Source organism: Mus musculus, chromosome 1, assembly GCF_000001635.26.
Source record: "Mus musculus strain C57BL/6J chromosome 1, GRCm38.p6 C57BL/6J".
In the NCBI taxonomy this organism is placed as follows: Eukaryota; Metazoa; Chordata; class Mammalia; order Rodentia; family Muridae; genus Mus; species Mus musculus.
The window spans coordinates 143293667-143365755 of record NC_000067.6 but is presented as its reverse complement, the minus strand read 5'-3'; the positions used below and the strand labels follow the sequence as shown (position 1 = coordinate 143365755).

Sequence of the window (72089 nt, the reverse complement as noted above, 5' to 3'; positions counted from 1 at the left end):
CCAGTGTATATTTTTGGCATCTTTGTGAAAAACCAGGTGGATATAAGTATTTGGGTTTGTATCTGGGTTTTTCCATTCTCTTCCATTAATCACTATGACTGTTTTTGGTGCCAATCAGTGCTATTTCTGTTACCACAGTTCTATATAACTTGAAAGCAGGCATGAGGATATCCCATCAGCTTCATTTAATTAATGACTCAATTTTGCTTAGGATTGCTTTGGTGGTCTGAGATCTTTTGTGATTCTAAATGCGTTTTGGTTAAATTTTTTATATGTTTTGTGAAGGATAGTATTGAAATTTTGATGAAGATTGTATTGAATCTGCAGATTGCTTTTGGTAAGATATCAATTTGCACAATTTAGATTCTTCCAATATATACACAAGGGAAGTCTTTCCATCATCTAGTGTCTTCAATTTCTCTTGTTTTAAAGATCTCATTACAGAGGTGTTTTATTTCCTTGGTTAGGTTTTTTCTGAAGAAGTTTATTTTTCTTCATTGCAATTATGAATGAGGTTGTTTCCCTGGTTTCTTCCTTCTTGCAGTAAATGGGATCCAAGACAGAGATCAACAAATGGACAATGGGCAGAGGTTGAGATACTTTGAAGCACTCAGTCCTAAATGAGATGTCTTCATTAGATCTCTCCCTTTAGGGCTTAGGAGTCTATGTGGAAGGGAAGACTGTGAGAGTCAGAGGTGGTGAATGACTCCAAAGAAACAGTGTTCCTCAGACACAACAGGAATTATGTGACCGTAGCAACACACACAGAGCCTGTTTAAGTTCAAGCTTAGTCCCAGTACTGAGAAACAAAAATGGACACAGGATCTCACCCTAACCAAGGAGCTATTCTTAACTGATACTTGCTTGCATAGAAAAATTAGTTTTCTCCAATGGAGGCTCACTGGGTATATTAACTGCACTTCAGGATAATCCCCATGTCCACGGTGGAGCCAGCCAACACAAAATGGAACTGTTGTTATTTTTGCCTCATATTGCTTTGTTTGAACATTTTTGTCTTAATTTTATCTATCTTTTCCCTGTATATTGTGGTTTCTGGTTTTGTGTTATGACTTTTTAAATGTGTGTGTCTGAGTTTGTGGTTGGTTGGTTGGTTTTTTAAAGAGACAGAGAAAGGGCATGGAATTGGATGGGTGGGGAGATGAGGATATCTGGGAAGAGTGGGGAGGGGAGGGGAAGTATAATCAGAGTATATTGCATGAAAAACATTTTTCGATTAAAAAAAATCTCTTTGTGGTCTTCACAGATGGTTCTATTCTACAAAGGGAACCATGACTTGATTTCTAGCAGCAGAGACTAGTTTTGCATATTTTGAAACTTTATGTATATGGAATTATTATTATTTGATATGTGGCTCTATCCAGTGGTGTTGTTTGAATAATTTGTCTTGTTCATTCTCATCTATTAGTTGTATTCCCTTGTATGTGTGTATTATTTGTTCTCTAATAGATGGGCTTTTGAGTTGTTGCTAGGTATTGGCTTTTATAAAGCACGTTGTTGTGAGCATTCTTTGGTGAACATCTGTGCTATCTCAGCTGGAATTATAATTAAAAAGGAAATACACAGTTATAGGAAATACATGTATTTTAAAGGTGAGTTTGCACATGTCTTCTTTATTATTCATTATTTTAATATAGGAACAATAATATTCCTATATTATTCATGATTAGTGACATCACATTGGCAACATGAAAATGACCCCAGTTGAGCATTTATTTATACCATGGAAATTGGTACACTACTGACTCTAGTGATGGTTTTAGCACTCTGAGTGAGTAGTACCACCCACAGTATTTAAGAACATTCATGTTACATTCTTACCCACACGTTGGGTGTCTTCGTTTTAGTTTAGCCATTCTGGTGGGTATGTGGTGGAATCTTATTTTGAGTTTACTTAGGACTTGGAAAGATTTGAGTTATTCCAAATTTACTTAACCCAGAGCCTGCACCTGTGACCTCATACAGGAGTTTTTGAAGGAAATGTGTTTCTTAGTGAAGTGGGAGCTGTTGTGCTAACTTGAGAACTAAGTCGATAACTAAGCTGGAGCTTACCCAAGAGGAGAAATGATTACATTTGTGGCAGGCAGAAATGCTTCTAAAGTGGAGATAGTTTTATTTCATTTAAAGATGCTGACACATTATTAGGATCAAACTTCTTCTTCAGTACTTCTTTAAGTAGAAATTTCTAGATTAATATGAGAAGCCAGAGAAATTTCACAACATCTACAAATAAAAAATGGCAGTTGTAATGTCAATATAGAGATGTGTTTCTTTTTGTCTCTAATGTGGTGTAGAGGGATGACAGATTGCAGGAGCAGCAGTAAGCATCAACTCTAACACCACAGGCTTTGAGGGGAAAGACTGTTCATCTAGCATTGCTGCTCTGAGCAGCGCACCAACTAGTGATTTGCGGTTATGACTCCAGACACTCTCCAAGCTTTATCTAAAATATATATTCTTTGATACCAGGAGACGGACTGATGGCAGCAAAGCCTAAAATAACTCAGTGAATTTGGATTTAAAAAGTTGAAAACTCTCTTGTAACAAGACAGCCTTTAGTACTATACCCAAAAGTGATGTATTTACCCAGATGAACAAGGTACAGCAATGGGCTTTATGTTACGTTTTCTATTATCCCTTAATTGGGCAATGGAAAGTAAATGATTTGCTGTGTGAATGCAGAAAGACATATTTGTGAATGAGATACACATTCCGTGAAGTAGTGGTGATATTATAACCAAGAAACAATTAGAGTAACACACTGAAACAAAAAAGTAGCAGCATGGATAGAAAGACGACCATCAAAATCCACATGATACAGTAAAAGACACCAAGGAAAACTCCACACACCGAGGCTGGATCTTGCTTGTACTAAGGCCACTTTTGATTTTTCTTTTTGTTTCCTAAATTATTTTGCTCATTACATGAAATCTTGCCAATAAAATTGTTAAGACCATCAAGCTAAACTTTGGCAGTGTAAGGGCACTGTGGGTTTAGTTCAGATTTAGAAAAATAACTGTTTACTTAGAGGTGATTTTGAAGCCGATGGAATTATTGATGGCTGGAGTCTAGACAGCTCTGGGAGGTGAAGAGTCAGGGGAGATGAAGGAGTAACGTGGGAACTGAGAGACGAGGAGAGCGAGAAACAGAGAGGGATGATGCTTTCACGGGCAGCCTGGGCTCACACCGTCTTTATTTGCTCTGCAATGTTTCTCCTCATACTTAATTTTGTGATCTGCACCCCATTGATGCTTCCCACCAGCCTCTCCCCTCCCCTAGCCCATTCAGTCTTACCAGAACACAATTATTTACTTATCTTTCTTGGGTTTGGAAGAGGAAACCTAAGCTTGCTGAGTTTATATATTCCTTTTAGCAATGTCTCCACTGTGGCTTCCACTTTACAGAGCTGGTGGGATGATGGGTCCGTTTACTTTGTTACTGTTCTCCTTGTTTACTAATTCCATTGAGATGCCTGACAGTATTCTTGCCCCAGTGCTAATACAATTCATAGTGCCCATGCCATCAAGCCTTCTCCTCCCACATACCCCTTCTTGTTCTTTTACACTCATAGACAGTTTTTGTTAAATTAAGTTTTTGTTTTTATACACACACACACACACACACACACACACACACACAGAGAGAGAGAGAGAGAGAGAGAGAGAGAGAGAGAGATAGATAGATAGATAGATAGAGAAATACTTAAGTAAAACCTGCTCACTCTGTCTCCTATTACTTATACATATGTTTTCAAGGCTGACCATTTGAAATTCTTCTCTGGGTAAGACTATTTCTCTTGCTCTCTACATTTCTTTCTTGTCCATAGTCCTCTGTGTAGGGTTGAGGCCTCGAGGACTTAAGACCTGTTCAAAAGGAGGAAAATTCACACATTGAAACTGGAAACCTAGTCAACTACCTGGGGCTAGTGAAGTCATGGATCTTGGAAAGGAAACTACAATTGCCACTTTAGTAAATTAGCATAATCCCTAGCTACATTCTATATATGCATCCTAATATCCAAAAATAAGTATAGTCCTCACTCTTCATCCAGAAAACTTCTTTTTTTGCAACAGACATCATTGTAGAAAGCCATGTTCAATCAAGATGCAGAGTTGTGGAGTCTAGCCCCAAAGGATACATCTTTGTTATGACTCCTGCACCTTGGGTTCAGGGATCATTGTGGAACAAGGGACAGAAAGACTAAGAGCCTGGGGATAAAGGAAGTTGGCTGTAAGACTGTGTTTCTTAGTAAGCTCAGAAGCCACACCCACAAAGTCTCACCAACATGGCTGCCTATAGAAGAGCTGAACACGACAGACTTACTTTCTTTTATGTCTTTGAACATGACCAGCAATTTTTTTCCACTAATTTCTCTCTATTCTTTATATGGATGCATAGATGGTTTTTCACTCTCAGCCTTTACTTTTGTTGTCTTCTTTAATGCCTCTTGTGATACTTATTCTTTTTCTTTTTTTTTAAGCCCCATGTTTTCTTTTCTTTTTTTGTTTTAAAGACGAAAACTTATTATTTATTTCCTTATCTATGGTACAGAGAATTAACCCAGAATGGCATGCATGCTAGATAAGCATGTTAACTCTCAAGTACATATGCAGTCTCTCTTCCTTTTTATATTATTTTTTATATTTTTATTTATTTATTTATTTTTGAGACAGGGTCTCCCTACATGCCCATGGACATCCTCTATATTGCAGACATGCCTTGAAGTTACAGTCTTTCTCCTTGCCCTCTGTGTAGTCAGGGTATAGTCCTGTGCCATCAGACCCAACATAGATAACATCTTTTTTTTTTCTTTTTTTTTCTTTTTTTTTTGTGCATCTCCAGTCACTCTTTTCTTTTTCTTTTTTAATTAGATATTTTCTTTACTTACATTTCAAATATTAGCCCCTTTTCTGGTTTCCCACCAAAACCTCCCTATCTCCTCCCCCCTCCCCCTGCTCATGAACCTACCCATTCCTGCTTCCTGGCCCTCGCATTCCCCTACACTGGGCCATTGAGCCTTCTCAGGACCAAGGGCCTCTCCTCCCATTGATGTCCAACCAGGCCATCCTCTGCTACATATGCAGTTGGAGCCATGGGTCCCTCCATGTGTACTCTTTGGTTGGTGGTTTAGTCCCTGGGAGCTCTGGGGGTACTGGTTAGTTCATATTGTTGTTCCTCCTATGGGGCTGTAAACCCCTTCAGCTCCTTGGGTGCTTTCTCTAACTCTTCCATTGGGGATCCTGTGCTCAATCCAATGGATGGCTGTGAGCCACTTCTATATTTGTCAGGCATTGGCAGAGCCTCTCAGGAGACAGCTATATCAGGTTCCTGTCAGCAAGCTCTTGTTGGCATCCACAATGGTTTCTGGGTTTGGTATGTGGGATGGATCCCCTGGTGGGACAGTCTCTGGATGGTCTTTCCTTCAGTCTCTGCTCCATACTTTGTCTCTGTATCTCCTCCCATGGGTATTTTGTTTCCCCTTCTAAGAAAGACCAGACTATCCATACTTTCATCTTCCTTCTTCTTGAGCTTCATTTGATCTGTGTATTGTATCTTGGGTATTCCGAGTGTCTGGGCTAATAGCTACTTATCAGTGAGTACATATCATGTGTGTTCTTTTGTGATTGGGTTACCTTACTCAGGATGAGATTTTCTAGTTCCATCCATTTGCCTAAGACCTTCACGAATTCATTGTTTTTAATAGCTGAATAGTATTACATTGTGTAAATGTACTTCATTTTTTGTATCCATTCCTCTACTGAGGGACATCTGGGTTCTTTCCAGCTTCTGGCTATTATAAATAAGGCTGCTATGAACATAGTGGAGCATGTGTCCTTATAACAAGTTGGAGCATCTTCTGGATATATGCCCAGGAGTGGCATTGCTGGGTCCTTAGGTAGTACTATGTCCAATTTTCTGAAGAACTGCCAGATTGATTTCCAGAGTGGTTGTACCAACTTGCAATCCCACCAGCAATGGAGGAGTGTTCCTCGCCAGCATCTGCTATCACCTGAGTGTTTGATCATAGCCATTTTGACTATTGTGATGTGGAATCTCAGGGTTGTTTTGATTTGCATTTCCCTGATGACTAAGGATGTTGAACATTTCTTTAGGTGCTTCTCAGCCATTCAATATTCCTTGGTTGAGAATTCTTTGTTTATCTCTATACCCCATTTTTTAATAGGATTATTTTTTTCCTCTGGAGTCTAACTTCTTGAGTTCTTTGTATATATTGGATGTTAGACCTCTATTGGCTTTAGGATTGCTAAAGAACTGTTCACAATCTGTTGGTTGCTGTTTTGTCCTATTGATAGTGTCCTTTGCCTTACAGAAGCTGTGTAATTTTATGAGGTCCCATTTGTCAATTCTTGATCTTAGAGCATAAGCTATTGGTGTTCTGTTCAGGAAATTTTCCCATGTGCCCTTGTGCTTGAGGCTCTTCCCCACTTTCTATTAGTTTCAGTGTATCTGGTTTTATGTGGAGGCCCTTGATCTACTTAGACTTAAGCTTTGTACAGGAGGTAAGTATGAATCGATTTGCATGCTTCTGCATGCTAACCGCCAGTTGAACCAGTCCCATTTCTTGAAAATGCTGCTCCCCCCCCACTGGATTGTTTAAGCTCTTTTGTCAAAGATCAAGTGACTGCAGGTGTGTGGGTTCATTTATGGGTCTTCAGCTCTATTCCATTGATCTACCTGCCTGTCACTGTACCAATACCATGCAGTTTTTATCTCTGTAGTACAGCTTGAGGTCAGGGATAGTGATTCCCCCAGAAGTTCTTCTATTATTGAAAATAGTTTTCGCTACCCTGTTGTTGTTGTTTTTTTTTTTTTTTCCTATTCCAGGTGAATTTGAGAATTGCTCTTTCTAACTCTATGAAGAATTGAGTTGAAATTTTGATGGGCATTGTATTGGATCTGTAGATTGCTTCTACAATGCCAAGATGGCCAGTTTTACTATATTAATCCTGCTAATCCATGAGCAGGGGAGAATCTTTCCATATTCTGAGGTCTTCTTCAATTTCTTTCTTCAGAGACTTGAAGTTCTTGTCATACAGATAGATCTTTCACTTCCTTAGTCAGAGTCACGGCAAGGTATTTTGTATTGTTGGTGGTTATTGTGAAGGGTGTCATTTCTCTAATTTCTTTCTCACCCTGTTTATCATTTGAGTATAAGAAAGCTACTAATTTGTTTGAGTTAATTTTATATCTGGCCACTTTGCTGACGTTGTTTATCAGCTGTAGTATTTCTCTGGTGAAGTTTCTGGGGTCAATTAAGTATACTATCATATCATCTACAAATAGTGATATTTGGACTTCTTTTTTTTAAAATATTTTTTATTACATATTTTCCTCAATTACATTTCCAATGCTACCCCAAAAGTCCCCCATACCCTCCCACCACTTCCCTACCCACCCATTCCCATTTTTTTGGCCCTGGTGTTCCCCTGTACTGGGGCATATACAGTTTGTGTGTCCAATGGGCCTCTCTTTCCAGTGATGGCTGACTAGGCCATCTTTTGATACATATGCAGCTAGAGTCAAGAGCTCCGGGGTACTGGTTAGTTCATAATGTTGATCCACCTATAGGGTTGCAGATCCCTTTAGCTCCTTGGGTACTTTCTCTAGCTCTTCCATTGGGAGCCCTGTGATCCATCCAATAGCTGACTGTGAGCATCCACTTCTGTGTTTGCTAGGCCCCGGCATAGTATCACAAGAGACAGCTACATCTGGGTCCTTTCGATAAAATCTTGCTAGTGTATGCAATGGTGTCAGCGTTTGGAAGCTGATTATGGGGTGGATCCCTGGATATGGCAGTCTCTAGAGGTCCATCCTTTCGTCTCAGCTCCAAACTTTGTCTCTGTAATTCCTTCCATGGATGTTTTGTTCCCAATTTTAAGGAGGGGCATAGTGTCCACACTTCAGTCTTCATTCTTCTTGAGTTTCATGTGTTTAGCAAATTGTATCTTATATCTTGGGTATCCTAGGTCTTGGGCTAATATCCACTTATCAGTGAGTACATATTGTGTGAGTTCCTTTGTGAATATGTTACCTCACTCAGGATGATGCTCTCCAGGTCCATCCATTTGGCTAGGAATTTCATAAATTCATTCTTTTTAATAGCTGAGTAGTACTCCATTGTGTAAATGTACCACATTTTCTGTATCCATTCCTCTGTTGAGGGGTATCTGGGTTCTTTCCAGCTTCTGGCTATTATAAATAAGGCTGCTATGAACATAGTGGAGCATGTGTCCTTCTTACTGGTTGGGACATCTATATTTGGACTTCTTCCTTTCCAATTTGTATCCTTTTGACCTCTTTTTTGTTGTCTAATTGCTCTTGCTAGAACTTCAACTACTATATTGAAAAGATAGGGTTGAGAGGGCAGCCTTGCCTAGTTCCTGATTTTAGTAGTATTTTAGTGGAAACTTTAAGTTTTATCTATTTAGTTTGATGTTGGCTACTGGTTTGCTGTATATTGCTTTTATTATGTTTAGGTATGGGCCTTGAATTCCAGATCTTTCCAAGATTTTTAACATGAAGGGATGTTGAATTCTGTCAACAAAAATGTTTCATCACCTAATGAAATGATCATGTGGTTTTTTTTCTTTGAATATTTTTATGTAATTGATTACATTGATGGATTTCAGTATATTGAACCATCCCTGCATCCCTGGGATGAAGCCTACTTGCTTGTGGTGAATGACAGTTTTGATGTGTTCTTGGATTTGGTTGGCAAGAATTTTATTGAGTATTTTTGCATCGTTATTCATCAGGGAAATTGATCTTAAGTTCTCTTTCTTTGTTGGGTCTTTGTGTGGCTTTGGTATCAGTGTAATTGAAGCCACATGTTTTCTACCTGATAAATGCAGTTTACTTTATATACTAGTATAGTTCCAGTCACACTTATCTCTTTCCCTCCTCCTCTTCCCACTTTCCCTTTTTCATCTCTCCTCCCTCTTTCCTCATGTGTTTACTGATCTTCCTTGTTAGAGTATGCATATCATAAAGACAGAGACATACATGGTCTTGTCCACAACCGTAGCTTTGTATTATATATTCTCTATGAATAAACAAAAAAGGAATAAATCAATTACAATTTACATAATATATTATCAAACATGTAATAGTTTCCATTCAAAAATAGGTCTTGCTTTCAATTCACTTGTTTGCCTGGATGTTAGGTGATCAAGTGTTTTTTTTTTTTTTTTTTTTTTTTTGTTGTTGTTTGTTTGTTTTTAAACCAAGTTTCTTTATGCTCTATATACTGGTAAAAGCTTTGTGTGGGCCTCATTGTAGCAGCCTACTTAATCAAATGCATGTGTTTGTCTTCAGTTTAAATTAAGGAAATCTGAACAGCTTGGGGAGCTAAGAAAGAAGATGAAATTCTCTACACCCTCAAATCTCTTCTGCACTCTGATGTTGACTGTCTGCCTTCCTTTAAGCTTTAATGTCGCCCGATCTGGGTCACTCTCCGAAGGCTTATTAGCTTCCACTTCCAGTGTAATTGCAGCCAGAAGCATAGAGTAATTTGAATGCTTTTGACAGGGATAGCTCTGGATAATCTTTTATTTATGTAATTAGCTTGGTTTAATTAAGGGTCAAACCTGAGGGGTTTCTCCTACTATTGCTATCATACACCCTGCATTAAATGCATTTAGTTTTACTTAGAGTGATTCTGTTCCAGGACAGATAAATCCCAGCAGGACATGCTGACCTGGTTCTGTCCCCCTGTCCACACAAACAGATAAACTCAACTTCAGCTCCAAGGTCTTTGTGTTTTTGACTTACTCTCCTTTTCCCAGTCCAAACTGCACAGATACAAGCTTCTATACTGTTTGCATTTTTCTCCCTCTTTTGAGAGTTCTAAAGTAGAAGAGTCATCTTCAGGGACCTGTTGATTGTTGCTAATGTGTCTGGGAAGTGAGGAGCACTTCCACCTGGCCACAAGGGTTTTTCATTTCTCCTCTTTTCTAGTGCAGAAATACTTATAGAACAGTTTCCTTTTCTTTTAAAAAAGATTTGTTTGTTTGTTTGTTTAATATATATGAGTACATTGTAGCTGTACAGATTGTTGTGGGCCTTCATGTGGTTGTTGGGAATTAAATTTTTAGGACCTCTGCTTGCTTCGGTCAACCCCGCTTGCTCAGGCCCAAAGCTTTATTTATTATTATTATTTTTTGTTTTGCTTTATTTATTATTACGTGCAAGTACACTGTAGCTGTCTTTAGACGAACCAGAAGAGGGCATCAGATCTTATTATGGATGGTTGTGAGCCACCATGTGGTTGCTGGGATTTGAACTTAGAACCTTCGGAAGAGCAGTCAGTGCTCTTACCCGCTGAGCCATCTCGCCAGTCCTACAGACTTTTTTTTGTGTTTAAGTCCTTACAGTTTTTTTGTGTTTAAGAAAATTTAGCAGGCTTAGAAAGTTAAAGGGTAAGAAGTGAAAAAAAAAAAAAAGGTATTCTTCGTGAGTAGCAGGATTCCTTGGGCTGCTGAGTACAGGAGAGCTGATTGGATGAGAGTCCATTCAGATGGGAGTTGGAGAATGAATTACCAGGAGTGCTTGGAGTTGAAAAGAAAACTGAAAGTACTGGAGATAAAAGTTTGATGCGTGGTAAACTATGAATCCATCATGTGCTCATTCTTATGCTTTTCCTTATCTGGATATTACCCCTACTAGGAAAATGCCCATGACTTTATGGATCTTGCTCAAATTTATGAAAGGACAGTTTAATTATACATAGACAAAAAACTGTATAGTCTTCATCCAAATAGTTATCTACTTGTCTTTACTACCTTGAGTTCACATTGTGTGTGGGTATTCTATTACATATTTTTCAAATATGTATTACATGAATTGCAATAGATTTGGTCATTTTTTTTATTCACTCATTGATAATATGCGGTATAGTTCTAGGCAACAAAGCTATGACTTTGAAAAGGGTATACACACATATGTACATATGCACATATACACACACAGGCACATATACACATACGTGCATGCATATATCCTAGCATTTCCACTTACCTCCAACATGTTTTCCCATTGCCCTGGTGCTACTGATTTAAGACACGAGCCCTGGTGTTTCCAATAACTCAAGAAATAGATGTACCACACCAAGACAGAGATAGAATTATACTCGAAGTTTTGACATAATTATTGGGTGATGGATTCTGAAGAATATCATGAAGACCATCTCCTGTGCAATCATCAGATATTATTACCATGGCTCCTACTGCCAGTGTTCACTCCACATGGGTTTTAATGCTTCGTTTAACTCTTATTCCAGTCAAGAAAAAAAGCAAAAATTTCTCACCTGTGATGCTGGCACCTCATCAGTAGTTCCCTAGGTACAAGCCACAGAACTTGTGTCTCTGACTTACTTTTTAGGCATGGTAAAGGATAAAATTACTTTAACAATCCTAAAGCAATATATTTACTTTTTTCTTTAGGTTGAGACATGAAATTATAGGATAAAAAGATGGTGACATCTTAGTGTGAACCAGGACAGCAGTATCCAATGTACTGGTGGTCACTGCATGTCCTCACAGAAATTTGGGATTGGAAAATAATGCTAGACACATATGTGAATGCCTTTGTGAAACAGAGAAGATTATTAACTGTATTGAATTTTAATCCTTGAGGGCCTGTTATTTTATTGTTTTCTGTGGCAAAGCGAAGTGGGCACAAAGTACTTTGGTTGCCTACTGAACTAGAAAAGCATATGTGTCAGATGATGTAGAAGTTACGCCATTTTTAATTGATCAGAACAATTGACAAACTGTAGTTTTCTAATGTTTGTGCCAGATATTTTCTTGAAATTAGAAAAAGTGAGATGCTCCTTTAAGATATTTTTTAAGTTTTATTTTTGTTGCCAATATGTAAATCTGATCTTTCACACATAAACCAGAAATTTGAAAAGCTTTTACCCATCACTATGACTTATGTGTTTTCCCAGCACCTAAAGGAATTTCTAGATGGCCTGGTGATATTAGTGAATGTGTAAGGAAACCAGCATCAGTGAGATCCCCAGAGTTCAGGGGACCAGAACTCTTCACACGAGCTATGCATTATGTGATGAATACCATAGTTGTCAGCCTGATCAAATTAGGAACACTCAGACAATAGGTAAAGTCTTACTTCTAGGTATGATTGTGAGGTTGTTTCCAGATTGGCACAATGAGTTGGACTGAGTGAGGAAGAGCCGACCTTTAACGTGGATAGGTATTTTCTAACTGACCTGGGGGCCTGGTAGCAGAAGGGAAAAGCAGAGGAAAATATTTCCTTGGTTTCTCTTTAAGCTGGGCCATTCTTCTTGCTTGACCATCAGAACTATAGGACTCCTGGCCTTTGTGCTCCAGGATCCAGTCTCTCAGGATTTCAACTTGAATAAGAATTACAGTGTTAGTATCCTAGGTTCTGGGACTTTTGAATATGGATGTAGATAGACTTCCAGCATCCCAGGGTCCCACTAGCAGATAACCTTCTCTGGGACTTCTCAGCCTCCATAATGACCTGAGAAAATTCTCTAGTAAATTCCCTCTTATCACTCCTTTCTTTATGTATAGCCTATTTTTTATGTTTCTCCAGCGAATCTTGACTAATTCTCATTATGTTACAGAATCACACATTTTTATCAGGATAGTCTATTCAAACTGTAAGACGGACTAATGGCTTTTAATGGAATAGAGTACAAAAACTTCATGGATATGGTTTCCAGTCAGATCTTGGTGTTGTATCAAAGGAGAACAAACACAATTGTGTGAAAAGGCTATTAAAATACTCCTTCCTTTTAGTACAGGTTATTTGTTTGAAACTACTTCCTTTTCCATAGATTTAACCAACTAACATCTCAGAAAAAATGCTGAATATAGAAAACTTGTGCAAATTGAACTGTCTTCAGTAACGTCAGAAGATACAGAATATTGCAGAAGTGATATTTAATACCACTTTTTTTCTTTTTAAATTAAAAGACTTATTTTGCAAGATGATTGTGGTGGTGTGACTGAGAAATGCCCTCTGAAGACTCATGTATTTGGATACTTGAACCCACTTGGTGGCACTCTGGGGAGAAGCTCTGGAGTCTTAGGAAGTGGAGCCTTGCCGCAGGAAGTATGTCATTGGGGGGTGGGCTTTGAGAATTCATAGCTTTGCTCACTCCCTGCTTTCTCTTTCTGATCCCTGTGTGTGGATCAGATATAACCAGCTCCTTACGGCAGGCCATACTTTCCCTGTCATTCTGGATGGTAGCCCAACTCTAATTCCAAATGAACCAACCAACCAACCAACCAACCAACCAACCAAAAAGCCCTCTTCACTAAGCTGCTTGGTATTTTATCAAAGCAACCCAAAAGAAAGTAATACAATGAGGCTATAATTTAATAAAAATGTTATTGATGATGCAACAAAGTATTATTGTTATTTTGCAGCAAATCATTATATAGCTGCTTTAAAGTCTTAGTTTTTCTAATATTATAAACACTAATTACCAAAATTCTATAGATTTTTTAGAGTATAAAATGGTCCTTAGACTTTGAGAATTGCTGGCTAACTTTATATTATGGACATAGAACATAAAAATGCAACAAACGTATTTCCATTAACACCTTGCTAAAATTAGAAACAATTCTTAGTTATAATATTAGGTGTCTCGTATAGAGAATTCTATTATGTAAAATACTTAATTGTTTTAAATGTTGTGTACCCCTTTGTTCTAAAAATACACATACACAAGGTTTTATTCATTTTTTTTTTAAGCAAACTTTATTGTTAAAGTCCTATCTTGCCAGACATGAAGGTAAACTTCTGTAATCCCAGCTCTTGGGATCCTGAGGGAAGAAGATCAGGGCCAGCTTGGGCTGTCTAGGAGACCCTGTCATAACAAACAAAACACAAATCCTATCTGAATCTTTCTTGTACCTGTTAGTTTTCCTTTGGGAAATTCCATTTAGTTCTTCCAGTACATTTGTCCTAATATTTACTCCCTTGATCAGATCTTGTATGAGCTACTTCAAAGTCAGATGGCCTCACCTGTCTCTGGAGAATTTGGCTATTTGCTCTGTTTTCTCTCCAGTGACCAGGACTCCATAAGCCCTCACTGACCTCAGCAGTGATCACATAATCTCTCTGTCCATCTCACTTGCTTGTGTACCCTTCTTGATTCCCTGTTGCCACAGGGTCAACACCTTGTCCACAGATGACAGCGTCTGCTTAGCTCCTTAATGTGAATTGAACCTGTTAAGACTGGTATCAGAGTTCTTGGCATGGCTAAAGACTTGGTAATCCTCTGATCAGAACCCACCATATGCCTCTTTCTTGGTCCTTCTCATCATTTTTTTTTTTGATAATTAAACAACAAACCAATCTTTGCCTCAGGATCTATATTTTAGGGAACACAGATAAAGTTTCTCCTTTTTGCAAACATGTTTAAAACTCTTTGCTTGGATTCTAAATGACTGACATTGATTGATTTTTTTCATGAAAAAAAATGAAGACTTACCATTATCACCTTTTCAAATCACTGATAAGATTATGCTATACATTTTTATAAACTTTGGTTGAATGATATTTGTGTTTTTATAGTTACCTATGTGTAATTTGCAGGTAACACACAACATAACAGAAAAACTTTATTTTATTTTTACTTAGTTTTAACATGCCTATAAGTTATTAGTGGTACATTCTTCAAATAGAACATCAGACTGTCTCAGAATATATCTATCACATGTTCTAAGAAATCTGCTAGTCCAACTTGTGTTTATTCAGGCTGATCCTTCTGAGAACGTTTGATCTTCTTGTCCCAATCAGAATGAATCAGAATGTACTTTTTAGCTTTCCAGCACAGCGACCAGCCTGGGGTGTCTTTGTACAATCACCAATGTAATTCAGTCCATTTCTCTCTCAAGTTTTGGGTTTTGCATCCTGGCCTTTCTTGGTTCCCTCTTTTGTTTACACAGAACACTTCTTCCCAAGGCAGTATTTTGGTGGTGAATCTTTGACACTGTGCACATCTATAAAGCCTGAATTCCTTTAAGTGTTAATGGGTTTTCTCTATTGCCTTAACTGTATTTCTCTTGATAAATTTTATGGATTTCTCATTTCTAGTCTTTTGTGTCTCATTTTCTGGGAACTTTTAGTTTTTTTTTTCTTTATCTCAGGCAATCTGAAATATTATGGTGATATTTCTTAAAGTATGGCAATTATTTAGGTTCACAAAAATTCATTATTCTTTTCCATAGTATGGAATTGAAGCTAGAAATAAGCTGATTGCGAGTCACTCTTTCCAACTCTCTGGGAACAGAATGACATCTAGGACTAGTCTTCATCAATAGATGGTGGTAGAAGGGAAGACTACTGTGTGGACCAAGCCTTTCATGAAATAGGAGTGTTTCCTCTACGCTCTGACAGACTATGGGACAACTATCCATCAAACAAGTGTTCACGGGCACCTGAGCCGTCATATGGAGCTGACCTCCTTTCCTTTCCTAAACATCTACATAAATGAGATAATAGCCTACCATATTTGAGGCATTTATTTCTTAGGATAACTTAAAGAAATTGTGTTGTGTGTGTATGTATGTATGTATGTATGTATGTGTGTGTGTGTGTATGTACTGTAAATAATACAATATTCGTAGTTTTGGTTTGGCACTCTGTTGACAAATTTTATGAACACATATCCTTTGTTTGTAGAGAATTTTTTGCTTAGCATGTAAGTAGCATCATATTGCATTTTAGGTTTTGTTTTTTTTATACAGTATCAGCAGATACGAATCTATCAGTCAGTCTTTTAATTTTATCATTTTTTTCTTTCTGTCATCAAACTATTGTTCAGGTGGAGTGGGTCATGTGCATACATAAACACTTTAAGGTTTATCATTAGTGTATGTAACTCAAGTATAAAAAAGTTCATTTCTAGCATGTAATTCTTACTTTGTACTGCAACCTATCTCGCTTATATGTCAATTTTTGTAAGTGCTTTGAGATTTTCTTCTGCTTCCCATATTTAAATACATTTTAAAAACTTTTCTTCTCGTTTGTCTGTTTTCAACATTAGATGCTATGTCAAAGACTGCTCCTAATCTTTGACTATGACTATTCATACAAAGAAGGAGGCCTTTCAAGTAGTTGGTAGCTCATTGTATATATGATTAAAAGACCTTCCTTTGAACTCCCCTGTTGTGGGATGAGGTGACAGGATGTATTCATTTTTGATTTGAAGATAAGGTCTGGTTGCTGGATTAATTTTTTTTCTGTTCTCCCCCCACCCCGCGCCAGGGGCAGAATCAGGGAACGAAATGTGGGCTTGGTTGGGCTTGGCCATTAGTAGCTGCCACTGGTGTTGGCTTTTAGAGGAGGAAATCTGGGTTTGAGTTGTCCCTGTGCAAACAAGCATTTTACTAAGCCTCCTGCTCACTGCAGCCTTGCATCTGAGTCTAGGATTCAGGGGTACACATCAGGGGTGTGTGTGTGTGTGTGTGTGTGTGTGTGTGTGTGTATGTCCACATCCACAGAGGCCAGAAGAAGGCACAGGATCAGCTGAAGTTGGAGTTAAAGGCTCTTTTGAGCTACCCACCATGTTTTTTTGATGTAAAATTGTATATCTTAGATTTCTTTCTTCTCTTTTTTTTTCTCTTTTCTTTTCTGCAGTGGTATGGAAGAGAGAGGACTGATGTGTTCAGTCTTCCATGTCTAACCTAAAATATATTTTGTGGGGCTTTCAAAGAAGGAACTTTAGAAATATTTATACTCTTATGAGCCCAAAAGTGCAAGGAAGGCAGAGTTGAGACAGGTGGAGGGAAGACCTCATTAAAATTCCATCCGGAGTGTTCTTCCCTGTAACTGAGCACCTGCCTGGCACATGCACTTCAGAGCTCTTTCTGGGCTGGTTGTGCATCATGAAATACAGAGCTTCTCTTAGTCTTCCTGCAGTAACACTGAGCTCTGAGACAGTAAATTCTTCACTTAATCTCTAGAATATATTGCTCATATAAATTGTAAATGCACTGTGTTAATCAGATCCGCCACTAAGTAAATTGCCTGCATTCTCCTGCCAGTTAGAAAATCTTAGACTCCCGGGTCCAGTATTTCTCTTAGCTGACAATTCAAATTAAGGAAGAGAAATACTTCCGGATTAGAACCTGAGCTATAACTCGAAGCTTAAATGCTGTCTTTATACGGCTTCACACAAGTGCCTTTTTTCTTATTTCAACTTAAGTTGCTGCGGGGCAGAAGCAACGGCAGGCAGAATTTTCTGTGTACTTTCTCTTTCCTTCAGGAGATTGTTCGAGGTCTGTGCTGTGTTATCAGCATCTCCATTTACCGATATAGGTGTCAGAAGTGCACATCTATTGAAGCAGAATCTCCGTGGGAAATCTTGAGATTAAACTTTTGCAGACATCCCAGGTGATTCTTGCCACCCAGGAGTTTACAATCTACTCATTCCACAGAGTGGTAAGCAGTATGAACATCACCAAATCCCCATTTAATTAAATAAACATTACTCTAATATCATATGTTATTGAAACCCATGTAAGTACATTTATGTCCTAAAAGTAAAATTGTGACCATTTTTAGTGAACCAATCTTGTTTTGGTAAGCAGTTTCTATTGAAGTCCATGTGATGGTCCGTGCAGGAAGAAATTTCCAAGATTGGGCAGGATGGCTGTATAATACGCGAACAGCCGAACCTCCACGTTGTGGCGTTATCTGCTCTTAAATTTAAAGCATTAATTTGAATGAGCCTGGCTCCTGTGTCCTTTTGGACTGTTTCCATCATTTTGCGCAGTTACTGTTCCGGTTATGTATTGCTGTATTACCAATCACCTTGAATCTGCAGCCGCCATCTTATTATACTTAAAGATCTAAGAGTGGGAGTATGCAGAAGGCACACGGGGAGGCTTTCCTCTCCTCCACAAGGTCTGGAGTCTCACCTGGAAAGCTCTACATCAGTTATGACTAGAATCTAGAGGCAATTTCTTCTTCCCTCCTCATGGCTGAATGAGCTGGAAGCCTGGGCTCAGCTGACAGGCAGATCCTAAGGGCTCTCTGGCTAGCTCATCAGCAAGCCATAGGTCTGGTGAAAGATCCTATCTCTGCCTCCCGGATGTTGGTTTGCAGATGCGTTCTATCATGCTAACTTCTTCTGTAGATGCTGGGGACTGAACTCAGGGACTCATGGCGACAAAGCAAGCATTCACAACGGACTACACTCTCAGCTAGACGCTGCCTTTTTTTCTTCTTAAATTTATTTATCTTTCTCTTATTCAATATTCCCTGAGTGCAGTTTCTCCTTCTTCCCCTCCTTGTAGTTCCCTGCCACCTTCCCTTTCCGCCAGACCCCCCCCCCCAAAAAAAGGAGACCTACCAGGGTCAACCAAACACATAGTCCCTACCTCTTAATAGGAGGAATACAAAGGAATTTAGGGCCTGTGTCTTAAAGCTAACAGCAACTGAGTCAGCAAGGTCTAGTGATTGAACCGCTAGCATTCTTTTCGAGCCCTTAGATCTTCATAAATAAGAGCATTTTTCTTCTTTTCTAGAGAGGCAAATGTAGCCAAATCCTGTACCTGCATCTTTTATTTACATATGTGATTCACGATCACTCTGTAGAGTTGATTTAATGGATGAAGACACCGGTGTGCTGCAGGCAGATCAGCTTGGTCAGGGCGACACAGCAGGGAGGGTCTGACTCTGGAACTCAGGCCCTGGGCTACTCTCTAATAGGTAGCACTTTCATATTTATGTGTGAATGTCTCATCGCAGACCAGGAAGTTTACATAATCTAATGTCACTGGTGAGGGTTGAAATGAATTTCTAATCAGACTATCAAATATCCCAAGCCTTTTGAAAAGTTGCTCTTGGCTAAATGGTGGTTGGATCGTAAACCTTATTATCCAGCATAGCACTCAGGGGCTACAAATTTTTAAGGTTTTCATTTCCTGTGGGGGAAAACAAGAAAATGTTCTAAGTTGCACTCCGTTGCTGAGTTTGGACCAAGAGGTAAAAGATGCCTTTCTCTGTGAAAAGGGAAGGGCATTTCTATTTGTTTTTATCCCTGAAGGGGTTGGCTATTTGGTCTAATTTTTGTGACAAGCTGACTAAGGGTCAGAGAATGTCAGATGTGCAGGCGGCCTTGCACAGCCAAAGTTTAGACAAAAAGAAGAAAGGATGGTGTCAGGTAGAAGCATAAACAGAAAGTAGGCCCAGGCAGGGTCAGGCAGAGGAATAAGGCGTTAGTTACCATTTGTAAATCTTTCAGAACCAGGCTCACTCAGGATCTCTATACCAGCTCAAGTCAAAAGATGCCTAACAACTGCAACGGAGAAATCTCAGCTGGGGAGGCCAGAAAGTTACCTATTAGCCAAGAAGAGAGGCCAAGTCCATCTTTGCTCTCTGTGTATCTAAGACCTTTTACTGCTTGTTAGAGGAAGGGAGGGCTAGCAACAGATGCCCACTCTCCTAAAGGATTGCTGGTGATTCTTAGACTTGATAACTGCATAATTTGTAAGAAAGAATGGCAAAGCCCACCAGACTTTGCTCATTTCTTCTTAGATTTCCACGTTTTCTAAGATAGGGTCATTTATCTGGGAACCTATTTGGATTTATTTCCTACAGAGAAATAACGTGGTTCTACCTCTATCCTTAAGGATCTTAGAGAGCGCTTCTTTCTCCTTCCCTTTTTCCCTCCTTCCATCGCTCCTGCCCTCCATGGGATCCCTTTCTCTCTTACTCTTTTTACTTTAGGCAGAGTTTCATTATATAGGCCCAGGGTGGCCTGAAATTTATAGCAATTCTTCCGTCTCCACCTCCACCACCACCTCAGTGCTGGGTTACAGACACTTCTACCGTCCCTCTTTTGCAATGCTGGGGATAAGACTCAGAGAGTGGCATATGCTAAGCAAATATTCTATACTGAGCTATACAATAGCAATTTACTAAAGTTCATTTGTGCATGGGGGGTAGGTTATTGAAGTCCATTCTATGACAGTATGTGTGGTTGACAATACTGGATTATGAACTAAACTCTCTGAGAGGATAAATGTTATGCTGTGTCCCTGGCATAAAACAAAATAATACAAGTGAACAGTCACAGTGGTGGTACAAGAAGGTTTGGGGGATAATGGATATGTTAATTGCTTGATTGGGTTGACACTCTTACAGGAGTATGCAGATGATCCAATCTAATATTTGTATAGCAACTACACCTCCACATGTCTATTTAACTTTTATAGCAATGACATTTTAATATCTTTATATCATTTATAGCCCATAAATAACATTCTAATGTCTATATTGAAACCACTGATTTTGGTTTGTATCTCTTGAGTTAGAGAGATTGACTGCATTATTGTTAATAATTATCCATATAGTCCCATTGTTTCATCAGGATGGCAATTTGACAGGTGATGATTTTCTCTGACATCTTTCTGCAATCCAGCAGGAAAAGCTGTAGGTAAGCTTTCTGTCAGACCTGAGTCGGGCATAAAGATGTAGAAATGCAACAAAACCTTAGTTAAACTATAAGGAGCACATACATGAATAGGAAATACCATTCTTCTTGGTATAAATTACTATGAATTTGGAGGAATTGGTTATCACAACAAACAGGCTACAATGACCAATATAGAATACTTGAAAATAATTTAGTACTGTGATTCTCAATGTTGGCTAGTGATTAGATTTACATGGGAGTTTTTTATACTTATATACCTGAAGCTTGAATTCTTTATTCTGTAATTTATAGAGGAATAAAGGAATTTGCACTTAAAAGAATGTTACTGAATAGCTTTAATGATCTCACTGTTTGAAACCCATCTATATTGCTTATTAAAGGTTAAAGGAGATTGGCAACTCAAACTTTCTTATCTTACAGCTAATTTCTAAAAAAACACCATTGTGACTAAGGTCAGAATTTAAATTAGTTATGAATTCTTTCTTCCCATCTCAACTATATACCTGAATTAGGGATAATTCTAAATTAGTATTATCCAAAGTAATAAAGTTTAATTGTATGTCACAGAGAGGCCATCTAGGTTCAAACCTAATCAAAAGTGACAAATGTAGCATGTTACTAAGGCCATTGTGAGGTCACAAAGGCAGAGACCAGTAGGACTTTAATAACAGTCTTTTTTTTTTTTTTGCAGAGATTCACCCAGGATAATAGTGTCCTCGCTATTCAGACATTATGAGTCCCAGAGGATAACTCATGTTGGAGACTATCAGATGAAATTAAGGTAGTTCAAGGGCCATGAATGAAATTTTCTAGTATCCCACCTGGCACTCCCGTGCCAATCACTTCTCCAGGTCACCGTATGTATTTCTATTGTAGAAACTACCTATTCAATTCAATTTTGACTTTCTCCTTTGTACTGATGTCTACGGAAGACGTCAGTAGATTCATTTGGTACTCTGAATTCTCACAAGGAGGAAAGCAGGGCTACGTCAGCTCATTTAGGGAGACAACCCAAGGCAGAATGTGTGATTAGAAGAAAAGACTTTCCAGACTGACCCAGGCTCTTCAGTGATCCATGCTGGCAACATGATTTTTGACTGAAGCTCTCTTGTATAATTGTCATCATTGACCATTGTCAAGGTCACTGCCAAGTATGTTCATGAACTCTGAAACACTTGAGGAAGAGCTTCCATGCTTGACTTCCTCATTGTTCCTAATCGTAGCCCACCTACTACACCCGTCTGAATCTGTTGGGTTTCTCACACAGTTTTCCAAGGACTTACCCAACAATGTCAAGTTCCTTTTTCTTTTAAGATTTTATGACACTATTCCTTTCATGTCCATTATATTCTCATCTTGTACTTTAAAGATGTAATGATAGAAGTTTTCACTTACTAAGCATTTTCTACATGTCAAGGACCAATTGTGACTTACAGAAATCTACTGAGGTAGCTAATATTCGCTCCATTTTTCATGAGATGAAATAAAAGTTTATGAAGGTGCAGTCTTTACCCATGGCCATACCATAAGAACATGGGGGACATTAGACTTAATACCAAGATAAATTTTAAACTTGTGCTCATTAGCACTTTTCAAGGTCTTAAGACCGTTTTATAGTTATAGTTTTACCTGGTTTGCTTAAAAGATATAGAGGTAAATAGTTTAAATTTTGTCTCTGAAGATATGTATTTGTGTATGTGATATGTATTTGTGTATTCATTTGTATATGGTGTGCATGAGTATGTGAATGCACATATGTGTGCTAGTGCATGTGTGCGCGCACGTGCAGGTTAATGGTTGATGTTGGGTTTCTTCTTTGATCCCTGTCCACCTTATGTATTGAGGCTAGAACTCTCACTGAACACAGAGCTCACTATTTTAGCTACTCTAGATAGCCAGCTTGCTCCAAAGACTCCCTGTTTGTACCCCCCCCCCGCCCCGTGCAGTGATTGCATAGAGGCAACTAATGGCCACCAAAATTTTAATGTAGATTTTGGGAATGTGACTTTCAGTATTCCTCCTTGCATGACAAGTATTTTATCTGATGAAATGTCTTCCTAGCCCCTCTGATGACATTTCTTAAAGAGATAGCATTTGAGCCACAGTGAACTAGTGAAGAAAAATTGTCCTTATCAACAGAAGTTGGTATTTCCAATCTGTCAGAGATAAAAGTAGATCAAGAAGCTGGAGGAAAAAAATAATTTTCTCTCTCTCTCTCTCTCTTTCTCTCTCAGAACTAAGTCATGCATCCTGTCCTTAGCCACCAGCAATGCTGGTTCTATACTCTTTTTTTTTTCCATTTTTATTAGGTATTTAGCTCATTTACATTTCCAATGCTATACCAACAGTCCCCCATACCCACCCACCCCCACTCCCCTACCCACCCACTCCCCCTTTTTGGCCCTGGCGTTCCCCTGTACTGGGGCATATAAAGTTTGCGTGTCCAATGGGCCTCTCTTTCCAGTGATGGCCGACTAGGCCATCTTTTGATACATATGCAGCTAGAGTCAAGAGCTCCAGGGTACTGGTTAGTTCATAATGTTGTTCCACCTATAGGGTTGCAGATCCCTTTAGCTCCTTGGCTACTTTCTCTAGCTCCTCCATTGGGAGCCCTGTGATCCATCCATTATCTGACTGTGAGCATCCACTTCTGTGTTTGCTAGGCCCTGGCATAGTTCTTTACTCTTTAGACTTGCTCTGGGAATTAAGTATCCCACTGTATTTTGGTTCTCTGGCATGCAGGCAGCAGATAGTGTTAGCCAATTCCAGAAATAAGTCTTCCGTATCTGTATATATCCCACTGGATCTTTTTCTTTGGAGATCCTTGATTAACTTGGATTTTGGTACTGAGGCTGGTTCTAAGGGAACAGAATATTAATAAGGTTTTTGAGTCAAGCCCAGAATTTCTGAAATTAGCTTCTAATATGCTGTGATCTTTCCAGTTCTAACAATAATTCGTGGCCTGAATGGTTTGTAGTAAATACTCAGAGCATCTGCATTATTTACCCCTAATGAACTACTTATAAGAAGGAAGGAGGTAAGTGATTTGATAGACACGCTGTCAAATTCTTTTCAAAACTAAAAACAAAAAAACAAACAAAAAAGCAAATGACTTATTGTTTCTTATGTATTGTACAAAATGCTGAAACAAATGGACTTATAATAAGATTCAAACTTCAATCTGAAGTGACACATTAATGTCCCCAGAGGTTATAAGGTGTTCTCAGATGGTCTTGTCTATTGCAGGTAAATGGCTGAAATTGGTAAAAATTAAACACAGAACCTCAGTTGACACTCAGTGTGGCACAAGTTGAGTTCTTAGCCTTGTCTGCTGGCAAACTGACAGCATTAACTGGAAAGGACCCTGGTGATGATGGGAACATTGGCCTGAATTCTCATTAGTCTTCCTTGCTGTTGAAGCCTTCTCATTCTCAGCGAATGAGACTTCACTACCAGTGAGACTGGCATCATCCTTAGCAAAGATGACTTCCTACATCCTTGTAGATGAAGTCTGCCTACCTTCAAAGACAGTGGCATCTCAGAGTTCATCTATTTTTCCACAGTGGAAGTGGCCACATTCTCTATAACAGGATGATCACGATAGTTGAACCAGAGGATTTATGTTGCATTGCCCAAAGAAGTTATATAGCCACTAACTGATGCAATTGATATTAAGTCAATGCTGATTCTCCTTAAGATTCACCCCATTTGCATGTAGACCTACCACAGGACTCAGTTTCTTGAAAGCTTCCAAGATGAAGTACAAACCGTGGCACATGATGAGCATATCACATTGCAAAAGAATTTTCCTTTTCCTTACATACATTTCCTAAATTATGTAAGATATACCGGGGAAATGTGTGGGAATGGACATGAGAGGTGTGGCATACTGGTTTAAGAAACAAAGTTGGAGAAGGCTTAGTGTGTTATTAAGTGTTCACTGAACAAAGATTCTGCACTAGGGAAATGTAGGTTGGGTATGTAATGTCCTCCTCAGGTTCATGTCTTTGAACACCTGGTCTCCAGCTGGTGGCATTGTTTTGAAAGGTTATAGAGCCTTTAGTAAATAAAAACTCACTGGAGAAACGGGGGTAACTGAGCACACCTTAGGTTTTTATCATCAAGCTCCACTTCTTGTCCTTCCTCTGCTCTCTGACTGTACACACAGTGTAGCCTGCTGCCTCGCTCTTCTGCTGACAACTGAACAGTGCTGTATATACTAACTAGCTATGATAAACCATGTCCCTTCTCAATCTGTAATCCAAAATAAACCCTTGTTTTCTTAAGGTACTTTTGTCCATGGTGAGATGAGATACAATGTAGGGAATGAGAAATGTAGGGAACAGAGAAGGGTTCTAACTGGTTGGTTGGTTGATAGAAACATGAGTCAAAATATTTTGCTCTATGAGCAGAATGGAAAGACCTGACCACATTTCTTCGATGTAGTACAGCGCTTCTTAACCTTCCTAAAGCTATGATCCTTTAATGCAGTACCTCATGTGATGACTCCAACCAATCATTGCTATTTCATAACTGTAATGAATCATATTGTAAATACCCATGTTTTCCCATGGTCTTATGTGAAAGGGTCATTTGTCCCCCAAAGGGGTCATGATCCACAGATTGAGAACAACTGATATAGCAGGGATCGAAAGGAATAGCAGGATTGGAAGATTACAGTAAATTTTTCCCTTGAATGCTCACTCCTCTCTTCAGGAGTAACCAGGAGATACACTGTTTACCTTGGGAAATAACTTACACAGGGAACCCCAGGACTCTGTAGAGTCCAATCATCACTCTCTTATGCTTTTGCCTTACAGTAGAAAATACAGCTGATCACATGACCAGTAAGTCAGTAGAACTGGGTAACAGTGACCAAGTGGTAGCATTGCACTGAAAAGCAAGGTTGGGGTAGTTTTCTTGACTTGCAACATCATCAGTATAGCATTCAGAATAGCCCAAGTCTTATATGTTTATGGCACTAGCTAGCCTTCAGAACCCTATACCTGGAACGGAGAAAAAAAACCCCATAAGATCTTCATACTTGAGCTATATAAATAGAAAAGTTCCAGGTCAACTGTAAAAAATCCAGGTTGAAAGATAAAAATAGAAAGTCCTATTTGGTTTACAGGGCTATAGTGAAAAGGATTTTGAGGGCTCCTGCAAAAAACATCTGATGCTAGTTCTTTAGCTTTTCCAAAATGAAAGAATGGCTTCTTAACAATTACATATCTGAGAAAAGAAAAAAAAATCACTGTTCTTGAAGGTCATTAAACCATGTTTCTAAACTGATACTGATTCCAGGATAACCCAGATGTTATTGTGGCATCTGGTCTGGAGTAAGGAGCTTTAAGGGTTGGGTGACAAAGATGGTTTTAGCTCAGTTCTGTCTTGGCCAGGGTCCCATCCCAGGGCAGTCTATCTAGCTCCAGAATGCAGAGTTAAATATTCAGCAACCAGTGGAATCTCCATATGCTTCCGATCTTAAGGAGAGTTAACAAGTTCGAGATTTTGTTTATGTGAGACAAAACTGGAATGATAAAAGTAGCATTGCTTCACATTCCTGCTGCTCTTTTTAGTGCCTGCTTTGAGGATGGGTAGATTCCTATCACACCAGTCTAGGAATTCATTATGCCACCGCCTTTTGTAATACTTCAGTGAAACTAACAGGAAGCACAGGGAGTGTGTGAAACTAAGCCAGAATTCCCAGACAGGGAACTAAATACGAATATACTTGAAAAAAAATCAAGTTACTTTTTAGAAGAGGTTTATTTTTAATTATGTGTGTGTGTGTGTGTGTCTGTGTCTGTGTGTGTGCTACCGTCAGGTGATTACAGAGAGCTAGAGATCAGATGGATGCTCTGGATCTCCTGAAGTGTAGTATAGGCAGTTGTGCGCGACCTGAAGGACATGCTGGGAAACAGACTCTGCGAGAGCAGTATCTACTCTTAACCACGGAGACATCTGTCCACTCTCCAGGAACCGGTACATTTCTGAGGAAAATAGATGAGAGTTGATTAAAGACAGGCGTTATAGGAAAATTCCTTGGTTTATGAGTATTGAACTAGAGTGTAGTTTTGGAACTGTCCTGATCACTCTAAGAGGCTAATTTATGCTGCTTCCTGAATGTAAGACGTTTGCTTTGCTTGTCATTGAACATAGATTGGTATTTCTTTGTTCGTTCATCTTTCACCATTAACCACCCAATTAACTTTACTAACATTGATAGCTTTCAAATGCTCCCGGCCAAGGCTATTGAGTTCTTATTTTGTTTTGTCAGCATCTCTCAAATGGTCCTTTGCCCATTAATGGCTGCTTCCCCCCACCAGCCCATCTGGCATGGGTGACATGTTCCTGCTGTGGGCTTTCTCTCTCTTTCAGATAATGAACATTTCCCTATTCTCATTGGCATTGCTAAAATTGCTGAGATTAAATATTTTCTTACCATGGACTATGTCATTTTTAGACACATACTACACACATATATAATATATGTATGCATAAATAACAGTATAATAGAACACACATTAGTTATCGTAACTTCATGGAGAACCTTGATAGAACCCTTTTTATTTTCCAGTTGCTAAGGAAATTTGTAAAATAAATAAGTGCTGTATGTTGATTAAAATGCAATTATAACTCACAAAGAAGTGGAAACAGATACCAGTTCTCTAATTATTTGGTTCTGTGTGTCTTTTCACTCAGGAGGCAAGGCCCTGATCTTTATCCCATTCAGAGACTCATCTGAGACTAAAGAAGACTTGTTTCATAACCACCTCACCAGCTTATGTTACATAAAAGACATTCATGCAAGACATTGACTCTAAATAATTGCCAAGTACCTAAGTGACCTCCGAAACATGTATATGCATTTGTAGGCCAAGTTCTTTAAACTGTGAACCAAACCTATTTATATATATCTGGCCTTTTTCAGTGCTCATAATAAGTTTTAAAAACTTTAAACATTATTTTTATTTATTTATATAATTTTTTCTTTTTTAATTTAATTTTATTTTTAATCTTTTTCTTCTTCAACTTTTCTTTTTAAATTTTTTATTAGATATTTTCTTTATTTACATTTCAAATGTTATTCCCTTTCCTGGTTTCCCCTCCAAAAACCCCCTATCCCCTCCCCACTGCCCCTGCTTACCAACCCACCCACTCCTGCTTCCTTGTCCTATACTGGGTCATAGAACCTTCACAGGACCAAAGACCTGTCTTCCCATTGATGACTGACTAGGCCATCCTCTGCTCCATATGCAGCTAAAGCATGAGTCCCACCATGTGTACTCTTTGGTTGGTGGTTTAGTCCTAGGGAGCTTTGGAGGTACTGGTTAGTTCATGTTGTTGTTCCTCCTATGGGGCTTCAAACCCCTTCAGCTCCTTAGGTACTGTCTCTGGTTCCTTCATTGGGGACTCTGTGCTCTGTCCAATGGATGGCTGTGATCATCCACTTCTGTATTTGTCAGGTACTGGTGGAGCCTCTCAGGAGACAGCTATAGCAGGCTTCTGTCAGCAAGCACTTGTCAGCATCCAAAAAAGTGTCTGGGTTTGGTGATTGTATATAGGATGGATTCCCAGGTGGGGCAGTCTCTGGATGGTCATTCCTTCCATCTCAGCACCGAACTTTGTCTCTGTAACTCCTTCCATGGGTATTTTGTTTCTCCTTCTAAGAAGGATTGAAGTATCCACACTTTGGTCTTCCTTCTTCTTGAGTTTCATGTGGTTTGTGAATTGTATCTTGGGTATTCTGAGCTTCTGGGCTAATATCCACTTATCAGTGAGTGCATACCATGTGTATTCTTTTGTGATTGGGTTACTTCACTCAGGATGATATCCTCCAGATCCATCCATTTGCCTAAGAATTTCATAAATTCATTATTTTTAGTAGCTGAGTAGTACTCCATTGTGTAAATGTACCACATTTTCTGTATCCATTCCTCTGTTGAGGGATTTAGTTTATTTTTTACACTTCATATTCCATTCCCTGACACCCCCCCCCAATCCATTCTCCTATTGCTTCACATCCCACACCTCCTCCCCACCCCATCCCACCTGACCTCTAAACTACCTGGAATCTGCAGTCTCTTGAGGGTTAGGTGCATCAACTCTGAATGAACACAGACCTACCTAGCAGTCCTCTACTGTATGTGTGTTAGGGGCCTCAAATCAGCTGGTGTATGCTGTCTGTTTGGTGGTTCAGTGTTTGAGAGATCTCAGGGGTCCAGATTAATTGAGATTGCTGGTCCTCAGACAGGGATTTTAATGGGGATTGCATTGAATCTGTAGATTGTCTTTGGTAGGATGGCCCTTTTTACCATGTTAATTCTGCCAATCCATGAGCATGAGAGATCTCTTCATTTTCTGAGATCTTCTTTGATTTCTTTCTTCAGAGACTTGAAATTATTTTCATACAGGTCTTTCACTTGTTTCATTAGAGTTACCCCAAGATATTTTATACTATTTGTGGCTATTGTGAAGATATGTACATACACATATATTAAAATAATTGATCTAGAATTACCCATAGTGGGATGACAAGGTACCTACTAAACTTTATTATTTTTTAATTACGTGTATATGTGTATGTCTGTGTTGGGGGTAAATGCACGTGCATACAGTGCCTATGAGACAAGAAGAATGTTTGAATCTCTTGGACCTGGTTACAGGTGGTTTGTGAACTAGCCAACATGAGTTGCAGGGAATGAACTCAGGACCTCTGCAAGAGTAATATGCACTTTTAAACCTGAACCGTCTCTCCTCTCTAGACCCCAGTAAGGTACACATTGAATAGGTTTTCAGTACCTCTTCCTAGCCTTTGTGGACTCATGCCACTACTGGGACTCAACAAACTGCGTTGTTTACCTTTCAGCAAAGTTGCCCTTGCACCTCTGTTCTTCATGAGGGTTCTGTGAGCTCTTTGGATACTGGGATTCATTACTTTCGCAAAATTCTACCTCTGTGCCACATTTCTCCTAATGACTCTTGAAGAGCCCTTCTAGACTTAGCTCAAGTTGATCTTCCTCTAGAAAGACCCCATGGCTATTCCATTCTCTTTTCTGTGATGCTCTTCAAAAAGCACCTCACTCATGCTCACACATGCTGCCATCACAAGTTAGTCCTTACACTGGAATAGCATGTCTTAATTGTCTCTGCACTTTGAATGAGAAGATGTCTTCATTTCTTTATCTTCTGAACATGGCACTGTGTCTGATATAGTCAAAGTTGTGATCCCATGGTATTGAAAGACCAGTGCTAGGTGTAAAGTTATTAACAATCATGGTTAACCCATGTCCTCAAAGATTTCTTGGAATCCAAGTGAGAGTCTGTGCCTGAGCTGGTGTCAGGGTGGAGGAAAGAAATTGAATAGGCTTTTCAGTGAACTAGGGGTAACAGAATGGCAGAATTTTCCTAATATCGTAAAAATATTTACATGGCTAAGTCCATAAAAGCAAAAGCTGTTGCTAGAATAGATGAACCAAATTTCATATTTAAGAATATCATGGTGTCACAGAGAATCAGTGGATGGAGCTTAAGGACTCTTATGGAAGAATAGGAGAAAGGATTGCAGCTCCTAAGGTGATAGGAACTCTACAGGAAGACTAATAGAGTCAACTAACATGGACCCTTGGGGCTCTCAGAGACTGAACCACCAATCAAAGAGCACACAGGCTGGACCTAGGTCTCCCCACATATACAGCAGATGTACAGCTTGGTTTTCATGTGGGTCCTGAACAGCTGGAGCATAGGCTATCCCAAAAGCTGTTTCCTGTCTGTGGGATATGTTCTTTTACCTGGGCTGTCTCGTCTGGCCTGAGTGGGAGGAGGCACCTAGCCTTGTAGAGACTCGATGTACCAGGGTTGGTGGATACCCATGGGCCCCCACCAGCTCAGAGGAGAAATGGAGGGGGGGGAGAGGAGAAGGACTGTGGGAGGGGGTGACCGGGAGGGGAGGTAGTAAGCAGGATGTGAAGTGAATAAAAATAAAAAGAATATCGTGGTGTAAGAGTAAGGAGGATGGGAGCACAAGAAGCTAGGGCAAATAGAGGACGAATATGACCAAAACATATTATGCTTATGTTTGAAAATATCCAAATGGAACTCATTATTTTGTATAATTTGTATATGCAAATAAAGGATTGAAAAATATCTCAGGAAGGGCAACAGATATTGCCTGACAATGCAGTTATACATCAACTAGCAGCGTTTAGATCAGTGAATTTGCTGCACCCATGTGATTATGATTGCTTAGTGAGGTTGTGGCCATATGAGCCTGTCTGTCACTCAATGACAATGTCACCTAATGTTCCACTTCTCCAAATGTATACCTTTTGTTAAACAATGAATGACAGTGTTTCATCAAATGTAGTGTTCATAATTTATAAATGCTAATCAGCCATTATGTGGGTAGGGAATGAAAATACTTTTACCCTAATTTTGGAGGGACTGGAGGCAGAAGAGTGGATTTTTTTTTCTTGAAAATGTGGCAGAGAAAAGAGACGTCTTGAACATTTCCATCTCAGACTTACTGAGGGTCCCTTTTCTGAGATCTACGTTATAGGATGAAATCTGAGATTTGCATTTCAGATGTTACAGTAATTTTCAGCTTTCTTTAAGATTACTGAATGAACATAAATGACTGGATAATGATGTATCAGGAACTAATATGATAATCAAGGCACAGAAAGTGCCCTGTAAGTATTAGAGATTTACCAGGAGCCATCTGTGATTGTTCCTTCCCTCCAATGAGCAATGCCAGGCTTTTTTTTTTTTTTTTTTTTTTTTTTACATTCTCCCCTTCCAGTCCTCAACTGAGTCCATCTTAAGTCTGTATTTGGACTAGATCCTTTGGAAGATCAACACTTTTGGCATCTCGCTTTTCCTCTGTGGCTGCCTCTGAGTAGGGATTTTTATTCTTGGAATCTGAGGAAAATTGTGGATGTAGCTGGGATGGATAGGAATATTTAAAATAATATTGTTTACAACATGGTAACAAGGAGGAGATCATTAAAACCAGATTTAATGTGACAGTATTTTGCGAGGAAGGTAAGTGCTGCTTTTTACTTTGGATAGGCATATTCTTAGGCCAGTTGTCTCCTCCATCTCCTTACCTTAGGCACATTCCTTGATTCAATTTTATCTTCCAAAAAAAAAAAAAAAAAAGGTATGTCTGCAGAGAAAGGTGAAGGTTGGGATCTTAAACAACACATGGTGATATTGGAATGTTAAAAATATATACCTCAGACAGCAGTTTGACATTTGAAGGGACTTTTATGAAAAGATTGAGAAAGTGGTAGAAATCGATTTAGCTATCACTTTTCTGCTCTGCAGTAAAAAAATAATAGGGCTCATAATATTTTGAAAAAAAATTGAAACAAGATGTTTGATATTAGTGCAGATAAACTGCACCACTAATTCATGAAAATAAAGTAAGAACAAAGCAAAATCCCACTGGTTAACACAGACAGACAGATAGACAGACAGACAGACACACACACATCTAAGCAACATAGACCTTGAGGAACTTGTGAGTTATGTTTAAAAAGTGTATACATGTGCAATTTTTGGATATATACAGATCTCTCAAAGTGTAATTTTTTTCTTTAAGGTCTCATGTAGACTTTTATGAATGCTGGTAGGTAATGCTGAAACAATTCTGCACAGTACAATATTCCAGTTGCATACAACCCAGGGCAGTGCTTAATAGGTTGTATACCCACAAACCATTTGCTTTTGCATGCCCATCAAAACAGATGAGCAGACAGCTGTCTGTGCAGTACAATTTATTTGAGGAATACAGGAAGTACCAGTGGGTGGTATATAGACAAGTAATACAGAGAAAGGAAGGCAGCTAGTAGAATATTACCAATAACGATTGACATGTAATCCTAGAGGCAAATAAAGAAAAGGTATAAAATTGGGGACAAGGAAGGTGTGATGGTTTGTATATGTTTGGCTCAGGGAGTGGCACTATTTGGAGGTGTGGCCTTGTTGGGATAGGTGTGTCACTCGGTAGGTGTGGGCTTAAGACTCTCATCCTAGCTGCCTGGAAGTCAGTCTTCCACTAGCAGCCTTCAGATTAAAATGTAGAACTCTCAGCTCTGCCTGCACCAAGCCTTCCTAGATGCTGCCATGTTCCCACCTTGATAGTAATAGACTGAACCTCTGAACCTGTAAGGCAGCCCCAATTAAATGTTATCCTAATAAGAGTAGCCTTAGTCATGGTATTTGTTCAAAGCAGTAAAACCATATATATATGTTTTTACACATATATATTCTATTTATCTATCATCTATGTTACTATGCATCCATCTTCTGTTTATCATCTATCTATCCATCCATCTATCTATCTATCTATCTATCTATCTACTGATGTACAGTTCATTTCTCTAAGTGTTAGTCCCTTACTTTATTGAACTTTGTTAGAGATCTGCACCTGAGGGCTAGGTTCCAAGAACTTCTATTTTCTCACACAGAGCAGGCTTTCAGAAGTTTCAGAGAGAATCCCCCAGGCATCCAGGCCCACAGAGGCAGAAGGAGTTGAAGGCAGAACACTGTGAGGCTGTTAACCCTTAGGGCCTCACTCTGTGTCCACTACAATAACCACTTGATTTCTGGGAGGGTATTTCTGTCTCAACTACTAGAAGTGTAAAATTTTAAAGTTTTACAAGTATACAGTACAAATAAATTTGAAGTGCACATTTTAATTTGAAGTGTACCTTTAATTTGAAAACATATTTGTAATTGTTTTATATTGAAATATAATGTGTTTAAAATTGCTTACCAGACATAGGGAAGCAGGCTACCCGGGCCTGATCTGGGGCACAAGTCCCTTCCGCTCGACTCGAGACTCGAGCCCCGGGCTACCTTGCCAGCAGAGTCTTGCCCAACACCCGCAAGGGCCCACACGGGACTCCCCACGGGACCCTAAGACCTCTGGTGAGTGGACCACAGTGCCTGCCCCAATCCAATCGCGCGGAACTTGAGACTGCGGTACATAGGGAAGCAGGCTACCTGGGCCTGATCTGGGGCACAAGTCCCTTCCGCTCGACTCGAGACTCGAGCCCCGGGCTACCTTGCCAGCAGAGTCTTGCCCAACACCCGCAAGGGTCCACACGGGACTCCCCACGGGACCCTAAGACCTCTGGTGAGTGGACCACAGTGCCTGCCCCAATCCAATCGCGCGGAACTTGAGACTGCGGTACATAGGGAAGCAGGCTACCCGGGCCTGATCTGGGGCACAAGTCCCTTCTGCTCGACTCGAGACTCGAGCCCCGGGCTACCTTGCCAGCAGAGTCTTGCCCAACACCCGCAAGGGCCCACACGGGACTCCCCACGGGACCCTAAGACCTCTGGTGAGTGGAACACAGCGCCTACCCCAATCCAATCGCGTGGAACTTGAGACTGCGGTACATAGGGAAGCAGGCTACCCGGGCTTGATCTGGGGCACAAACCCCTTCCACTCCACTCGAGCCCCGGCTACCTTGCCAGCTGAGTCGCCTGACACCCGCAAGGGCCCACACAGGATTCCACACGTGATCCTAAGACCTCTAGTGAGTGGAACACAACTTCTGCCAGGAGTCTGGTTCGAACACCAGATATCTGGGTACCTGCCTTGCAAGAAGAGAGCTTGCCTGCAGAGAATACTCTGCCCACTGAAACTAAGGAGAGTGCTACCCTCCAGGTCTGCTCATAGAGGCTAACAGAGTCACCTGAAGAACAAGCTCTTAACAGTGACAACTAAAACAGCTAGCTTCAGAGATTACCAGATGGCGAAAGGCAAACGTAAGAATCCTACTAACAGAAATCAAGACCACTCACCATCATCAGAACGCAGCACTCCCACCCCACCTAGTCCTGGGCACCCCAACACAACCGAAAATCTAGACCCAGATTTAAAAACATTTCTCATGATGATGATAGAGGACATCAAGAAGGATTTTCATAAGTCACTTAAATATTTACAGGAGAGCACTGCTAAAGAGTTACAGGCCCTTAAAGAAAAGCAGGAAAACACAGCCAAACAGGTGATGGAAATGAACAAAACCATACTAGAACTAAAAGGGGAAGTAGACACAATAAAGAAAACCCAAAGCGAGGCAACGCTGGAGATAGAAACCCTAGGAAAGAGATCTGGAACCATAGATGCGAGCATCAGCAACAGAATACAAGAAATGGAAGAGAGAATCTCAGGTGCAGAAGATTCCATAGAGAACATCGACACAACAGTCAAAGAAAATACAAAATGCAAAAGGATCCTAACTCAAAACATCCAGGTAATCCAGGACACAATGAGAAGACCAAACCTACGGATAATAGGAATTGATGAGAATGAAGATTTTCAACTTAAAGGGCCAGCTAATATCTTCAACAAAATAATAGAAGAAAACTTCCCAAACATAAAAAAAGAGATGCCCATGATCATACAAGAAGCATACAGAACTCTAAATAGACTGGACCAGAAAAGAAATTCCTCCCGACACATAATAATCAGAACAACAAATGCACTAAATAAAGATAGAATATTAAAAGCAGTAAGGGAGAAAGGTCAAGTAACATATAAAGGAAGGCCTATCAGAATTACACCAGACTTTTCACCAGAGACTATGAAAGCCAGAAGAGCCTGGACAGATGTTATACAGACACTAAGAGAACACAAATGCCAGCCCAGGCTACTATACCCGGCCAAACTCTCAATTACCATAGATGGAGAAACCAAAGTATTCCACGACAAAACCAAGTTCACACAATATCTTTCCACGAATCCAGCCCTTCAAAGGATAATAACAGAAAAGAAGCAATACAAGGACGGAAATCACGCCCTAGAACAACCAAGAAAGTAATCATTCAACAAACCAAAAAGAAGACAGCCACAAGAACAGAATGCCAACTCTAACAACAAATATAAAAGGGAGCAACAATTACTTTTCCTTAATATCTCTTAATATCAATGGACTCAATTCCCCAATAAAAAGACATAGACTAACAGACTGGCTACACAAACAGGACCCAACATTCTGCTGCTTACAGGAAACCCATCTCAGGGAAAAAGACAGACACTACCTCAGAGTGAAAGGCTGGAAAACAATTTTCCAAGCAAATGGACTGAAGAAACAAGCTGGAGTAGCCATTTTAATATCGGATAAAATCGACTTCCAACCCAAAGTTATCAAAAAAGACAAGGAGGGACACTTCATACTCATCAAAGGTAAAATCCTCCAAGAGGAACTCTCAATTCTGAATATCTACGCACCAAATGCAAGGGCAGCCACATTCATTAGAGACACTTTAGTAAAGCTCAAAGCATACATTGCACCTCACACAATAATAGTGGGAGACTTCAACACACCACTTTCTTCAAAGGACAGATCGTGGAAACAGAAACTAAACAGGGACACAGTGAAACTAACAGAAGTTATGAAACAAATGGACCTGACAGATATCTACAGAACATTTTATCCTAAAACAAAAGGATATACCTTCTTCTCAGCACCTCACGGGACCTTCTCCAAAATTGACCATATAATTGGTCACAAAACAGGCCTCAATAGATACAAAAATATTGAAATTGTCCCATGTATCCTATCAGACCACCATGGCCTAAGACTGATCTTCAATAACAACATAAATAATGGAAAGCCAACATTCACGTGGAAACTGAATAACACTCTTCTCAATGATACCTTGGTCAAGGAAGGAATAAAGAAAGAAATTAAAGACTTTTTAGAGTTTAATGAAAATGAAGCCACAACATACCCAAACCTATGGGACACAATGAAAGCATTTCTAAGAGGGAAACTCATAGCGCTGAGTGCCTCCAAGAAGAAACGGGAGACAGCACATACTAGCAGCTTGACAACACATCTAAAAGCCCTAGAAAAAAAGGAAGCAAATTCACCCAAGAGGAGTAGACGGCAGGAAATAATCAAACTCAGGGGTGAAATCAACCAAGTGGAAACAAGAAGAACTATTCAAAGAATTAACCAAACGAGGAGTTGGTTCTTTGAGAAAATCAACAAGATAGATAAACCCTTAGCTAGACTCACTAAAGGGCACAGGGACAAAATCCTAATTAACAAAATCAGAAATGAAAAGGGAGACATAACAACAGATCCTGAAGAAATCCAAAACACCATCAGATCCTTCTACAAAAGGCTATACTCAACAAAACTGGAAAACCTGGACGAAATGGACAAATTTCTGGACAGATACCAGGTACCAAAGTTGAATCAGGATCAAGTTGACCATCTAAACAGTCCCATATCACCTAAAGAAATAGAAGCAGTTATTAATAGTCTCCCAACCAAAAAAAGCCCAGGACCAGATGGGTTTAGTGCAGAGTTCTATCAGACCTTCAAAGAAGATCTAATTCCAATTCTGCACAAACTATTTCACAAAATAGAAGTAGAAGGTACTCTACCCAACTCATTTTATGAAGCCACTATTACTCTGATACCTAAACCACAGAAAGATCCAACAAAGATAGAGAACTTCAGACCAATTTCTCTTATGAATATCGATGCAAAAATCCTCAATAAAATTCTCGCTAACCGAATCCAAGAACACATTAAAGCAATCATCCATCCTGACCAAGTAGGTTTTATTCCAGGGATGCAGGGATGGTTTAATATACGAAAATCCATCAATGTAATCCATTATATAAACAAACTCAAAGACAAAAACCACATGATCATCTCGTTAGATGCAGAAAAAGCATTTGACAAGATCCAACACCCATTCATGATAAAAGTTTTGGAAAGATCAGGAATTCAAGGCCCATACCTAAACATGATAAAAGCAATCTACAGCAAACCAGTAGCCAACATCAAAGTAAATGGAGAGAAGCTGGAAGCAATCCCACTAAAATCAGGGACTAGACAAGGCTGCCCACTTTCTCCCTACCTTTTCAACATAGTACTTGAAGTATTAGCCAGAGCAATTCGACAACAAAAGGAGATCAAGGGGATACAAATTGGAAAAGAGGAAGTCAAAATATCACTTTTTGCAGATGATATGATAGTATATATAAGTGACCCTAAAAATTCTACCAGAGAACTCCTAAACCTGATAAACAGCTTCGGTGAAGTAGCTGGATATAAAATAAACTCAAACAAGTCAATGGCCTTTCTCTATACAAAGAATAAACAGGCTGAGAAAGAAATTAGGGAAACAACACCCTTCTCAATAGTCACAAATAATATAAAATATCTTGGCGTGACTCTAACTAAGGAGGTGAAAGATCTGTATGATAAAAACTTCAAATCTCTGAAGAAAGAAATTAAAGAAGATCTCAGAAGATGGAAAGATCTCCCATGCTCATGGATTGGCAGGATCAACATTGTAAAAATGGCTATCTTGCCAAAAGCAATCTACAGATTCAATGCAATCCCCATCAAAATTCCAACTCAATTCTTCAACGAATTGGAAGGAGCAATTTGCAAATTTGTCTGGAATAACAAAAAACCTAGGATAGCAAAAAGTCTTCTCAAGGATAAAAGAACTTCTGGCGGAATCACCATGCCAGACCTAAAGCTTTACTACAGAGCAATTGTGATAAAAACTGCATGGTACTGGTATAGAGACAGACAAGTAGACCAATGGAATAGAATTGAAGATCCAGAAATGAACCCACACACCTATGGTCACTTGATCTTCGACAAGGGAGCTAAAACCATCCAGTGGAAGAAAGACAGCATTTTCAACAATTGGTGCTGGCACAACTGGTTGTTATCGTGTAGAAGAATGCGAATCGATCCATACTTATCTCCTTGTACTAAGGTCAAATCTAAGTGGATCAAGGAACTTCACATAAAACCAGAGACACTGAAACTTATAGAGGAGAAAGTGGGGAAAAACCTTGAAGATATGGGCACAGGGGAAAAATTCCTGAACAGAACAGCAATGGCTTGTGCTGTAAGATCGAGAATCGACAAATGGGACCTAATGAAACTCCAAAGTTTCTGCAAGGCAAAAGACACCGTCAATAAGACAAAAAGACCACCAACAGATTGGGAAAGGATCTTTACCTATCCTAAATCAGATAGGGGACTAATATCCAACATATATAAAGAACTCAAGAAGGTGGACTTCAGAAAATCAAATAACCCCATTAAAAAATGGGGCTCAGAACTGAACAAAGAATTCTCACCTGAGGAATACTGAATGGCAGAGAAGCACTTGAAAAAATGTTCAACATCCTTAATCATCAGGGAAATGCAAATCAAAACAACCCTGAGATTCCACCTCACACCAGTCAGAATGGCTAAGATCAAAAATTCAGGTGACAGCAGATGCTGGCGAGGATGTGGAGAAAGAGGAACACTCCTCCATTGTTGGTGGGAGTGCAGGCTTGTACAACCACTCTGGAAATCAGTCTGGCGGTTCCTCAGAAAACTGGACATAGTACTACCGGAGGATCCAGCAATACCTCTCCTGGGCATATATCCAGAAGATGCCCCAACAGGTAAGAAGGACACATGCTCCACTATGTTCATAGCAGCCTTATTTATAATAGCCAGAAGCTGGAAAGAACCTAGATGCCCCTCAACAGAGGAATGGATACAGAAAATGTGGTACATCTACACAATGGAGTACTACTCAGCTATTAAAAAGAATGAATTTATGAAATTCCTAGCCAAATGGATGGACTTGGAGGGCATCATCCTGAGTGAGGTAACACATTCGCAAAGAAACTCACACAATATGTATTCACTGATAAGTGGATATTAGCCCCAAACCTAGGATACCCAAGATATAAGATATAATTTGCTAAACACATGAAACTCAAGGAGAATGAAGACTGAAGTGTGGACACTATGCCCCTCCTTAGATTTGGGAACAAAACACCCATGGAAGGAGTTACAGAGACGGAGTTTGGAGCTGAGATGAAAGGATGGACCATGTAGAGACTGCCATAGCCAGGGATCCACCCCATAATCAGCATCCAAACGCTGACACCATTGCATACACTAGCAAGATTTTATTGAAAGGACGCAGATGTAGCTGTCTCTTGTGAGACTATGCCGGGGCCCAGCAAACACAGAAGTGGATGCTCACAGTCAGCTAATGGATGGATCATAGGGCTCCCAATGGAGGAGCTAGAGAAAGTAGCCAAGGAGCTAAAGGGATCTGCAACCCTATAGGTGGAACAACATTATGAACTAACCAGTACCCCGGAGCTCTTGACTCTAGCTGCATATGTATCAAAAGATGGCCTAGTCGGCCATCACTGGAAAGAGAGGCCCATTGGACTTGCAAACTTGCCCCAGTACAGGGGAATACCAGGGCCAAAAAGGGGGAGTGGGCAGGGGAGTGGGGGTGGGTGGATATGGGGGACTTTTGGTATAGCATTGGAAATGTAAATGAGTTAAATACCTAATAAAAAATGGAAAAAAAAAAAAAAAGAAAAAGAAAAAAAAATAAAATAAAATAGTTCCTGTTACCTCAAAAAAAAAAAAAATTGCTTACCAGCTGAAAGCCATAACTTTTTTCTGCAGTCCAAGAGTTCTTTAAGTAAGTGAGAATGTCAGTGGAATTCCCTTTAAGAACAAGCTAAGAAGACATTTGAATGTAAGTTCATATGGAACTAGTTACAGGGACTTGGTCGTCACTAAGGAGCATGACACGAGGAATGAGGAAATAAGGATGTATTATTAGTCAGTCATGGCGGTGTGTTGACTGATACTTAGTTATACGGTTGTTGCTGTCTTCTGAGCTCATTGAGTATATTTTTAGAACCATCCCAAAGGGGATGGAGGATTGGAAGTTTTGCTCCATCATCTGTTCCACAGGAGTCTGTGGCAACACTGGAGGCAATGCTGTGCTCTCCCAAGATGGCGCCTGCGTGATGATCAGGTTCAGAGAAGCCTGGATTAGAGAGACAGGCAAGAACAGGCTAAGGTGGGGCCTGTCAACACTGCATTTGGAAAAGTGGACAGAAACTTCACAGGGTGGGTCACTACAGCTGTGGCTGAGGTGTGGTGCAAGCTGTGTATAGCTGTGTACACAGGAGCTGCTTCAGGACAGAGAGGGGCAAGCCCCTGAGTGATGTGAGGAGTAATTTGCACCTCAGCCTTTTGCCAAGATCCACTGATGTGCTGAACCCAAAGCTTTTTAACAATGCCCTTTCTCTCCTGGATGCAGAAAAAAATAAATGAAGCATTTAAAAATGCACTTTCCTTTCCTTTCCTTTCACATTTAGTTAGTAATTTTTATTTTATTATCTAAACACGTTGTTAGTCCTTCAGAATTATTTATTATCAGAATTGTGCTAATTGGAACCATCTGAGATCTGCTAATTATAATTCAAAATGGAAAAATCATTAACAGTATGGAAACACACATTTTTACCAAACAAAAAGTGTGATTACCCCTACGTTGTGCAGTCTTCAGTTTCAGTCCTTACTGTAGGCCACACCCTTTCTGCCACATTGGGCCTGGAGCCCTGTTTCACTAGCACCCACATGATGGAGAATTAAAAGGATGAAAAGCAGTTAATCCCAGCTCTGCAGGTAGCTGAAGTTCCTACCAACCACAGACCTGGGCGACTGGAGAATGGCTTAGTATGGTTATATTTAAGGCCATGGAGATAAAGCACTCAATAGGACCTTAGCTACTAATGTCTATCTCAGAAACATTGCCTTCAGAATGGGTCAGTGTGGTGTTGGGCCCAGGGAAAAGTCTGGAAAGCTGCTGAAAGCATACTTCATTTTATTATACAGAGAAGAATAAAGTGCGTCTAGATCAGTGGTCGTCAACCTTCCTAATGCTGAGACCCTTTATTACAGTTCCTCATGTTGTGGTGACCCACAACCATAAAATTATTTTTGTCACTACTTTATAACTGTAATTTTGCTACTGTTACTAATTATAATATAAATATATGATGTGCTAATGGTCTTAGGAGACCCCTGTGAAAAGGTTGTTCATTCCCCGCCCCCCCAAAACACGATCCACTGGTTGAGAACCACTGATCTAAATATACATCTAGAGAGATATTTGATTTAAAGTATTTAGTTTGTTGGTTTAAATACATTATGTCTCTCGTTATGCTAATGACAGCGGCTTTTAAAATCAAGATTCAGGAAAGCCTTTCAACCTTTGTGGTTTGGAAGTTGTCAGTTAGTGTTTTATTAGTCACTCTCTACAGATATTACTCCTGCATTCTAACGAAGAGAATCACAGAATGTTGCCTGACTGTGACTGCTTCAAGTCAGGAGACATTTGGATATTGTCATTCACAAAGTAGGTTGAATAATTACTTCAGTAGTTTAGTATACACCATGAAATCTGAGCAGTACCTGGACAAGGGAAGTTCTTCAAAACTGCATGTTGTTGAATGTATGTTGTCATTCTATTTGTGTGTACGTGTGTGTGTGTGTGTGTGTGTGTGTGTGTGTGTGTTGTATGTGCATCACTCAGTTACGAATGTGTAGGTGATCATGCTTCTGCATGTATGCATAACCCAGAGTAGGATGTTGAATGTGTTCCTTTATCACTTTATCTTTCCTCCTTTGGGATATTTTCTGAAGAGGTAGGAAGCACACCAATTTATTTTTTTCAGCTAGGAGCTAATGACACTCACAGTCATGCCAGCATTTTTCACATGGGTGCTGGGGTTTCAAACTCAGGTGTGCATACTTGTAGAGCAAGCCCTCTTAACCACTGAGCCATTTTCTCACCCCAGTTGTGTGTTTATGTACTATAACCTGCTTGGTTTAACAAAGGCTTATCATTCACAGGTTAACTAAAGTTAATGATATTAGCAGTACAGTTTTTCTTTTAACTTTTAGATTTTGATTGGTTGATTTACTCTCAGTGTGTGTGTGTGTGTGTGTGTGTGTGTGTGTGTGTGTATGTGGTGTGTCCTTCAGAGAGACAAAGGCTTAAAGATATACAGGACTATGGAGGTGTCTTTTAAAATGACATATATATTGAGAGAGGAGAGAGAGAGAGAGAGGGAGAGAGAGAGAGAATGAATGAGAATGATCAGAACTGCTGTAAAGTAGAAAAGGTTCCAGGAAATGGGGAAGCATCAATAGCCTGAGGATTTTTTGTTTGTTTGTTTGTTTGTTTGTTTGTTTTTTTTTCGAGACAGGGTTTCTCTGTGTAGCCCTGGCTGTCCTGGAACTCACTTTGTAGACCAGGCTGGCCTCGAACTCAGAAATCCGCCTGCCTCTGCCTCTCCAGTGCTGGGATTAAAGGTGTGCACCACCACGCCCGGATATAGAATGATGGATGGGTAGGGGGGATGAGTTGCTCAACCTACTTAGTTCAACAGATGCCTATTCTTACGTTCAGTCTTGTAGGCACATATAGAATATAGGGAGAGGGACTCATTTAAGACAATGGGGAAACAGAAAGCAAAATTCTCTGCTAGTGTTTTGGCTTCAAGTAAGGACATTTCTGGGATTGTTACTCTGAGGTCTCTTCTCTGTCTAGACTAGTTTCTACCTCCAATTCTAATTAATAGAAAAGGTTTGGTGTATACAGGTAAGGAGCATAAAGACTTGTCATGATGTGGACCATTGCAAATAGGAGAAAACTCTGAGAATTGTAACAAAATAAGACTGAAGAACCCAGTTCCATGGTTAGGTTTATTCTGTAGAAATGGAACAAGATCAAAGGGGTTCAAGCAAGGGGGAATAAAATCTGAGTTACATTTAAGTGCATATGGTTCTTTAAAAAAAAGAAGAAAATAAGATTTGCTTATGTGTGCATGTGTGTGCACATATGCCCATACTATGGTATATGTATGGTGGTCAGAAGATAATTTATAGAAGTTTGTGCTCTCCTTTCATCACATAGGGCCTGGGGATGGGACTCTGGTCATCAGGCTTGATGACAAATGCCTTTGTTCAGTGAGCCATCTTACTGGCCCTCATCTGGCTCTTTTTTTATAGCACAAATAATTGGTATTGTAAGGGTGATATTAAACAGCAAAGCAATTTGATGACTTTGAATGTAGTGCTGGTAGGGACATTGGTACCCTGGGAATTGGCAGTGATACAGCAGAGGGCAGGGGATTGACTTGAGTTGTATTTTGGAGCTAGAACCAACAGGACTTGCTGATGGATTAGAAAGTATGGGGAAAGGAAAGATTCATTGATTTTAACTTGAATGATTCAGTAGTTGGTTGTTCTGTTTCCCGACTTGGAAATTACCTGGAGGAAGAGCTATGTTTTTGTCTTATAAGATGCCCATTACAAATTCAAGATGCATTTAGAAGTAGAAACTGGTGGGGGGCTGGGCTTAGATCAAGGTATAAATGTGAAACATTATCCCAGATGACTTTTAAAGTGTAAGACTACATGTGATGATTTAAAGATGCTATTGAAGACTTAACAATAAAGCAGGAAAGTGATCGTGTACTTTTCAACCAGAGGTTGTTGGTGATCTTAACAGATTTGAAAGCTTGACAGATAAAGAGAAAAGAATCCAGAGCTATCTGATATAGATAAGGTATTTTGTTACAGAAACAAGAAAAACAAAATTCTTGTTAGCTTTGTGGTGATATGAGCCGAAGACAGTGGTCTTCCCTTTTGTTTTCTTTCCTTCCTTCCTTCCTTCCTTCCTTCCTTCCTTCCTTCCTTCCTTCCTTCCTTCCTTCCTTCCCTTCTTTCTCTCTTTTTTATTTGTTTGTAAGTTCTGCCCACTCAAGTACAAGTGAAACTTAGAAAAATATTTGCAGCCTCATGGAAATGACCTAGCAGAGACAGACAGTGGATGGCAAAGCAGGAGGAGATTACTGAAGCTGAAAATCCTTGAGAAGGTGACATACCTACAGCAAAAGCATGCATGGAGACAATTTTTCCTGTTGGTTGTAAAGACATGAGAAGACTGCAAACATTTGTAGAGTTGGTGATAACTCTATGAGGGGATTCTAATCTAACCGATTTGTTTTTTCCCCCAATGACTTTGAAGCAAGATCTACCTCTGAAAGCAAAGTGAAGTTCGAGGAGAAAAGGCTACCTTCAAAGTGAGGCTATAAAGTTGCTTGGTAAGAGTTTAGTACTGCTGGGAGCCATGACCAATTGTTTTAATTTGTTGGGATGAAACTAAGGTGTGCTCAATTAGCTAAAATATATTAATATGTAGCTTTTGAGTGACAGGCAAACAAGAGAAAGAGACACACATACATAAATACAGGCAAGAAGAGAGAAGGAGGGAGGGAAGAAGGAAGAGAGACAGAGAGAGAGAGAGAGAGAGAGAGAGAGAGAGAGAGAGAGAGAGAGAGAGAGAGAGGAGTTCTACATGTTAAGTTTTGTCAAGTAAGACAGGGTAAGGAGTTTTAAAGCTAGCAGGTACTAGATTATATCCCCAAACTGTGGGATATTAATGACCTTGAGAAGAAAAAAACAGATAGGAGTGATGTGAAGATTTAGTGATGCCATCGTAGATTGAGATCAGTGAAGAACCAAAGAACAGATGGACAACCTATGGGTTATGTTGAGGGTCTAATGACCTTTTCACAGGTTTTGCCTAAGACCATCAGATAACACAGATATTTATATTATGATTCATAATGGTAGAAAAATTACAGTTATGAATTAGCAATGAAAGTAACAATAGTTGGGGGTCATACATGAGAACTGTATTAGAGGATCACAGCATTAGTAAGGCTGAGAACCACTGCTCTAGAGGGTTCTGAAGAAGGGAAAGATCATGTCCCAAATGGAGACTTTGGAGTGATCTATACTACCTAACTAAATATCTATATACCTAACTAAAACTAATTACAAATTAAGCTCCATCATAAATTATTAAGAGGTAGGGTCTTTAAAGATGACTATGAGGTCATCAGAGATCTATACTCAGGGGAGGGTTAATCCATTCAAGAGCTAATGAATTATCACTGAGCTGTCTCTTGTGAGACTATGCCAGGGCCTAGCAAACACAGAAGTGGATGCTCACAGTCAGTTATAGGATGGATCACAGGGCCCCCAATGGAGGAGCTAGAGAAAGTACCCAAGGAGCTAAAGGGATCTGCAACCCTATAGGTGGAACAACAATATGAACTAACCAGTACCCCACCCCCACCCCCCGGAGCTCATGTCTCTAGCTGCATTTGTATCAAAAGATGGCCTAGTAGGCCATCACTGGAAAGAGAGGCCCATTGGTTGTGCAAACTTTATATGCCTCAGTACAGGGGAACGCCAGGGCCAAGAAGTGGGAGTGGGTGGGTGGGGGAGTGGGTGGGTAGGGGAGTGGGTGGGGGAGGATATGGGGGACTTTTGGGATAGCATTGGAAATGTAAATGAAGAAAATACCTAATTTAAAAAAAACAGTTTGTCTCTGTGTCTGTATTGCATTCCTCTCGAAAGGAGGTGTCCTGAACTGTCTTAGAACCTGGCAGTCCTTCACTATGTGTGGCCCCTCTATGTTGGTCCTCCTACTGGGTAGAACTAACACCTGACTAAACCTCACTCTTTACAAATGACACAGTCAGTAGTATTGTGCTATGCAACAGACAACAGCCTAAGGAAGTATCTTCTGTGAAGATAATAAGGTCTTGCAGATAAGACCAGAAATGGTTACTAAGGTTACAGGAAGCACGGTTGAACAAGTGGTAAACCAAGCTTAGGAGGAAGCATCCACAAGGCTGCTGAAATTCTGCACGAGGAAGGGTGTGAGAATGTAGGGGTCACAACAGGGATGACGTTAGCCAAAACGCACGCAGAAAAGCGGAGACCACCTCCAGTAGATAGGCATGGTCCCTAGTTGAGGGATGGGACCACCCACCCATCTTAAAGTTTTTAACCCAGAAATGCTCCTGTCCAAGGGAAAGACAGGGACAAAAAAATGGAGTAGAGACTGAAAGAAGGGCCAACCGGGGATGCCCCCCACACCACCCCAGGGATCCATCCCATCTGCAGACACCAAACCCTGACACTGTTGAGGTTGCCAAGGCGCTTGCTGACAGGAACCTGGTGTGGCTGTTCCCTGGGAGGTTCTGCCAGCACCTGACCAATGCAGATGTGGATGCTCGCAGCCAACCATCAGACCGAGCTCTGGGATCCTGGTAGGGAAGCTGGCAGAAGGACTTGAGTGGAGAGGGATTGCAACCCCATAGGAAGAACAATGTTGGCTGGCCGGACTACCCAGTGCTCCCAGGGACTAGACCACCAACCAAAGAGAGTACAGGGAGGGCTCCAGGGCTCCAGATACCTATGTAACAGAGGATGGCCTTATCTGACATCAGTGGGAAGGGTTGATCCTGTGGAGGTTTGATGCCCCGGTGTAGGGAGATGCTAGAGTGGTGGGGCAGAAGCAGTTTGGTGGGTGAGAGATCACCCTCATAGAGGCAAAGGGGAGGGAGAGAGGGCAGATGGGGATGGGGGGGTTGTGGAGGAGTAAGCGGGAAGGGGGGTATCATTTGAGATGTAAACATATGGAATTTAATAATAATAATAATAATAATAATAATAATAATAATAATAATAATGTAGGGGGTCAGAAGATATCTTCTGGTAGTAGGAGGTCCCATGTAAATGCAGTCAAGAGGAGAGGTGGGCGGCATAGTAAGTTCTCATAGGCTCCGAAGCTGTGGATATCAAAGCTTTTAGAGAAATGAAAGGTTTAGAAGTAGCACTGTGGATCAGAGAAGTTTCTATCTCGAAGACAGCTGCAGGAGAGCAATTTTAGATAATTTTAGCACAGGCAAAGGGAAATTCGAGGCGGAGGTGCTAGCAGGAGTGGGTTTCTGGGTCAGAGCTCTGAAGCTGCGGAAAGCACAGTGAGTGGAAAAGCGGGGAGAAGAGGAGTCAGGAAGCGGACAAGGATGTCCACACTGCCTGCGCCGAAGGTCTCGGATAACTTCCATTTTCTAGAATGATTGTTCTGTTCAGAGAGTGGATGTTTTAGTGAACATACACGTGGCAGGCCAGTTTGGCATGATCAGAAGCTTTGAAGGAACATAACAAAACAAAACTGTGCTTTGGTGAAATATTTACACAAGTTTGAAATGTGGTATGCATCATAGGATTCTTCCATTGAGTGAATCTTAGGTTGTGGAAGTTGGTTAAGTTGAACCTCAAGACGGCTGCTTCTGCCTTGGGGGGTGGGGGAGGGGCAGGGAGGATTGGGGGTGGACGATCAGTTTTTAGGTTAGGCTATGTGTGAAATGTTCTCTCCTTACCAACAAGACTCGAATAAAACCCACTAGAATAAAAATTTCATGCTAGAATGAAAAATACATTCTAGAACTTGTCACAGACTCTCTCTCTCTCCTCTCCCTCCTTTGTTCTTTTAGATTATAAAGCGAGGGAAGAAGATACTATTGTGGATATGAATTCTGAATGACTGTAGACACAGAGCCCGTGTTCACGCTGTTATACTAAAACCACCATAACAACACGCCAGCCCTGAAAACGACAGTCTGGGCCAGGGAAAACAGACTCTAATAAAAAGGAGGAAAAATATTGGAAGACGGAGCTCTGTTAATTCTTACTGAAGGGATTCTGTGTCAGAACCCAGCTTCTTTGTGTGTGTGTGTGTGTGTGTGTGTGTGTGTGTGTGTGTGTGTGATCATTTATAGGCACACAGTAGCTTTTCAAACGTAATCTTATGTCAATCACTACTCTTAACCATTATAGTTTCCCCCTGAAGTCCCTAGAGAAAGAATGCATTCTGGGGCTGTAAAGATGGCTCTACAGTTAAGAACACATACTACTATTGCAGAGGATCGGACTTTGCTTCTTAGACCCACATCCAGTGGCTCATAACCACCCGTTATTCCTGCTCCAGCGAATTCTTCTGAAGTTTTTCTAACACCTGCATACACATGCACCATGAACACATACACACAAGTCAGAATAAAATAAATCTTTAAAAGTAAGTGTCTTCTGATGCTGTTAAATATGGTCATCTGTACCGAATTTAACTTGGATGACAATTTCAGTCAAGATTCTGCAATTCAGAATGAGCAAACCAGATAGGCCATTTTTAGAATGCTGTTTTAATAAGGTTTATTCCTGCCTGGGTCGACTGCATTTTACATACTCAGTCACCAGCCTGGAAGGATTATTGTCATGACAACCTGGGCTGACTGACTCGACTTTCAGAACCATGACAATTCATCTTGTTCATAGATACCTATATGTCTTGATGACTTTCTAGGAGGTTGTAGCATTTTGGCAAATGTTCTAAGTGGTGTGGAAAGATGATGAGAAAAAGTGTGAGCTAAGTTTTAGCCATAGTTATCCCAGAGCCAAAACCACATTCTTAAGCATGTCTTAACCTATTGGAGTCTTATCATCATCCATTCAATAGGAAGCTATTGCTTGTTTATATTGCCTTTAAAGTTACTTTTTACAAATATTTTTTATTATTACGTATTTTCCTCAATTACATTTAGAATGCTATCCCAAAAGTCCCCCATACCCCCCCCACTTCCCTACCCACCCATTCCCATTTTTTGGCCCTGGCGTTCCCCTGTACTGGGGCATATAAAGTTTGCGTGTCCAATGGGCCTCTCTTTTCAGTGATGGCCGACTAGGCCATCTTTTGATACATATGCAGCTAGAGTCAAGAGCTCCGGGCTACTGGTTAGTTCATAATGTTGTTGCACCTACAGGGTTGCAGATCTCTTTAGCTCCTTGGATACTCTCTCTAGCTCCTCCATTGGGGGCCCTGTGATCCATCCAATAGCTGACTGTGAGCATCTACTTATGTGTTTGCTAGGCCCCGGCCTAGTCTCACAAGAGACAGCTATATCAGGGTCCTTTCAGCAAACGCTTGCTAGTGTATGCAATGGTGTCATCATTTGTGATTTTTCTAGTCACTATAGTCTTATGTATTTATGTTCATGATAGTCTGTGTACTTGATACATATTCTTGCCAGCATTTTATATTTGCTAAATTTCCTTTTTATCTTATTTTCAGAACTCATTCAAATCACAAAAAAGAATTTTTTTGAATTTTATACATTTTGCTCTAGTTTATTTTCCAGTTTAAGAAACAAAAACAAAGACAAAGAACTTAAAAATCTCACCAGGTTAAATGTTAACATAAAGAAAAATGACTCCAAACAGGGTTTGAACAATTGTAACTTTATTGAGTTGTGAAGATAACAGATCTGAGTGTCCAGTTCATTTGGTGCACTGGATTTATTATTCATATCAGAGCATATACACCAGCACTTGATGTCTTGAGTACTGCACGCAATAGAAATGTGAAGTAAGCCTGCATTATACATCTAACCTGTCTTCTTCATGGCTGTGTTTAGTGGCTAGGAGTTCGTTTTGACCATCATTTATGTAATAGCTAACTCCTGACTTTTGTGCAGTATAAAACAGTGTTTCATAATGGGGCATTTTGCCTGCTTATGTTCAAGTACCTTATATCTCCTGTCATCAGAGAAGTCAGTTATGATTTACTATAGTTTCAATCGGCACACATCCTCTGTATTCTAAAAAAAAAAAAAAAGAAAGAAAGAAAAAAAGATTGACCCACATTTAGATGTTTTCCTACTCAAAGGACTTGAAAGAACCTTTACATAACACATTTGTCTTTTTCTCCCTCCTGCCCCACTTTTAATTAGGCTCCTAGGGTAACCGGAATGGTTGCTGCCTATATATGAAGGCTATGCATTGTTCCTTTTAGGGGTTCAAATATGACCTTGCTTTTTTTTGGTCTAATTTCCATTTTGAAAAGTTATCATTTTATTAGCATATAGAAGTTATATGAAAGAACCCCACCGTGACATATTCATACATGCCTATTGTTTATCTTTGTGCATTGTTCAGGCAGAGTTAAATTAGATTTGTGTTCTCAGGTCATTTTGTCTGTTTACTTTTCAACTTTGTTTCTCTTAAGATACCGCCCCTCCCCCTCACAAGTTATGGCCTGAACATGTGCTGGGTAAGAAATCTGTCTACCTGGGAGCCATATTTTCAGTCCCAGTCTATACCATTTTAGTAAGTTCCTCCTCTTTTCCCCTTTCTTTAGATGCTTCTTGACTTGCCTCTAAACTCCAATTTATTTGTATGGGTCCTCATTTTGTTTATCAGCTCATGTCCTCATGGCAACGGCAGCATGGCGCCTGTGCACTTTGTCTCAAAAATTGTGCAGCAGTCTTTGAATGTTGATTCCCCGCCCCCACTTAGACAAATGGTTTCTGTTTTAATCTGTGGTCATTCTACATCTTTCCCTGCCTTTTCTCTTCTTGAGGTACCTTATTTTGATAATTAGTTTAATGGTCTCATTTTTAACTCTGTTTACTTTTTATACCCTTTAGGAAAAGTTAGCTTTATAGAAAAATATATACAGACAACTTTAAAAACAATGATTTTTATTTTATTTTACAGGTATGATGAATGTTTGCTTGCATGTATGTGTATACATTATGTGCATGCGTGATATTGGCAAAGGCCCAATGAATGAATCAGATTGCCTGGGATTGGTGTTATAGGTGGTTGTGAATCACGATATGGGTGTTTATAAGCAAATCTGGGTCCTCTACAAGAGCATCACATGCTCTTGACTACTGGGACATCTCTCTATGCTCAATGGCTACTTTCTAAGTAAGGGAAGAGGCTATGAGAATCAATGAAGATAATTCACACACAGCATAAGCATTTTGAGAGCATCATATGGCTTTCACCATTGGGAGTTTACCCTTTTATTCTTGTTTGCTCAGGTTAATTGGTTGGCATTCCCTGAATACTCAATAATTGACGGATGGGAGAGCCTGCTGAGCAGCAGAGGTTACCTAACAAAGGAGGTTAAAGATTTCTTCTAACAAAGGAGATGGATTGTTTGTGATTTCTTTTTTTTGGTTTTAGACATGAGTCAGGTGTATGTGTGTTCATTTTGGCAGTTTTAGTTGAGAGAATAGTATGTAAATACCTTTTTTACTTTTCGGTTTTCAGAAACCACACAGCTCATTGCAGGGTGCAGCCCAAATCATTTTATCTTGTGATGCTGTCTGACAGGAAACATATCAACAGTAACAAAATCTAGTGTGTTCTGAAGTTTAATCCTGCTGCGCAGGCATGAACGCTTATTGAAATACTATTTTATCAAACACTGGTATGTCCCCTGTTAGATAACAGGCAATGGTCTGGGCACTTTAAAATTATAATCTCGACTAAACCTAGCGATGCAAGCCTGGAAGCTGAGCTTCTCTGGAGGCTGAGGCAGGAAGGGTGGAAGTTTAAGACCAGACTGAGTAACTTGGACCCTGTTCAAAAACAACAACAACAACAACAACAAACAACAACAACAACCAAGAAAGTCCTCATTTGATTACTCAATATAGTTACTATTAATTACCTTCATCATATAGTTCAAGAAAATGTGCATATTAGGTATCTAACTTTCTCAAAGACATAGCCATTCACTGCTAAAATGGAAGCTCTGAGTCGGCTCTGGGCTCTGTGGGCCTCTGTATCGTGCTGCTGCTCCCATCTGAGATCTGTTTAGTGACTGATGGAACATAGTTTTCACACACTAAAGGGCTTTCTAAAAGCAAAACCTTTAAAACTCTGTCCACTTGGAAGTGCATAAAAATGGAAGTGAGAATGTAGACAACAAACCTTGATATTAGAACTGCACATGACTGAGACGTACTCTCCAGTCTTACTGAGATAAACACTTGACAATACATCCGCAGGATCCAATACTAAAGACGCTTCACTGGCTGTTCCCATCCCTTCTGGAAACTTGTGATCACAGCTGGCGACATTGCTGAGATCTTTTATCTGCTGCCACACTTTTTCTTTTGGCTAGACATTACAGTGAGCAGAGCTCCATGGTCAATCAATACGCTGTGTCAGGATCAATAGCAGTCTTCGAGCATCCCTTCGGCCCCAAACCTTTCCATTTCTCACTTCTTTCAGCGCTTTGCACATTCTTTCATGAAAAAAGGAGGATTTGGGGATTATTTTCACTACCAGTAGTTTCTCATGGACAAATGAATCTCTGATTATTGTGGAAATCTAGTCAATAAAGCTGTCAGAACTCTTAAAATATTGACTGTGCAGCCAAGTTCAGTGTGCTTAACCTCTAGATGCCTCAGAGCGTGAAATATGAGAGAAGGAAGTGATATTTATATGAAAAGATCTTTAAGGGGAAAAGCGTTGAAACTTAGCTGTTAGGAAAGCATCCTGTATTCCACAGTTGGGACAAGAATTCTAGGCTTCACTATGCTACTTAAGAAACCAGAGCAGTTTAGTGAAGGCCTTGATAGATGAATGACCTTTTCCCAATAATTCTAATTGCCCATAATGGCCCCAGATGCTCAATATTTAACTTTAAAGGACTGCCTTCTCCTTCCTCTTCTATCCCCTGTACACACATCAAATCACAAGATGCAGAGTTCCATGAGCTATGCCATGGGATTCATCTTGTGGCCTCTACTCTTCCTTTTCCTAGAACCTAGACCTGTCTTTTTATTTGCTCTCTGTCTCCTCTTCCCATTAAGGAACAAGCCAGGACTCACTCATGACTTTTTCTCTTAAGCAAGAACCTAGGGAAAATTTCTATGGTTTATTTATTCAGGAACTGGGCACATAGATTTGGAGCGGGTGGCTTCACTTCCATGCATCTTATCTTTCCTCTTTAAAAGCCTAGAAATGAGGACAACTCAGCAGTTGCATGCCTGGGTTAAGATGACACTAGCAATTAGGACGAACACCTACCCTCAGGTGGCTTACACATATTGGACACCCCAGTAAAAACTTATAATTTTTATTCACTTATTGAATTTTGAGATGGGATATCCCAGGAAGACTTTGAACTGTCTATCCTCCTGCCTATGTGTCTTGCTATACCCACAACATATTAGGTATTGTGGACCAACTGGTGGCTTTCCTTCAAGTAGTACTTCAAAGGCCCAGACCCTTGTATAGAGGCTACATTGTCTTATCTACATAACTTTAGTGGTTACCATACTTAACCTGTTTGATGACAGCAGAGTTGGAGTTTCATGAGTGCCATGTGTGTGGTTCGAAAGCTTCTAAGCTTCTACAAGTCCCTTGGGAAACAGTAGACATCAGTTTGTTTACATTCCTTTGGCTACATTGAAGTGTTGGGGAAATGGATGGCTCTCTCCCTGAAAGAAGAAGAAACTGATTGACACATAGTCCCACAGTCTAGAGTGCTACGGCACCACGTGACACATGTTCTGTGCTTCCTGAGGCATTGTGTTCTTTAGTTGAAGGAGAGAAGAACAATCGATGGAGATCGATGGAGAGGCAGATGCTGGCTTAGGAGGAAGTGAGGTCACCGTCTTGCCTCTAATAAGTCACAAAACGCTGTAGCTGCTTCACCTCTCTGAATATTGTTTACCTTCTGTCTATGTAATGGTGTAACAATATGTCTCTCCTAAAACACGGTACTGTTAAGGCCAAATGAGTATGAGATGGAACAATCACCTTAAGAGCAAACACTAGGATTCACCTTTGGAAAAGGACTGGGTTTCACAAGAAAAAAAATATCAATTTCCTTATAGTTGGCAGGTGTTTAATCACAGCACTTTGGAGGCAGAAGAAGGTGGATGTCTGTGAGTTAGGTGCCAACCTGGTCTACATAGCAAGTTCTAGGCCATCCAGAGCGATGTAGTGAGAGTCAGTCTCAAAACAAACACATTTCCTTACATGTGGAAAGGGAATCTCATTGTCTAAGTCTGTAGGGGGGAGATGAAATCATTTGCATAACAATTCGAAGAACACATTATGAGAGCTGGGAAGCAAAGCACCCAGTAAAGAAGGGGAGAAAGTCAGTGGAGAAGGGCTGCTCTTTGTCAATGTTCTTTATGCATCTATGACTCAGAGAGATGAATTCCTACTACTTTTTTTTTCATTTATTTTTCTTTCTGGATGCAAAACTTTTTGGTGTCCCTAAACTTTCAGTACAATTAATAACTTGCGCTGTAGAAATGAAGGGATAGAAAGTGAATTCTATGTTTGCTTCAATGCAGAACCGCAGTGGGAGAAACACTGCTGTAAAGAGTGAGAGAGAAGAAAGAGAAGAAGAGCATGATGTTTATTGTGGAAACATAAGCTCAGAAAACATGGTTGAGTTATCATAGAAAATGCAATGTAAGCCAAGAATTCATGGAGTAGGTAGGGGTATAGCTGAGAGGTAGAGCACTGGCTTCTCATATACAAGAGCTTGTTTTTGTCCTGAGCAAAACACACAGAGACCCAGACACTCACACTCAGACACATATCCATATGTGGCATGTATGGGAGATACATGCATAGACACACAGGCACAGACACACACAGACACACATAGAGACACAGACACACAGACACACAGACACAGACACAGACACACACAGGCAGACACACATACAGGCAGACACATACACAAACACACAGATATACAGGCACACAAACACTCACACATAGACACAGACACAAAAACATAGACATAGACACACAGACACAGATACCTAAACACAGCTACATACACACACAGACAGACATATAGACACATATATATACACATATATACACACATAGAAGCACACAGATACAGACACATAAACACTAATACATACACAGACACAGACAGAAACACAGATACACACAGAAACAGACACAGACACATATACAGGCACACACACATGCAGACATTCATACACAGACACATACACACACAGACACAAATACACAAATAGACACACAGTTATGGACACAGTCACACACACACACACATACACACACACACACACACACACACACACACACACACAGAAGGTCTTTCACATGTGCTATAAATACATGATGAGTTATTCCTCCATGTACCAAATGCCATCTAAAATTATAAAGTGTATTATGCTACTGCTCAAATCAAAAATTTTAATATCTCATTCCTGTTTTATGTTATTATACTTTTACTTATACTTTCACTGGCCTTTAAGTTTTATTCTTTTGCTTTAAATTTGTGTATCAGTGCATTTTCTAAAAACTATGAAATTATCCAAACAGAACGGGTTGAATTCCGAGGTTAAGAAGATTTTCTAATCATAATTTATGGTCCAATACAATGTGATAAAATAAGGTAGTATGTGTGCAGGCTCCCATCCTGAGGCTGTTGGCCAGATTCTTCCCCCAAATGGGAGATAGAATTTCTGACACTAGTTAGAAACACTCAGGACGAATTGCTGGATCTATAGAATGGTGCATTGCATTCAGACAGTTTTCAGTGAACTGATTAAATTTGTAGGGATTTCATCCTATGTACTAGAATGTGTGTTTTTCTTTTTCTGAAATTATAAGGACTAGCCTCTGTCTTAATTTCAGAGTATTGTAACACCTTTATTATCATGGCTTCATATATTATAATGTATGAAAGAGTTATTTTCCCCCAAGGCTCTATTTTTTTTTAAATTTTAATTTAAAGTATTTGCAAAGCTGTTGAAACGATGGACACAGTCACAATGTGCAGGAGCATCTTTCTTTCAGGTTTCTCCTGGCGTAGTGATTAGTAGTGTCTTCACTGCACATTTAGGTTCTCAGAATTGCTTATCTGTGGTGTGGATCAGTGAAGAATCTGGTTGAGCTGTCGTTACTTTACATAATTAAGTTCTTCTTGCCAGAAAAAGAAAGTAACAAATTATGGAGTGAAACAAGCCTAAGATTGGGCTTTTACAATACTTTCTGTTCCTGTTATTTTCCCAGATATAATCGGAAACAAAAGCAAAAATAGATGAGATGAAGGGTCAGTCGGGCTGACAGCTCACATTTTCTAGAAAAAATCTTAGGAATGCTCCTCCGCAGACCCCTCCGCAGTCAGCGATAAACAGCAAATGCCATTAAGAAAACAACTTCTCATTGTTCAAAAAACAGACTAATATGTGGGTGAGGCCAAGGCCAGGGTAGGGAGAGACTTTGCATGTAGAGAAATTGGTCCAAGTGGACACTTGGATACAGAAAGGGTTGACAATGGAAGGGTCTCACAGCCTTTGGAGTAGCACAGACTGACCTTGCAGCGTTGTGTTTGACTCCTGCACTTCCGTGTAAAATATAGGCCTAAACTAAGTCAGAAATAAACTTTGCATGCTGGCAGGGATATTACCCACACATTCTGCAGGCATCTGTGGATGAAATCAGTCTGCTTGCTTCATTGTTCTGAATCCTTTATTTCTCTTTCCTCTGGACGGCCTAGTGTCCCGAGTGGACTCCTGTCCCTTCTATTTATAGGGTTTTCTATGTGGTGGTGTCTTTCTCTGGTTAGTGTAATAGGAAAAAAAATGCATTTGCTTATCTATTACAAATGAAAATCACTGGGGAATCTAAAGAACACTTTCAATTCCACGACCATTATTTCAGAAGCAATCACATGCAGAGGAATGAAAGTCAAACACAGAGAAAAATGCTGATAGATTGGGTAATCTTCGTGACTCTCTGGGACCATCATTATTCCAGTGTTCTAGAGGAAAATGCAGATTTGAAAGATGGTAAACCCCAACCCGTGCAATCAATCACTCATCTCCTGTAGCAATAATAATTGCCCGGGAGGTGCTCTTCAGACGTTAGCTATATAGTCATTCTTGTTTGTTCCAAGGCATACTAAATCTTATGTAAGATTACAGGAGCGCTCTCGCCCGGCTAGTGTGTGGCTCCAGGATATTTTCAGAGACAGAGACTCAGTCCCATTCACCTGTGAATGATGAGGTCAAAGTCAGTTCTGCAGCTGCAAAGAGCAAGAGCCTTGACATTGTCTTTCCTCCAGAATCCTCTGTCCTTTTCGTCTAGATTTTAAAAATAGGCATCTCTCTGCCTTTTATGTATGTGAGCCACCTTCGTAATCGGAAGGTGATTTTATTAATACAGTAAATCATATTTGACTGATACTTTAGAAGATGCTTTTCCTGGGTAAACTAGAAGCCCGGCATGGCTTTTCCTGATGTTCTTAAATATTTTATTAGCAGAGTCTCTTCACCACCCCTTCCTATTCATAGTCTCCTTCAGTTTAATGATATAAAGCAGGTGACAGAGTTGTCGAAACTGGATTTCCAGTAGAAACAGTCTTTGAAAATGTGGTGTGTTTTCTTCCTTATTTTTTTCTTTATTCATTGTCTCTGGCTCAAAAGGTCCAGACGGCCGTTTGGAGAAAGATATATCTTGTTTGTAACTCATGTTCTGAGAGTTTTAGAGCCATGAAATTAAATGTTATTGTTCTTACATCTTTTTAATAAAGCTTTTGGTTTTCTTTTTCACATCCACTCTAAAGGGAGGCTGAAACACTACTTCCCTTCCACTGTGTTCTAGTGATGCTGCTAGAGTGCTTGTGAGGGAGTCCATGTGCAGCATTGGGGGAGTGGTGGGTCTGTCTAGATGTTCAGGGAGAAGGTTTTTTTATTCATTAGCAAGTTCCTTAATTATGGGCTGTTCGGGTTTCTCATCATCCTTAAAGTTCATTTCTAATCATTTCCCCCAAAGAGAATGGAGGCTGAATATTCAAAGCATTATTAAATACAGGGGACTACAAATAACTGCTTTCCCTTTTATCTTTCTGAAAATTGTGAGTGGCAGGGGAGAAGTCACAGGCATGTAGGCTACTATAGCATCTCTTGTCTTCAAAACTGTCTACTGGAATAAAAACATGCAAATATTGGCACGTGTCATAGTTCAGAGTTTGATTCATTGTCACAAATTACCATGCCACATTAGTGACACTCAGGGTGAGAAAAAACAGACTCAACAGCTTCTCAAGTACGTGTGTATGTGTGTGTGGTGCGAGAGTAAGAGAGAAAGTGAGGAAAGGAGGAAGGGAGAAAGAGGAAGCTAGTGAGAGAGAGAGAGAAGAGAGAGAGAGACAGAGAGTCAGAGAGAGAGAGGAGAGAGAGACAGAGACAGAGACAGAGACAGAGAAATGACAACCTTGGCTATTGTTCTTCAGGTGTTGTCCATCTTGGTCTTTGAGACAAGTTCTCTTATTACCTTGCAGTTCCCTGGTTCTGCTAGACTGGTTGACTAGTAAGCTAGAAAGATCCATCTGTTTCTCCCTCCTGGCTCCACCACTACATACAACACCCTTTCTTTCTTTCTTTCTTTCTTTCTTTCTTTCTTTCTTTCTTTCTTTCTTTCTTTCTTTCTTCCTTCCTTCCTTCCTTCCTTCCTTCCTTCCTTCCTCTCTCTCTCTCTCTCTCTCTCTCTCTCTCTCTCTTTCTTTCTTTCTTTCTTTCTTTTTGTGCTGGGGCTAGAGCTCCAGTCCTTATACTTGCATGATAATAAATTCTCGACTTACAGAACTATTCCCCTCACTATTTTTTCTTTCCAGTTACTATCCCTCATTTTCAAAGAACTGAATTCTAGCTACATTGATATACTTTCTTCCGTTTCGAAGTTTACATAATACAAATGTAACAAGTATTAGTAATTTGCAAATAAGTATTCAATATGGAGTATGTGTACTGTATAGCACAAATAAGAGCATATCAATGTGTATTGAAAAATATTATGTAACATGGTCCTATATTTGTTATTGTAAAAAAAATAACATAATAATATATTTGATCTGGCTTCCTTTAATGTAGAATGTGTTTAAAAAATTGAAGATTTGTTTACAGTGTTGTGTGTAGCTTTATATTGCTCAAGTATTCACTAAATTTGACTGTTAATTTGATATTATATTTGTAAATAGACAGTTTTTTTTCCTTAGCAAGATAAGAGTGTTTAAAGACATATAACTAGGCTTTTTATTAAAAGCCTAGGTTATGTATATATACATACACATACGTATATAATTGGTCCAATCACTTCCATTGGTTAAGCTTTTTCTGATAAGTAGAGATACCTTCCCTCTGGGCCAGGTCCTTATGGAGGTAGTTACTCACGTTTATTGACAAATGAAAAGCATCTTTAAAGTACCCAGCATGTGGACAGCAACATGCATGTGCAAATGATGACTAGTTCCCTAACCGGAAGAGACTCTTTTTTTTTCATTTTATTGAAAATAGATTTTTTCCTTATATAATGTACCCTGATTATGCTTTCCCCTCCCTTGATTCCTCCCAGTTCCTCTCCATGTCTCCTCTCAACCAGAATCTACTCCCTTTAAATCTCTCATTAGAAAACAAACAGGTTCTAAGGGGTAATAAAATATAAGATAAAATTAACACTAATACATTGGAGTTGGACAAGACAAACAGAAGAAGAAGTGCCCAGGATAAGGCATAAGGAACAGAGACCCACTTGTTCACTTGCTCAGAATCCCCTAAGAACACTAAACTGGAAACCATAATAATATACACAGAGGACCTGGGGCAGACATCTACCCAGGGCCTGTGCTTTTTGCTTCAATCCCTGTGAATTCATGTAAGCTCTTTATCATGTTGATTTAGTGGGCCTTGTTTTCTTAGTGTTTTTCATCCCCTCTGGCTGTGATATTCTTCTTCTTTTTTTTTTTTTTTCCCTCCTCTTTCCTGGGGTTTGCTGGGCCCTAAGGGGGAAGATTTGATAGAGACATCCATTAATGTCTGAGTGTTCCAAGGTCCCTCCCTCTGTATAATGTCTGACTGTGGGTCTTTGTATTTGTTCCCATCTATTGCAGGAGAAATCTTCCGTGACGGTGCTCCAGCAAGGCACTGGTCTATGAGTATAGCAGAATATCATTAAAAGGCATTTTTATCACAACTTCTTCTTCTTCTTCTTCTTCTTCTTCTTCTTCTTCTTCTTCTTCTTCTTCTTCTTATTATTATTGTTAAGACCAGTAGTTTTTGGTTTTACTAGTTTCTGGGCTAATTTTCGTTCTTGGCCACTCAAACAGTTTCAGGCAAGGGCTCCATCTCCTGGAGGGAGCTTTAAGTCAAACCAGACAAAGGTTGGTTACTCCCCCAAGTTTTGTGTCACTATTGCCGTAGCATATTTTTCAGGCAGGACATCATTGTAGATCAAAGGTTTTGTGTCTGGGTTGGTGTTTACATTCCTCTTTTGGCATGAGTACTTTCCCATACCCAAAGACAGCAGCACAAAGGGCTGATGGTTTTGACGTTTCTTAATGAGTTGTGTAGGTGTTGGCTTCAGCAATGGAATCTTGCCATAGGTTTGTGGAAAGCAAGGTATAGTCTTGAAAACAGCATGGGCTGTTTGGGGATTTCCATAGGACCCCTTTGGTATACAACTTAATTAAGATATAACAGAATCCTGGTACTGGAAGCTTCATTTGGTGACAAGAGATGGCCAACTGGGACTCTGACTTCCCCATGGGACTGAATCTTCTTCTGTCCTCATTGCTTTAAATTCTGAGAACAGACTAGGGAGCAATGCAAACTACTTATTAAAAGCAGGGAAGAGTTCCTTTTGTCAAGATTAAAAGGAATTCTTGATATCATTTATCCTTTGTCCCCTCTTCATTAGTTTTAAATTCAAGCATTTACATTTAATTTTCAGGAGTTTATTGTTTAATTAAAAACCCCAATTACTCACTGGGCATCTAAAAATAATAACAGAGTATATAGTGAAGAAAATTTAGTTTACTATGACTAAATTTTCACAAAATGAGGGAGAAATTCTAGATATACAAAAGTTATACTTTTGTTTTATTCTACTTTCTTGGCTATTTACCGTTAAGGTTGGCTCCAGAGGAAAAAAGTAAAATCAAAAGGAGGAGAGTCTTTGTAGCACTTGTAGTTAAAGGTATTTTATGGGAGAAAGAGAAGAGGTGGTTTGTGTGTAAAGAAAAGAAGGAAGCACCATGTGATTGAGAAAAGGGCCCGCAAACCATTTTCTATGCATTCTTCAGCTCCTCTTTGCCAGTGAACTTGCCTTCCTCCCTTTTCTCTTCTTTTCCACCCAGAATCCAGAAGACCTGGGAACCCTTATTCAATATTGTTATGAACAATCATATATTGGCAAATTCTTCATTGTTTTTTTTTCTTTCCTTTTTCAATTTCTCTACAACTAGTGTCAGACTTAGAGCCTCACATGACTAAGCAGGTTCATGGAATATGCAATCTTTAAAAATTACAGTAGAATATGTATAGATATTTTATTATTTAAATTGGTCATTCGAGCACAGGGCTAAACAGAGAATTCTCAACAGAGGATTCTTGAATGGCCGAGAAGCACTTAAAGACATGTTCAAAGTCCTTAGTTATCAGGGAAATGTAAATCAAAACAACCCTGAGATTCCATCTTATACTGGTCAGAATGGCTAAGATTTAAAACTCAAGTGATAGCACACGCTGTCAAGAATGTGGAGCAAGGAGAACACTCCTCCATTTCTGGTGGGAGTAAAAACTTGTACAGCCTCTTTGGAAATCAATTTAGTGGTTTCCCAGAACACTGGGAATAGTTCTATCTTAAGACCCAGCTATACCCCTCCTGGAAATACCTGAAAAATGCTCCACCATCTCACAAAGACACTTGCTCAACAATGCTCACAGCAGCTTTATTTGTAATAGCCAGAAACTGGAAACAACCTAGATGTCCCTCAACTGAAGATTGACTAAAGAAAATGTGGTATATCTACATACTGGAATAATATTCAGCTATGAAAAAGACATCATGAAATTTGGAGGCAAATGGATGGAACTTGAGAATGTCATCCTAAGTGAGGTAACCCAGTCCCAAAAGGACACTCATTGTATGTACTCACTTAGTGGATATTAGCCATAAAATACAGGATATCCATGCTACACTCCACAGATCTGAGGAGGCTGGACAGGAAGGAGGGAGGGTACAAGCAAAGATGCTTGAGTCTCACTTGGAATGGGGAATGGAATGGTCATGGAAAGCAGATGAAGGGAGGGAACTGGGTGGGAGAGGGGAGTGGGGAGTTTCAGGGTCAGAGGAGGAGCAGGGGGTATGACCAGGTAGCCATGAGAATGAATGGAAATCTGCAACTGATGTGGGGCAGATAGGGGGTATCTCCATGAAGAGACAGAGACTTGGGATAGGAGATGCATCAAAGATTCATTGGAGGTGTCCTTAGCTGTGACTCAGCAATGGGGATATGGAGCCTTGGGAGGTGACCTCCTGTGGCCAGGCAGGAACCCTGGTGAAGCTATAGTAACACTAACTCACCTGAAATTTATCCTGTCTGCAAGAAATGCAGGGAATGTCCATGAAGCAGAGACTGAGGGAAAGGCCAATCAATAGCTGACCCAATTTGTGACCTATCCCAGGCATAAGCACCAATCTCTGACACTATTAATGATACTCTGCTATGCTTGCAGAGTCAAGTCTAACATGGCTGTCCTCTGAGAGGATCCACCCACCTACTGACTCAGACAGATGCAGACACCCACAGCTAAACAGTGGATGGAGCTTGGGGACTCTTCCAGGAGAACAGGAAGAAGGATTGCAACGCCTAAAGGGGATAGGAACTCCACAGGAAGATCAACAGAGTCAACTAACCTGGACCCTTGGAGCTGTCAGAGCTTGAACCACCAACCAAAGAACATATATGGGCTGGACCTAGGCCTTCTCACACATATGTAGCAGGTGTGCATCTTGGTCTTTATGTGGGTCCTGTACAACTGGAATGGGGGCTATCCTAAAAGCTGTTGCCTGTACTTGGTGATGTGTTGTTCTAGCTGGGCTGCCTTGTCTGGCCTCACTGGGAGAGCAACCACCTAGCATCTTAGAGACTTGAAGTGCTAGGATGGGTGAGACCCACCCTCTCAGAGGAGAAAGGGATGCGGAGGGGGAAAGGATTGTGGGAGGGGGTGACTGGGAGGGAGGCAGTGAGCAGGATATAAAGTTAATAAGTAAAAATAAAAAGTTTAAAAAAATTAAAAAAAGAAAATCCTCTTTCACATTTTTCTGAATTAATAAAATTTAAAGGATCAAAAAAAAAAGGTTATTACTGTCAGTTGGTAATTCCAGTGCACAAACTATGTTATATAATATTTTTCAATATACATAGATATATTCTTGTTTTGCTAGATGTCATATAATTTGTGTTTTCATATTGTTGGCAATTTCAGTCTATAAATACCTTACGTTTTCAATGTCTTTAGGTACTTCTCTGAGAATGTGTTTCAAGGAAAATTGTACTGCTATTGCCTACTGCTTTAGTCTAGAAGTCTCCAACTTCCACTTTTCATTGGTGTATAGTTTGTGAAAATGATTTCTAGAAAGTGAACCTAGATTATTTGGCTTTAGACTTAAATCAGCTTTTAGGACCATAAGGAATGAAATTCTGTTCTTTACAATTACCTAGCCTCAGACATTCCGTTACAGCATCACACATCAGACTGCACCTAGATTACTAGGTTATTTCAAAGATGCAAGAGTAGCTTGTTATGGAGCGAGGCCTGACGAGATTCTTATATATAAAATTACAAACAGTGCTTCAGTTTGTAGTTTATCTTCAAGTACAAATAAGTACACATTTGTGAGAGGGATCTCTAAGTCTCATTTGCTCCTTATCTATGAGGAAGCAAATGAATACAGAGTTGTGTTGCTAGTAAACACAGTTTTGAAGAAGTTTATATAATGCAAATGTTAAATATTTGAATAAGTCAAATCCCCAATCAACCCAAGATGGTGAGAGCCAGTGAGAGGGAACCTTGCTGCTACTTGTAAATGTATAGAAGCCTCATGATTAAGATGAGATTTCATTAGGTCAAAACCATACCTCTTCAACAATTGCCTGTGCTTATTATGCTTGTGTCTTAGAGTTATTGCTGTGATGAAACAAGTTGTGACCAAACTTGGGGAGGAAAGGGTTTATTTGAGTTGTCCTTCCACATCACAGTTCATCATCAAAGGAAGTGAGGACAGGAACTCCAACAGGGCAGGAAGCTAGAGGCAAGGACTGATGCAGAGGCCATGGAGGAGTGCTGCTTACTGGCTTGCTCCTCCTCTTGCTTTGCTCAGCCTGCTTTTTTATAGAACCTAGGACTATCAGTCCAGGAATTGCACCATCCACCATGGGCTGGACCCTCCTTATTGATCATTAACTAAGAAAAGGTCCAGCAGTTTTGCCTGCAGCCCAGCTTTATAGAGACACTTTCTCAATTGTAGTTTCCTCCTCTCAGATGGCTCTAGTTTCTATTAATTTGGTATAAAACTAGCTAGCCTGGTGTGAATGTGAGTTGGTGTGAATAAAGCAATATATAGTTTTCTTGCATGTGGACGTCTATCCTGAAGGACTATCAATAAAATTATTTTAGAGGAAATAGAATAGGTACTTGTAGTCTGTTTTGTGCTGCTATGGCAGAGTATCTGAGACTTGGTAATTGTAAAGAACAGAATTTCATTCGGTATGGTTCTGAAAGCTGATAAGTCTAAAGCTGAGGCATAGTTATATGTACTGAATGTGTTTACTTTATCATCAAATCTTCCAGAGGTGAGAAATACTATTCTTTATATTATCACAAGGGCAGAAGGGCAAAGAAAAACTACTTGTAAATGTCCTGTTCAAACGTGTGGGGCTCTTGTGGCCTAATCAACTCAAAAAACAAAACAAAACAAAACAAAACAAAACAAAACAAAAAACTCTATGTTTCAATGCCACATTAGTTTTAGGAAGACATCCATACAATTGCAGTGAACTTGGTATTGCGGGGACAGTTTGATTTTATTGTAAGTCCTAGGACCTAGGAAACCTCTTAGTCAGGTAAACGGACATAGTCCTTCACTCTATGAAGAACTGTTAGTCCATAGCTGTCTCCATCACCAGCCTATACATGGACAGACACATTAGTTTGCTTAGGAGCTATATGTAAAAATGTACCAAGATCACATGTTAGTGTCAATTGTCATTACTCAGTTTTCATCGAGAGTATGCTATGTTCATCAGCCTAGAATTCCACTTTAGATGCAAAACTGAAACTCCACTGAGGAGTAATTATGGAGAACAAGGAGGAAAGGAAAAGAAGAGTCATTTGTTAAGCTCCAAAGAGCCTATGTAGGCACCTCACAGGAACAGTTTAGAAATTCAGATGTGATGCCCCGTGTCTGCCATCCTAGCACTCAGGGAGCCAGGGCAGGAGGGTCAGGCCCAGTAGGGTTAAATAAGGAACATTATAAAATGAGAGAGGAAGAGATGGAAGAAGGAGGGAAGAAATAAGGAAGAGTTAGAACAGGGCACTCGAAAGCTGGCAACAATTTTAGACCAATAAATGATTAAGGTCTTTGAGAAGTAGAAGTCACCATTTCTGGCTGATGTCCTCTTATCCTAAATGATAAGTACAGTTTCATGCTTTTTGAAAAAATGAACTTTGCATATTTTGGGATGGGACCTAAGTTTAATTTACTTATGTTTCTTGATCACTTTATAAACAGCCTAAGAGTAATTCTGCCCAATATTCAAAAAACATTGTACATAAAACAGAGGCCTATTGTACGTTTCATACTTGTGGAGTTAGGTCAATGCTTGCAGTTACCGATTTGGGGTAATGTATAATCTTTGTTTTGGAGTTTTGGATTAGATGTGCTCCACTGTACTTATTTGAATCGAGACAAAGGACGAAATAAAATCAGATTTGCTCTTAATTCCTGGTTCTATGCATTTTTTTTAACAACTTAATTACGTTTTCTCCAACCAGAGTTTGTGTTTGTGAAATTACAATATGTGAATATTTAGGAGAGTGCTATTCTTTATTTCTGCCATTGCTAGTATATGTATTCAGGAGTTTTTTGCTGGAAAATCTGTGTTTTCTTCTTGGGGCCTACTGTCCACTTTCTTCTTAATGTGTACATAGGTTCTTAGTTGCCTTTGATGGAAATCACTACTTTTTTTTGTGGCATCTGTGCATATGAGTGCACAAGTAGACAAACAGCAACCAAGTGTAAAGGGTGGTCTTGGGCTTAGGTGATGATTAAGCTTAATTAACAACTTGATAGGATTTAGAATCTCATAGGACTCATACCTTTGAGTGTATCAGTAAGAGTGTTTTGAGAGGTTTAACTTGAATGAGAACCCACTCTTACGTGCGGTGCAGTCTCAGAAGGGATAAACAGGAGAAAGCAAGTGGAGGCCCAGCACTCATGTTCTGCTCTCTGCTGCAGGTGTGATACCTCTTTGAGACAGAGTGGCCTTAATGCAGTGGCCCAGAGAAAACCCTATTTCTGTTCGTTCTATGAGGCACCCCACTGAAGCAATGCAAAAAGCAATGAATACAGGTTTCCTATTAAATATCTGGGACATTGTCTTCCCTCCGTGCTTCTCCTGAAATCTGGTTGATTTGGTTCATCTAGGGACCGTTCAATGCTTCTTCTTTTCATGAGACTTAAGTTATCTCATGAATAAGTGCTACGTAAGTGAAAATAATGGAAAACAAACAACAATTCTGGTCCCTGGGAATCTGTGCTTTGCACTGAACTACAGGAAATTCTTTACTACCACAGACTTCTCTTTGAACATTATTTATGATAATAGAAAATATTCAGTAGGGTGTCTTAGTTACTCACCAGTGAACTGACAGCCCAAGTTGTCATTAGACTACACTAGCAACATTCACGTGATTGAGTCACATCGAATTGGAATGGTAGTGAAATGAACCCTAAATGTGTTCATTGATTTAAAGGGAAAAAAAGCACTATTTCCTCCATTCATGTCAATTTAAATTCTTCTTTTTAGTTTTTGCATAGGTTGCTAATGAAGGTGGATATAATATTTTTGATTGGTTTGTATCCATTGTTTATTACCCAAGAATTACTTGTGAACCTTGAAATTAATTTTAAAGACCTCGTTGTGTGAATGTAAATAGAAAAAAAATTCAGACTGGAACTTTGAAAATACAAAAAAGAACAGTTAGTCTAACCCATCCCGATTTCCATGCTGCCTTGAGAGCACACACATACTGGGTTTGTCATATTTGACTTTTAATTTCAATTAACTGTCTGTAGCACCGAATTGTTTTTGAAAATTTGAATCGATATTATACACACACACACATATATATAAAACTATTAAACTCTATACAAGGCAGACATATGTATTGATATCAAGATACTTAACATTTGCTTAGGTGAAACTTCAGCATTTAATGTTCTAGGGAGAGTCTAGGGAGAGAGGAAGAACTAGAAAAGTGTTTTCCAGGGCATCAGTAATGTTCAATATGTGAGTGATTTTAAAACGATGACAGGACTGGGGCTGAAACAGTGAAGAGCACTTGCTGCTCTTTTTCAGGGGACCACATTTTGGTTCCCAGCATCTTTGTTGGGCAGCTCACAACACCTCTAACTCCAGCTCCAGGAGATCTGATGTCCGTTTTTGGCCTTTTCAGGGATCATCATGCATGTTATCACCCCCCCCCCCCACACCCGCGTACACACTCTTAAAGAAAACACACACAATATTGTCAGAAAAATCACAAGGATAGCTGCCCTCTAAGAATAACAAACATTAACACATTTGTTAGAACAGCCATGTCTTCTTCAAAAGGCTCCCAGAGTCAGGCCTTTTGACATTCCCGAATAAAAGGAAGGAGTAGGGACGATCAGTGGATTTTCATCTGAGATTTCAGCCACTTTCTTCTGTGCATCTTTGCCAAATATTTATGCTTCAGCGCAGCCTCACATGGCCTTCTAGGGTACAAGACTACACAGAGAATGGAAGGGTCCCTGAAGAGAGAACCTCATCTATGCACCTGCATGTTAGGTAGCATCCATTCTGGCCAAGACTTTATGGTTGTATGACTGTTTGGTGGTGGTGATGGTGGTGGTGGTGGTGGCGATGGTGTCTACATATACTCCCATAACTATGCATACTCTATAAACTAGCTCAATAAACTCATTGATTTCCTAAGCTGAATTTGGTTGTCATTGCTGCTTTGGGCTCTCCTCGGTACCCTGTGCATAGTAAAGAGATGTTTGTTCATATTTCCTCAGAAAGGGTTTTTGCAATAGAAGTTAAATACTGTGATTTTTAGGAATTGAATCAAAAATGCTTAAGGATGGCATTTCATCAACTTCTGGATAAAAATTGAAGAATGATATATTATTAATATGTAATAATGAGTATGTTATTATAAGATATATTACTAACATTAAAATACAGAGAATAGAGTTTTTTTCTCTAGAAAGTAAAGAAAGAAAAGTCGTGGTTAACTAAGTCCTATTTACTTTTTTTTTTATTTCTTAGCTCATTTAGTTCAGAGTTTCTCAAAGTGAGATTGCACATAAATATAATATGAACTCACCATGCATTATTGTAGTACTTGCTAAAAATATAGCTTCTGGGTCATCCTTTAAACTTTCTGCACCATGTCTCTGATGTACAATAATGCCTAAGAACTGTGTTCAGGTTTTCACTCTCTTCAATATTGTTAGACAGTTTTATATTGAAGGTAAAAGAGGTCTTCCACATCGCTTAGTTTCTAGTGCTATTTGCACTGTGTTCTCTGCAAAGGGGAGTTTGTTCTGCTGTGGGAACTATTTCATGTGTGGGACTTGGCAATGTCTATGAATGCAATGCCTAACAACACGGATAGCAGAATCTATAACCTGTGGCCCTGTGGAGTCAGGTCTTTTGCACAATCTTTTAATATTTGAATAACGGACAGTATGTCTGTTGAAGTTAGACTTAATAATGTCATTTACTGGAGAGCTGGTAAGCTGGTTGGAAACTTTTTCTTTTTCTTTTTGTATAAGGCCAGACACGAAATACTTTATGCTTTGTTAACCATGTAATTTGTGGTGTAACATACGCCACTGCTGTACTGGAAACAGCCAAGAAAAATACCTAAGTGAATGAAAAAGACTGCCTTCCAATAAAACGTTTTTTTTTATTATTATTTATAAAGCTGTCTTTACATCTTGCATTTGCCCTATACATACTGTCATCCTTTCTCAAAAAAGCTACAGTATACAGTATGATGGTTAAAACTGTAGCATGAATATTGAATAACTAATTGTGAGCTGTGATTGTATGAGCATACTGGTTAAAATATCTTCTTTGGTTTTTGGTTCTTCTCTCTTACTATGGATGCTACATTGGCTCTTTTATGGATAATCAAACCTTGGGTTAGTTTGTAAAGATAGTCACAAATTATCCTCTCCCCAAGGGGTGAGCCTATTTCCATAGTCCTTTTAAGTGTGCTATCCATATAACACTGTATAAGAGATGTTGTATGAGCTCTCATCATAGGCTCTAATCTTCCACTGTTGCTGTGCATCCTGCTGTACACCACACAGAAGAACTCCGTGGCTATCTGACTGCTTCAGTTGAGACTCCTACAAATGGGTGAAGCCATCTGAGGAGAACAATGTAAGCCCGACATATCAAGTCACTTAGTAGTGGTTAGAATAAGGCAGTTTTCATTGTGTTTTTGTTTGTTTGTTTGTTTGTTTGTGTTTTTGCTTTAAGCTCCTTGTTTTAGTTCTTGGTTATACAGAGATGGACCTACCACTGATGTAAATAGGTAGCAAGGTCACAAGCTAAGTGTGAAAATGGGGAGCATGTGTTCAGTAGAACACATGAAATAGTGCAGTGGGTGATGGCACACCCAGGAATGTTCTAGAATTAACTAGGGAAATAAAGGAGGGCATCGGGGAGTATTAAAAATTTACTCAAGGCTGCCTGTTCTAGCACTCACCAGCCAACACTTGGGAAACTGAGACAGGGGATCACGAGTGTGAAACAAGTCTGAGCAACATAGTACAATTCTGTCTCATGAACCCCTTGAGTTGAGTGAACTCAATGGGATCTATGAACTTTAGAGTAAGGCCAGAAAACGGCATGTAGTGATTTCAGGTGTGCTCCTGCCTTGCAGCTGTAGGTACATTTAACTGTGGGTGGTCTTATTTTAACAAGTGAGCATGTTGGAGAAATGTGTGAGTTGGGAGGTTTAACAGAATCAGAAGGAGTGACAAATGGGCATAGAGGATGTTGTTGTGATAGCAAGGGACCTTGTAAGTCCCATTGCACATTGGCTTCAGTGAACTGTTGCAGGGAACAGTGGGGAAAGGGTGCTGGAAGGATAAGCTCTAGCTTCCAGAAAAGTCGGTCTTTAAACTCAAGGAAGAGATCATACTTTTCTAATTTGGCCCATTTGGGCTTCATTTCTTAAAATTTCCTCCAACTTTATATATTCTATTTAGGGAGGGAGATGAGAAGCTGTACTGGCTAGTCTTGTGTCAACTTGACACATGCTGGAGTTATCACAGAGAAAGGAGCTTCAGTTGGGGAAATGCCTCAACGAGATCCAGCTGTAAGACATTTTCTCAATTACTGATCAAGTGGGAGGGGGAGGTTCCCTTGTGGGCAGTGCCATCTCTGGGCTGGTAGTCTGGGACAAGAGAGACAGAGGCCATGGTGAGAATCCAGCTGGTAGAGAGCAGACTGAGCAAGCCAGGAGAAGCAAGCCAGTAAAGAACATCCCTCCATGGCTCTGCATCAGCTCCTGCTCCCTGAGCTGACCTGCTTGAGTTCCAGTCCTGACTTCTTCCAGTGATGAAGAGCAATGTAGAAATGTAAGCTGAATAAACCTTTTCCTCCTCAACTTGCTTCTTGGTCATGATGTTTGTGCAGGAAGAGAAACCCTGACTAAGACAGAAACCATGCCATTTTGGCTTTATACTCCGAGGATTGGTCAGATACTTTGCTAGCAGAGTTTCTTGTCTTCTTGTTGGTCTTAGTACCACAGGATTCCGCTCTGCCACCATGACATCCTCAGGTTCTCCTTTAGCCTTTCTAGTGGTGAATTTGATTGTGTGGAAATGGAAACTAGCTCTTGGAAGACATGTTTTTTTTAAGGTCAGAGGTGGTGAGAGATGTGTATGCATTTATTTCTGCCCATTCTCATGTGTTCCAACTTTAACTTTTTTGTTTCTTTGTTTGTTTCTGATTCCATGCTTTCTATTTAGATTCCTGTTTTAACTCCTGCCTTCCTGACTCATGGATCTAGTCCCTGAGTTTGATGTGAAGACAACAACTTTATAGACATTGAGTAAGCAAGCACGCCATGTCTGTGCATCCTTCTCTCCCACTGATACTTGAAATCTGCATATGCACTTCTGTCTAAACGTCTGCAGAAGACTGACTGTGAGAAATAAATGGAAAAGACAAATGGAAAAGACAAAAGCTTTTTGTTTTGTTTTGTTTTTTGTTTTTTGTTTTTTTGCTTGTGAGTGGAGTCTTTATCTAACAGTAGACACACATATGTAGGTGGAATGATAGCAGAAGTGGGGTTTGGGGAAGAATAGACCCAGCAAAGGGTGGGGAAGAACAGTAAAAGGTGACTTGGAGCAAGATGCAATGATACTTACATATGAAACTGTTATGATGAAATCAATTGGTTATATACTAACTAAAAAATTTAACTGCAACTTAATTGTAGAATTTCAAATGTCTTATGACCCAAGATGCTGTTTTACAGCATTAATAAGTAAGTTCACTCTATCAATAAATATTTAACAAGCTCATTCTTTTGGTATGCAGTGACATAGCATTTTTATCTTTTTGCTGCAAGTTGGAATGATTCGTAAGTGCTTTAAAAAATCCTCTAGCACTTTACCAGATTATTTCAACTTTTGATGACCATTTTCTGTCATTGCCTTTAATAATGGTGAGAGATTTTTTTCTGAATCCCCCAAAGCCTCCACAAATGACACCTCAACTTTCCCCTGACCCAATTCTCTCCCTCTACAAAAGTTCATTGCTTTTCTGTATTGAGTTTTTTAAAAAAAACTAATTAACTATGCTAATGTCATTTCAAATTGTTGATCTGAAATATTAGAATTGTGGCTCCCTGCTT

The 72089-nt window shown here is 39.7% G+C and overlaps 1 long non-coding RNA gene across 1 annotated transcript; it reads left to right on the top strand.

The window, feature by feature from the left end:
• Positions 1-21170: 21170 nt before the first annotated feature.
• On the top strand, positions 21171-47901 carry Gm35244 (predicted gene, 35244). Its single transcript, NR_168345.1, has 3 exons — positions 21171-21263; positions 44405-44480; positions 47733-47901. It is a non-coding gene; the product is annotated as a predicted gene, 35244 (long non-coding RNA).
• Positions 47902-72089: the final 24188 nt, after the last annotated feature.